This window comes from Polypterus senegalus, chromosome 6 (assembly GCF_016835505.1).
Source record: "Polypterus senegalus isolate Bchr_013 chromosome 6, ASM1683550v1, whole genome shotgun sequence".
Classification (NCBI taxonomy): Eukaryota; Metazoa; Chordata; class Cladistia; order Polypteriformes; family Polypteridae; genus Polypterus; species Polypterus senegalus.
In genome coordinates, this window is record NC_053159.1 from 192,222,987 (window position 1) to 192,293,992 (window position 71,006).

At 45.4% G+C, this 71,006-nt stretch overlaps 3 protein-coding genes across 7 annotated transcripts in view; 1 reads left to right on the plus strand and 2 right to left on the minus strand.

The window, feature by feature from the left end:
- The first annotated feature begins 3,076 nt into the window (after positions 1 to 3,076).
- LOC120531925 (caspase-8-like) lies at positions 3,077 to 23,573 on the plus strand. 5 transcript variants are annotated; one of them, XM_039757788.1, is made up of 12 exons: positions 3,079 to 3,393; positions 6,354 to 6,395; positions 6,536 to 6,868; positions 13,518 to 13,623; positions 13,916 to 14,051; positions 14,154 to 14,251; positions 14,384 to 14,420; positions 14,662 to 14,733; positions 21,903 to 21,988; positions 22,066 to 22,216; positions 22,306 to 22,801; positions 22,924 to 23,573. In XM_039757788.1, exons 3-12 carry the CDS (start codon positions 6,576 to 6,578, stop codon positions 23,105 to 23,107), a joined length of 1,659 nt encoding a protein of 552 aa, XP_039613722.1. In that variant the 5' UTR covers positions 3,079 to 3,393; positions 6,354 to 6,395; positions 6,536 to 6,575; the 3' UTR covers positions 23,108 to 23,573. The 5 variants fall into 5 exon arrangements, with proteins under 5 accessions (XP_039613725.1, XP_039613722.1, XP_039613726.1 ...); XM_039757792.1 differs by having other exon boundaries at positions 3,086 to 3,393; positions 22,069 to 22,216; XM_039757789.1 differs by lacking the exon at positions 3,079 to 3,393 and adding an exon at positions 3,400 to 3,549.
- Positions 23,574 to 25,639: 2,066 nt separating this feature from the next.
- On the minus strand, positions 25,640 to 56,112 carry LOC120531926 (caspase-8-like). Its single transcript, XM_039757794.1, has 11 exons — positions 55,882 to 56,112; positions 50,684 to 50,822; positions 48,874 to 49,186; positions 38,438 to 38,543; positions 35,554 to 35,692; positions 35,376 to 35,461; positions 35,135 to 35,162; positions 33,560 to 33,615; positions 33,221 to 33,350; positions 32,575 to 33,136; positions 25,640 to 26,180 (listed from the first exon to the last, which is right to left on the minus strand). Exons 3-11 carry the CDS (start codon positions 49,161 to 49,163, stop codon positions 26,051 to 26,053), a joined length of 1,527 nt encoding a protein of 508 aa, XP_039613728.1. The 5' UTR covers positions 49,164 to 49,186; positions 50,684 to 50,822; positions 55,882 to 56,112; the 3' UTR covers positions 25,640 to 26,050.
- Positions 56,113 to 63,513: 7,401 nt separating this feature from the next.
- Positions 63,514 to 71,006, minus strand: part of trak2 (trafficking protein, kinesin binding 2) — a 63,458-nt gene continuing 55,965 nt past the window's right edge. Inside the window, exons 10-16 of the mRNA XM_039757795.1 lie at positions 70,582 to 70,719; positions 70,407 to 70,486; positions 70,106 to 70,303; positions 69,710 to 70,011; positions 69,230 to 69,559; positions 68,960 to 69,059; positions 63,514 to 66,164 (exon numbers count right to left, since the gene is read on the minus strand). Coding sequence (XP_039613729.1) covers positions 65,489 to 66,164; positions 68,960 to 69,059; positions 69,230 to 69,559; positions 69,710 to 70,011; positions 70,106 to 70,303; positions 70,407 to 70,486; positions 70,582 to 70,719 — 1,824 coding nt within the window. The 3' untranslated portion in view covers positions 63,514 to 65,488. The remainder of the gene's footprint in view (positions 66,165 to 68,959; positions 69,060 to 69,229; positions 69,560 to 69,709; positions 70,012 to 70,105; positions 70,304 to 70,406; positions 70,487 to 70,581; positions 70,720 to 71,006) is intronic.

Here is a 71,006-nt window from a genome sequence, read left to right on the forward strand (position 1 = left end):
GCTTGTGAGTGGGCTTCCATCTTTATCCTTTATCACCCTAACCTGCTGCTCGCTCATCTTTCCCAGCTCGGTCCCTCTGTCTAGCCCACCGGTCCTTTTCTCCCTCCTTAGTTTCTAACCTCTAACTCATCATACGCCTTTTCTTTAGCCTTCACGGCCTCTCTCTTCACCTTACTCCATATCTGCCTGTATTCTTGTCTACTTTCTGTATCGCTCCGATTATCCCACTTTTTCTTCACCAACCTCTTCCAGTGTATAATCTCCTGTACGTCCCCATTCCACCACAAGGTTTCTTTGTCCTCCTTCCATGGTCTAGATGTCATACATCTCCCTTACCACTTCTACTGTAGTCACCTAGCTATCCTGTAACTTACTCACTGCCACCCAGTGCCGGTCTTACCTTCTCCCTGAACTCCTGAACTTTCTTTTAAAAGTAACTTTAAAAAGATCACCCTGGTCTTGGGACAGCATCAGCATGGTGGCAGTTGAGGGCCTGGCAGCCTAGTCAGGACTCATGTGAAATTCAGTGCTGCACCCGTATACACAGAAAATGGAGGAACAGCTGCTGCCCTCTGGCAGGAAGCTCAGAATGGAAACACAATGTTTATCAATCTGCCAGAGCAACAATGGATGGATGTCCTTGAGTGGCCTAGCAGAGTGTTAACCTTAACCTCACTGAACATCTGTGATGAGACCTCAGAAATGCTGCCCAAGTGACCTGGCACAGCTGCAGCAGTTTTGCAAGCAGGACTGGGCACCTCTAATAAAATGATAAAAGATGACTTGCTGGGAGAGCAGAGAGAGGTGGGTCAGCCAATGGAAGGGATGAAGACTTGCAAACTGTTTTTGGAAATTTTTAATGGTTTATAATTTTCCCTTTGATTGACAGTAGATTTCCAAATAGAAATTTCTGTTAAAATCCATGGGTGTGACCAAACAGCTGGGGAATTAAGACTTTTTCAAGACGCTGTCTATGTAAAACATAAAGACAATAAATAGCAGCGCTACGTAGGTGACCATAAGGACATGAGCAGCACTAAGATACACAAGACGGGGTTTCTCCTTTTAGTGTTGCCAACCTGTACACCTGCCGTGTGCAAACAGCACCTGGAGAAGCAAGTGGCAATGTGTGTGCTGTGTATAAATTACACAAATGCACGGAGTGTGCAAAGATACAAAGACATGGTGTCACCTCATGATACAGTACTGACAATGTCTCAGGGTTCTCAAGTTCAGTCCTGGTGCCTCCCTCTGGCTGCAGGTTTTGTTCCTCTCAATTTCCCAGTCAGTAATTTTCTTTTTAACTGATCTCAGTGCCAACAAATCCATACATGAAATTATCCACCTGCTCCACAAGGCGTATTCTCACCTGGACAAAGCAGGCCACACTGCAGGGATGATGTTTTTTGATATCTCCAGTTCCTTCACTACCATCCAGCTTTTCTTGCTAAGTGGTAAACACAAAGATATGTTGGCGGTGGATGAGCCAGTGGTGTCCTGGGCAATGGACTATCTGTCAGGCACACTGCAGCTTGTGAGATTCGAGGACTGTGCGAGCAACACTGGAGCGACATGAGGAGCAGGCCGGTCTGCTTTTCTCTTCACTCTGTACACCTCCAATTTTAAATATAACTGCAGGTAATGCCACCTGCAGAAATTCTCAGATGACTCTGCACTTATGGGGGGGTATCGATAAGGGGGCAGAGAAACAGGAGAGGAGTCAGGTGAAGATCTTTAAGAATTGCGTGTAAATGAACATCAGCAAAACCAAGAAACTGCTTATTGACTTTCACCACATCGAAGAGCCTCTGTGTCCGGTCACTACTCAAGTAGTGGATGTAGTGGTGGTCCACATTAATGACACGATGGACTGGTCTCGGAGCACAGAGAAACTAGAGAGGAAATGGCAGAGCAGGCTCTTTTTCCTTAGGAGACTGTGCTCCTTTAATGTGGGAAGTGACACCCTTTGTATCTTCTACAACTCCACTGTGGTGTGCTGGGCTGGTGACGTCACTTCAAAAGAGGGCCATCGAATCAAAAAAATAATTAAAAGGGCAGGCTCAGTTATATGACACCGTCTGGACACCCAGGAGGAGGTCTCAGCGAAGGAGAGGATTAAAACAAAACTGGGCGCCATTATGAACAATGCTACACATCCTCTCTGTGACACACCAACAATGAAGATTTGTTAAGAAACGCAACTGGGGGTCCTTTAAACCAACAGCAGTACCCTTGTAAAGTACCTCACTGGGTCTGGGACTGCCAAGTCAGAACTTTTGTTTCTTTTGAATTTTTTTTCCTTTATAGACATTCCAGTGTGTTCTTGGACTGAATGTCTGTGTTTATTTATTTACTTATCTACCTATTTATCTATTTATTTTATTATAAAGAGCTTCTGTAAAAAGCCAAATTATCCTCAGGACAAATAAACTTCTATCTATCAATCAAATACCGTGTTCTAGTTTTGCAGTTATTTTACAAGACTTCATTTATTAAAGTAGGTCACTTATAAACATAATCCATTGCTGCACTTTGCTTTGAAATGAACCCTAATTTAGGCAGCTTTAAGAATCAGAAATAGAGACAAAGCTATGCAATTAATATTAAACGTCACTGTTTCTTGGCTCTGTTTATTTGAATCTTTACGCGAGAAAACGAAAGGCCTGAGAAATACACAACATATATAGAAAATGAACAAAATGGTAAGTTAATTAAAAAAAGGGTCATTTTAAAAAAAATTAAATTAAAAACGAGTCAAATAGGCAAAGCCAAAGGACTACCGGCGCCCCTTCATGCTTGGAGCGATGTGCTGCACCACTAATACGTTTAATTTGCTTTTTAATTTCATGAAAAAATTCTACATTATCTCGATTTGCTTTTTTGTGCTTACCAACTAGCAGCGACCTCGCATTTCTACGACCGGAAATGTACGTGTAAGTAACGTAGTGGGTCCGGGAATCGACACTTGTGGTTAATCCGAAAAGTCCCTTAAGAGTGAACACTGCAGCATCACCAATGCGGACGGACACACAGACTCGTGAAATGTTGTGATGAAGGCGACAGGAAGGCGTCACCCAGAAAGACGACATTCGCACGGCAGCAGCTGCACGTGAACTAACAGCACGAAGAGCGCATGCCCGGCATCCGCTCCCTGGCTTGGCGGGACTATGGCTGAGACGAACTCAAACTTTAGGGAAGCTTCTCGTCTTGCCAAACCCCGCCCACTTGTGACACGAGACGCAGTCCTGAATAACCCCGCCCCTCATTCGCTCTCCCCTCCGCGATTTCCGACTTCTGCTCTCACCCCTCACGTATAGTAGACGGAGTTTACAATTTGGATCTGCTTGCAGTCTGATCGAGCGGCGGCGACGGCTCTGCTGGGAATGAAGCGGCGTGAGTATCGCCGAGCACCTCGCCGGCACCTGTTACCCGCCATCCGTCTAAAGGGAAGTAAATGGTGGGGAACGCGCGGGGCGAAGACGAGACGGAGGAGCCGAGACCGACCCTACGCGGGCTGAACCGTCCTTTGTCGCGTTTTAGACCCACTAGGTAAAGAACTTTGCATGGGACGATTCATTCATTCATTCATTCATTCGTTCGTTCATTCGTTCATTCGTTCGTTCGTTCATTTTCCGAAGTCGTGAATTCCAGTGCCGAGATTTGTTTGGTGAAGCTGCGAGTTAGGCTGGACGGGCCGTCAGTCAGACTGGGATCAGTTGGCTCGCGTTGCATTTCAGTTTTGTTTAGCTGCTGGTTATGGGAACCAGCAACAGTTAAGGGGTGTGAAGCTTAAAAATCAGGTCAGGTGAAGTTCAGCCAAAAGAAGTCTGTTCTGTAAGTCACTGAGAATAATAAGGAGTGTGGTGGAGAGAATTCAGCAATTGTGTCCACTATGGTACCTCTGCGCTCATAAAATATCAAAATGTCATTTGTCCTGCGCTGATCATATAGCTCTTCTGGTTTTTTCAGTTCCTTATGTTGCAGTAATGAGTGCATGTAATATAATCAGCCATGTGTGTTTGGGTAGTTGGCAGTTCCAAGCTGCCCTTGGTCAGTGGGCTTTGCCAGGGTTGCTTCTTGCCATGATAGGCTTCAGGCCTGTAACTGGATTAGATTATGCAACTCTGAGAATACTTGTGAATAAGTTATCATCTGTTTGCCAGGTAAGCCACTGGGTGAACTTGTGGATGATGTCATTATAGTGTAAAGTCCTTACCATTTGCGTCAGTTACTACATTTCCGGCCTCGGCAAAATTATTTTTGCTCATAAGTAAACAAAACAAAACCAAAAGTTGGTAGGTGAACATAAAGTGATAAACGTGGTAGTTAATGTGGTCTTTCATATCCGAGGAATTGCCGTAAGTCTACTGGTTTCATTCGTCAGTATATGTTGTGTATTGTTTTTGTGTTTTATTGTGATAGCAAGGGAACACGTAGCCAGCCAAGACTTGAGACAGTTCCTGCATTTCCAAACATATGCATTGATTTGGTGCAGTTTTCAAATATCTTGCCACATTCTTTTACTCTGGTTAACACAGTGGGGGCTACTTGCCCATCCTCATTCATCTCAGGGTCATTTTATTCATTCTTTGTACTTGTAATAATGTTGCCAGGGTAGACACGGCCTCAGTGTGATCCTGATGTTGATAAGCAGGTTCAATTCAACAGGTGGACAGGTGAATCAAAGTGAGGTAGCTCTATTCACTTATGGTGCTGGCATGTTGTATGTTGATTTGCACATGCAAGTAAGAATTTCACTGTACTCTGTACTTCCGTCATTGCTGGCCCTTTAAATTGTGTCTTAGTGACGAGGACAGTTTTGCAGAAGACTTGTCGTGGGACAGTAGGTGCTCAGTGCGTTGCTGCTTGAGGACCATGCTAACCAGACACAGTCTGAAATGGAGCCTCAGTGACCAGAATTGTTTCTTTCCTGTTACTCTACACACTTTGTAAGAAGAACCGAGTACAGGAATGAACGATGAGTAATAATGGACATCTTTAAGTACGCCCTGTTCAGGGATGAATCATGCCTGGATAGCCTCCAGCTAACACCCTGTAGTTTGCCTGTTCAGATATGTTTAAAAAGTCAGCCGTTTCCATGAGGTGCCCTTACTTTTTCACATGGCTGTACATATGTACTTATCTATCCATTATATAGTGTCTATTATCTGTTCATTGATATGTGAATGATTGTAATGCAGTCCCTTGTGTTGTTTTGCCCTGACTAGCCATTTTTCGTATTTTTTGCTGCACGTTGGCATCACTTGCCCAATCTTTTCAATAATTAATGCTCAAAATGTGTATAAGAAGTGAATTCCACTCCAATGGTAACACACAGCGCTTGTGATGGTGTGCAATGGCGATCACAGAGCAGCTTACTCTCGACAACCACAACATGATCGCTCGCTGTCCTGCTTGAGTGTTTCGGGTCAGTTTCAGGTTGTTGAAGCAGGCGAGTGCAATCGGCGCATGGCATCACAGGGAACTTCCCCTTTCAGCATATGACCGAGGGGAAGCGATTGCCAGTAACAATGCTGCTTGTTTGTCTTTGCCCTTTGTGTGTTGTCTGCAAAAAAAAAAAAAAAATTAGAGTGAGAAACGGGAGAAAGAATGAAGTCGAGGGCAAAGCGAAGATCAAGGCCGGAAAGAAGAAATGAGGCGTCGGAGCCAAATCTCAAACCAAAATGCAGAAGTTGAGGCCAAATTCTAGAGCCAGTAACCAGTAAAATCAGAAGAATAACAAGTTTCTAAGTTTTTGTCTAATCACAGATACAAAATGGCAGTCAAGACGACCTTTTAACCCTTCACAAATTACAAATGTCATGACCATTGAGGCCTTGCTCCTATCAACCTGGATGTACATCATGACGACAGAAACCACAAAATTGCCAGCCCAAAATCTAAAGAAAATGGCGTTCAGAAAGACGTTGAATAAAAGTTCATTTCTAATTGGAGGCTCCGATCAAGAAAATAGCCACAGAATTGAGTTCCATGTTTGTGTAAACCCCAGAAACGACACCTTGATGAATTTTGGATCCTCAGAAAAGACAAACCAATTAGCTGCTCATTCTCCATGGCTGTTATGGGCTCAATTGTGCAGGGAACGTGTTTTGCCGTACAAGTTATACCGGAGTAATGCTGGTGCACGTTTATTTATTTGGAATTTAATGTTAGTGAGTTTGTTTCGAGTGCTGACTTTTTTTCCTTTCAATGGTTGATTGGCTAATGAGAAGACACTTGAACATGTCCGCCAGTCTGCAGCATGAGCGAGGAAGCCTGCAGTGACACCGGATGTCATTAGGGATGTGACGCTATTTACACACACTCTGCTCTTTGTTTATTTTGTTTCTTAGTAATTCATCATCGTGGCCTCACTGAACTTCAGATGTACTGGGGTAAGACAATCCATCTGTTTCACTCCTGCTTTTTCTCCTCTAAATCGCCCCGTCTGAGCTTGCATTTCCAGGCTTGCTGGGGGTCCATCTTCTCTCCTGGCGGTCACTCTCTTCCTTATGCTGTCTGAATTCTGTTACAGGTACTGTGCTGGCCTGGCTCTTTTAGCGACTCAACTGCCTATGGAGTTCCAAGTTTGTCTATACAAGGTAGAGCAGCTCCTGGGGAGAGAGCACCTGGAACCCTTCATCTTCCTGTGCAGAGATGTGGCTGGCAGAGACCTGGGACACGTGTCCTCATTCACTGAGCTCTTCAGTGAGTGGAAGAGAATGGACCTCCTGTCAGCAGACGACATGTTCCTTGTTGCCGAGATGCTCTACCGAACCCGGTGCTTCTGGCTGCTTCGAAAGCTGGGCCTGGACAAGAACAAGGTGAAGGAGTGTCTGCCAGAGAAAGGGAGAGTTTCAGCGTACAGGTAGGGGACAGTTTGTCTCTGCAGTCATACTGTGCTTCCACTTAAATGTAAGAAGCTACGACAGGAGCAGCTCATCAAGTTTCTAGTCCCGTGGGGTCTTCAGACAGGCCTACAGTTAATTCTTGCAGCGTGGGCACACTTGCTTAATGGGAGAACACCAAAAACACCAACATGGGCAGCTGCAATGTGGAAAGTTTGAAAGCAGGGCATTACAACTCGGATGCAGAAGGATGTTGTACAGGTATAAGCTTGGCAGAGCTGTTTCACGTGTGTGGCGGCAGGAAGCTGTGGTTTTGCTAGTGTTTCTCTTAATTGAACAAGCTCAAAACCTTGAGACCACCTTTATAAGTATCTATTGGCTTTCTTATTTTTTTGAAAATTTTAAACCTCTTTTTCAACCTACATCTGTTGCACTCAATGGCATTCATCTAAAGGTGCCACAATCCACGTATTCATCAGTGTGGTAAAAAAAGGCTTGAAGTGGCAAAATCAACTTGAAGATATGCATTGGCGCCATAACGTTTGTGAACCCTTGAGAATTTTGAGTTTCTGCATAACTATAACGTCAATGTACTGTAGTGTTGGATTGGTACTAAAGTTTTGACTTCAGTGTCGATGCAGACCTCAAAATGGTTCTGAAGCACATAACGGAGAACTCCAAACCCCACCTGTCTTATTCCAGTCTTCTTGGCGCACTGCGCAATTACGCCACTCTATGCACTGCTTTCCTCTTGGTAGTATGAAGCAATAAGGGGGTGGTCCTGATCCCATCAAAGCAATTTTGGGTCTCCGGTGAAGTCCTGATCACAGCGAAGTAATAAGGGGGTGGTGGGCTTCCCCAGTGAAGTCGTGCTCATGTCGAAGCAGGTGGTTTTATATAGTTAAGTCTTTGGAACGGCCATTTTTCCGCATGTCCAGTACTGTTTTTTTTGAGGAAATGGGGTGGTTTATGGGAAGGCTGACATTTACATGTAGTTTTATACCAGTAAAGTAATAATTACCAGTGGACTTCTGTCATTTTTAATATCTGTTTGAACAGTGTTACTTTGTAAAGTCAGTGTTTGAGATGTGCCAGTACACACTGGTGCTCTGTACCGTCAATTTGGAGCACATTACCAACCTTTACTTATAATAACAATATGTCCATTCACGCCTCCTAGGGGGAGAGTCCTGCACCCACCTGCTTGTCTGTATAAATTGTGTACATCACCGTGCTTTTGGATGCCCCGACCCCAAATCCATTATTTATCGTACACAACAAGTAATATACCTTCAGTTCTTTCTTTTTCCCACTTCAGTCACTGGGTAAAGTAATTGAACTGCTTAACTGGTGGAGTTTTACTGAGCTGTCGATTTGCATGTGACTACTTTATACTGGGGTTATTTTTATGGACCTTTTACATAAGGCAGAAGTCTTGATGATTTGTACTACGATTAGTACACACAGTTTGTGACAATTTACTGACACGAGTGATCTGGACGGGACTAAAATGTCAGAGGTACTCCAGTAATTACTTTACTCCAACTCCTGGTGTAAAAGTAATTCTGCCCAAATGGGGCTTAAGTCTTACAAATAGATAAAGACAACCCAAAAAACAATAACTTGTACTACTACCACGTGTTGCATGGTTGGAATGGGTTAGGCTTAGGGTTAGGGTTAGTTACTTATGTTAATATTTTTGTTTTGACATTTCACAATTAGCCTAGCAAGTCCTATTTGTGGCTGATTCTTTCACAAAACTTTGTAGCGCATGTCGGATGTGTGAGCCGTCAGTGTTCTGTTTGTACCTTGCATTATTTTATAATATGCATAAATTCAGTTTCAAGGGATTTCCAAGCTATGGAGTGCTTTGGAGGGACCACCTGACTTGGAGGGCCAATGAAAGGCATAAATAAGGCTGGGCAGCGCCAGAGTGGAGAAAAAGGAGAAATACGCCACCTTTAGGAAGCCATTTTGGTGAACCCAAGTTTGGAGGAGCAGCAGGAACTTGGGAGAGGACCTGGTGGGCCTATGAAAAGGGATTGTGAGTGTTGTTATGGCTGGTCAAAGGTGCAGCTTGGTGAAACTCTCGCTGGAATGAATTTCAAGGGATTTACAGTCAGACGTTTGCAGAGTATAAAGACTTTATTTTTTATACTATCACTTTATATATTACTGTTATTTGTGTATTGTTGGTTGCTTTGTTGAGGGGTGTGGAAGTAACAGATCATTTTTTGCGTGTATGTGTATAGTTACGTTTTCTACATCCATCCATCCATCCATTTTCCAACCCACTATATACTAACTACAGGGTCATGGGGGGGTCTGCTGGAGCCAATCCCAGCCAACACAGGGCACAAGGCAGAAAAGAAACACCAGGCAGGGCGCCAGCCCATTATAGTCTATCTATCTATTATATAGCACCTTTCATGTCTGCCAACCCACCGCAGTGCACACATGCACACACACTAGGGACAATTGAGGATCATCAATACACCTAACCAGCATGTCTTTGGACTGTGGGAGGAAACCGGAGCGCCAGGAGGAAACTCATGCAGACTCGTGGAGAACATGCAAACTCCACGCAGGGAGGACCTGGGAAGCAAACCCAGGTGTCCTTACTGCGAGGCAGCAGCCCTACCACTGCAATGGCCTACTTTTTCTACAATAACACTCTTATTGCCTTGATTATGTTCATCTCTGTTGGTGGGTTCTGTGCTTGCTTGTAGTGGCCAGTAAGGTCACTCACAATCTGGTTCATTTATTATTTCAGTAGTTGCCGGCTGCTGTAGGGATTCGCAGTGCATATTATAATCGTGCTGTCTCAGGTAGGAAAGGGGCCTTGAAGAGTGGTCCTGATTATTGGTGGCCTGCACAGGGACGAATTGACCAGTTTACGTCCACTCTGTTCTATTTACCACACACAAGTATAGATAGAAATGTTGACCGTTAGCCTTAAGCAGCAGTTTCCTGACTTCAGTGTGACACCGGAGCGAGGCACGTTAACTGGTTTTCACATTATGGTCAGAGCACACAAAGAAGTGGATGAGGCAGCAAGCCTGTTGGATACTATATATATTCTTCAACTCCGAAGCGTAAAAGCCAAGAAAAAGGACCTATGGACGCCCCTTTGAATGTTCCGCTGCCATTGGTACTTGTGCAGGTGCAGCTGGAGGATCTTCAAGTCTGGGGGGTACAGTAGCACGGGAAGAAATTCCACACAGACGCTTGGATGCGGCGGTGACCAATGTACATGAGCAGGTGTGGTATCATCTGAGAAGTCAGGAACAGAAGCTGGTAGACTGTTTGCAGAGACACAAGCAAGAGTGCAAGGAGGAGATTCAGGACACAATGGGGCAAAGTATTGCTGCGTACTTTGAAACACCGCGCCGAGTGACGTCATAAGTTGGAACACGGCCTTCCTTCACCTCAACTCCTGCGGCTTCTGTATGGCTGGAGTTTCCAAAACTGCAGGCCTCCTGTAAATCAGCAGAGGTTCTTCAGATTATTGAGCAGGCAGATACATTTGTAGAACTTCAGCCGAGTTAATGGGCTTTTTGAACGTATCTCCTGAGGGACCAGCCCTCTACTGATGGCAGAGGGAGAAAAGTCATAAGGCTTTCCTGGAAGATTTTCTATTGGCCAACCACTACACTGAAGTTGAAGAACAAATACGGGCTCCTTGGCAAAGTCCCTTGCAACCAATCAGAGACTTTGTTTCCAGATACCATGCATTTTGTTGGGCAAATCCTCGGTGCATGTAACCCGCACCTTGCAATCAATCAACATTTATTTATATAGCACATATTCATACAAAAAAAAATGTAGCTCAAAGTGCTTTACAAAATGAATAGAGAAACAGAAGACACAATAAAAAATAAACATAAGTCAACATGAATTAACATAGAATAAGAGTAAGGTCCGATGGCCAGGGTGGACAGAAAAAACAAAAAAACTCCAGGCTGGAGAAAAAATAAAATCTGCAGGGTTCCAGACCAAGAGACCGCCCAGTCCCCTCTGGGCAATCTACCTAACATAAATCAAACAGTCCTCTTTGTATTTAGGGTTTTCATGGAAGGACCTGATGATGATGGTCACGTGGACTTCTGGCTTTCAGTCCATCAATGTTGGTGCATCATGATGCTTTGAGTAGGTGGTGGTGGCGCAGGCCGCCACCACAAAGAAACCGGAAAAAGAAACAGAAGAGAGAGTTGGGGTCAGTATGGATTTTGGAGCCACTGTGAATAGTTATTATGAAGAATTGAACATACAGAGTATCAGGATTAAGTTAAAATGAAGTTATAAAAAGGCCATGTTAAAGTAATGTGTTTTCAGCAGTGTTTTAAAGTGCTCTACTGTATCAGCCTGGTGAATTCCTATTGGCAGGCTATTCCAGATTTAGGTGCATAACAGCAGAAGGGCCTGCCCTCACCACTTCTTTTAAGTTCAGCTCTTGGAATTCTAAGGAGACACTCATTTGAAGATCTAAGGTTACGATTTGGAATATAAGGCGTCAGGCATTCCGATATATAAGATGGGGCGAGATTATTTAAGGCTTTATAAACCATAAGCAGTATTTTAAAGTCAATCCTGAATGACACAGGCAACCAGTGTAGTGACATCAAAACTGGAGAAATGTGTTCGGATTTTCTTTTCCCAGTTAGGATTCTAGCAGCTGCATTCTGCACTCGTTGCAAGTGATTTATGTCTTTTTTGGGTAGTCCTGAGAGGAGTGCATTACAGTAATCTAGTCGACTGAAAACAAAAGCGTGAATTAATTTCTCAGCATCTTTCAATGATATAAGAGGTCTAACTTTACTTATGTTTCTTAAGTGAAAAAATGCTGTCCTAGTGGTCTGATGAATATGCGATTTAAAATTCAGATTACAGTCAACAATCACCCCTAAATTTTTTACTTCCGTCTTAACTTTTAATCCTAGTGCATCAAGTTTATTTCTGATAACCTCACTGAATCCATTATTGCCAATTACTAAAATTTCAGTTTTCTTTATTTAGTTTGAGAAAATTACTATTCATCCATTCAGAAATACCAGTAAGACATTGTGTTAGTGAATCGAGAGAGTCGGAGTCATCAGGTGCTATTGATAAGTACAGCTGTGTGTCATCAGCATAGCTGTGGTAACTCACGTTGTAACCTGAGATAATCTGACCTAACGGCAGCATGTAGATTGAGAAGAGCAGTGGACCCAGGATAGAGCCTTGTGGACCACCATATCAGATATCATGTGTCTTTGAGATTTGATTACCACAACTCACAAAGAATTTTCTGCCTGTCAGGTAGGATTCAAACCAATTTAAGACCCTGCCAGAGAGGCCCACCCATTGACTAAGGCGATTTCTAAGAATGTTGTGATCAATGGTGTCAAATGCAGCACTCAGATCTAAGAGGATGAGAACAGATAAATGGCCTCTGTCTGCATTACCCGCAAGTCATTTACTACTTTAACGAGTGCAGTTTCTGTGCTGTGATTTGTTCTAAAACCTGACTGAAATTTATCAAGAATAGCAGGTTTATTTAGGTGGTCATTTAACTGCATAATGACTGCCTTCTCTAGAATTTTACTTAAGAAGGGCAGGTTAGAGATGGGTCTAAAATTTTCAAAGGCAGAGGGGTCGAGATTATTTTTCTTGAGCAGCGGTTTAACTACAGCAGTCTTAAGACAGTCTGGAAAGACCCCCGTATCTAATGACGAATTAACTATGTCCAGAATATTGTCAATTAGCACGCCTGATATTTCTTTGAAAAACCTGGTTGGTATTGGGTCAAGGACGCAGGTGGAGGGTTTCAGTTGAGGGCACTCGGGGGCACAGTGAGTTCAGTGCAATCAGTAGTAAAGATCGGGTCTTTAATAGGGAAGGACTGAGCTGCTATGAGGGGGGCTAAAAGGAGTAAAACGTCAGGGCCTGTAGCAGAGAAGCACCCAGGGCCAAATCTCAGAAAGACGAGGACCGGTAACCCTGGAGTCCAAAGACTTTAGTAATTGTTTTGTAAGCTTTTCCAGCCTGGCTGGCATTGATTGTTCTTTTTATAAGGTCCTCTGATATCTGCTTTGTTTGAAGAATGGCGTGTGTTCACAAACGGGTGTGGTGAAGACCAGACTTTGGTAAGGAAGACCAGGGTTGTGTTCTTTATGTATAGCCAGGCATCCCAAACCTATGGATTCCATTGAGTGACACTTCTGACCTTCTTACTCTGATACTTCTTCAGCTTCTCATACTTTTTCCTGACATCAAAAAGTATTGTTTGATCATTTTGATCAGTTTATTTATTAATTTTTTGTGTTCTCCTTACCAGTTTGTATGACTTAGATGGAGATCTGTATTGTATTGGCATCTCAATATCTGAATTAGTATCTCAGAGTTTTAAGTAAGAAGTCCAGAGAAGAGCAAGCAGATGTAGAGCATAATTGCCAGCACAGAGCAATACTGGGCACCTGGTGTTAATTTATAGTCACTGAGTCACAATTGTTGGCATGACCCTCGCATTACGCTGTACCATTTTCTTGGCAGTGTGCCTCCATGCAGACTTGAGCATCTCTGTCTTGTTTAGGGGGAGCACATTTAGTAGCTGATGAGCTGCCCAGGCCTGAATGTTCAGTTCTCCTCCAACCCTTTTCTTCTTGGTAACCATTGTGTCCTTCTAACCAGGCAGATGCTGTTTGACGTCTCTGAGGACCTGGGGAAAGGAGAGCTGCGAGACATGAAGTTCCTCCTGCAAGAGACCCTGCCAGTCGCCAGACTGGAGGAGAGCCTGGCAAGTGAATTCTTTTCCTGCCGCATACTTTTCTCTGGCTGCTGCCCTCTCTATGCTTGTTGGCACCTGTGTTTATCCACTTGGTCAGCCACTGCTTTTCTCTTACTTTGGCCACACTGCTTTCTTAAGCTACAGTCTTGCTTTATTCAGCAACCAAAGGCCTCCGTGCTCCTCATCCCCTGTGAAGGTAAGACTCGGAATCCTGTGCTGCCTGTTGATCTGCCAAGCTGCCAGCAGATGCCCAGGTGCAAGCCTGTGTGCCGCTCATCTCTCTCATTCTCTTTTATTTTAGACTGTTCTTAAACTTTTTGAAATGATGGAAAAGGAAGATGTTCTAGACCAGGAGAACCTGTGCATTCTTCAGGATGTGCTGAAGCGTATAAACAAGACCTTGTGGAAAAAAGTGGAAACATTTCGGCAAGAGATGGGTGAGCATGTTGGGCTTCTCTCCGTGTGCTCTGACTAATGGATGTGGTCACCAACTCTTGTCTGGGCACTGTGCTTTTCTACTAATGTGTTGTGTTTTTCAGTCTGTTGCTCACAGGAAACCCAGGACCCAAGTCTGGAATCGTGGGTACACAATCAAAGTAGAAGTGAGCTCTCCCAGCCGGAGCACCCACCTCAGCAGGTACTGGGCAGCGGGACTCGCTGGCAGCGAACTTCTCTAGAAGACCTTTGTCCTGGGTCACAGTTCAAGGGTGGGGTGTTTGCCTTTGAATATTGGCTGCACAGCTCAGACTCTCTTCTCATCCCCTTTCAGGAGGTGTCCTTGGATCAGCAAAGCTTGCAGTCACTTGGTAGGTGGTGCTTTTATTTATGTATTTATTTATTTTTAAATTGTGTTACAGTGTTGGGACCCTTCTGTTCTTTTTGACCCGTGTGTTCATTGAACATTTACTGTTTCCACTTCTATAATAGGATCCTGACTCGTTTGTGTATTTGTCAGTAAAGTTGACGTGTGCCGGACCACCCATTCTGTCCACCTATGCTGGACAACACTGTAAATGTCTCTGAGCTGTTGTTGCTGATTCTTTGCAGAGTTCATTGATGTTCAGATGGTGAAACTCGACCTGCATGCTGGCGCTGGAGTCCTGGAGCCTATGCCCCCAGGTAAGTACGAGCGAGGTTAGGAGGTCACGATTTAGTGCTGAAACCTCACGCTGCCAGCGCTGCTGTTGTGCTCTTTATCAATCAGGTGCCATTTCCTGTCTGTTTAGACCGCGCAGTGGGTACTGCAGCACGTGGTTACTTTTTTCTGAAGAACTGCACAGAGATGCTTCTTTTTGTCTTTGGTTTTAATCCATCCGTGTAGGTTGTTTTTTCTTTTTCTTGATTAGGTTAGTCTACCGCACCTCTCCTGCGTTTTTAATTTCTTCTTAAAAATGAGTGAATGTTGGTGCTAAAAAAACACACTGGTGTGCGCCAGAAGAGGGCGACTTCAGTCAGTAGCCATAAGCAGTAGGGCAGCTGTTGCGATTAAAAATTGCATTGCATAAATCAAATTTGTAATTGAAATGAAGTGCATATTAATTGCAGTTTGACGTATTTCCTTTAAGCATATTGTCACGTTTGCGTCACAATGTTGCACTGGGAGAGACAGAAACTTTACTCCAGAACAGGCGGGACAAACACAAGTCTCTTTGAGGAGCGAACCGACCGCACGAGGGACAACTGTCGAACCGGCCGCCTCCTGGTCAAAAGATCACAAAATCGGAGCAGAGGGAGTCTGGGGGAAGTGAGACACAAGGACAGCCGCGGGGTGGTCTTTGAAATGTTCAAAGCCCCTTGCGCGGCCCAGCACTAAGCAGCAGGCTAGCGGCTGATCCTGCTAAGAGGAGTTTGTTTCCCATTGAATTACTGTTTAAGAGGGGGTTTCGGAGGAGCGGCCACGTCCCGTTTTACAATATTAACATTTTTCTATAAAGCAGAAATAACTCGGTGATTACTTTCAGATACATACGGTGTTACCAACTATTAGCCTAGGCGTGTTCAGTTATTTATTGAACTGCTTTGTGTAACAACCATCCAGCCATTTGCTTTCTGCTGCTTTTTCGGGTCGTGGAGCAGCAGCAGTCTTAACAAAGATGCCCAAAGGTCTATTTAACTGTAAAGAGCAGACCTGAGGTCACCACACTGGATACCCTCCACTCCTGGGCTGTCGGTGTCGGTGAGAGAAACGTCACGATGTTAACTGGTCTGACACTTTGATCGGTTTGGTCCTTAAAATGATATGAAGATGAAAAATAAGACGTTGATTGAATTAATTTTTTTTTCTATTTTACCCATTTGTTTAAGTGGATCAGTTTATTTACACTTGTTGGTTCACTTGATGGTCTTTCTAAGTTGTATTTATTAGCAACATATCCAGATTCTTAAGGGACAGTAGCGGCCAGGAATGCTAAAGCTGGACTGGGCATTTGTACTCCTTCATTTACAGGCAGCAGAAGGGTGTGTGCTGCATGGGGTCCGTTCTGAAATGACAGCAGCTGTCACGTTGCCCCCATCTTCTCCTGAACTCCCCACCATCTCACAAAGTGATAAAAGTACTCTGCACAGTTTTCTGAACAGTGGCGTTCATTGGTATGATTAACGACGATTGTAAACAACTGAAATTTCCTATTTTTGCCAGTCAGTTTATTTATGTGTGTGAAATAGCCCGGTTATTCAGTTTCTGAAATGCCACATACAGTAAAAAAATTGGGTATTGGCCTCTGAGGAACCCGGTGAACACAAATAGATTTCCCTGCAAGCACCCTGGTTATTTGGGCATGTAAACCCTTAACCAGGTTACATTTAAGGATTTTGTATTCTGTGCAAGTCCTCTGCACCCCGTTAGACAAGCACTCAGATTACTGCATTATTCCTTCTCCTGACTGAAATAATCCTTCTCTGTATTTCAGAAAGCTCAAAATTTATGTGGATGAGCTGAACGTGCAGTGCTAGGCTCAGCAGCACAATCTCGAAAGCCGTGTTAGGAATAAAGTATTAAAACGAATGGGCACTATGTGGTCTGATTACTTTGTAACAATTGGGCCCACCCCACTGACATGGGACGATCGTTACTGCTAACCTGTCCTGCTTTGTGGCAGATGATCAAAAGGATAGGCCAGTATTACACCCTGTAGAGCCCCCATACACACCTTATTTTAAAATGTTCAGTCAAACCTGATGATGGAGCATTTACAGTCCAAGACAAGAAACAACTAGTGGTCAATATCCATAAACACATGAGGAATATAATACATCAAAGACAAGACAGGAGAAAAACAACTATAAGTGCACATACAATAAATAAATATATATAATATATATATACAGTCATATGAAAAAGTTTGGCACCCCCTCTTAATTCTTTGCATTCTCATTCTCATTGGCTGAGCTTTCAAAGTAGCAACTTCCTTTTAATATCTGACATGCCTTATGGACACAATAGGATTTCTGCAGTGACGTTAAGTTTATCGGATTAACAGAAAATATGCAATATGCATCATAACAAAATTAGACAGGAGCATAAATGTGGGCACCCAACAGAGATATGACATCAGTACTTAGCTGAGCCTCCTTTTGCAAATCTAAGCCTCCAGACGCTGTCCTCCTGTAGCCTGTGATGAGTGTCTGGATTCTGGATGTTGGTATTTCTGACCCCATTCTTCATACCAAATCTCTCCAGTTCAGTTCAATTTGATGGACAGCCTGCTTCAGATCATCCCTTAGATTGTCGATGATATTCAAGTCAGGAGACTGTGACGGCCATTCCAGAACATTGTACTTCTCCCTCTGCACGAATGCCATTGTAGATTTCCAACTGTGTTTTGGGTCATTTTCTTGTTGGAATATCCAACCCCTGCGTAACTTCAACTTTGTGACTGACGCTTGAACATTATCCTGAAGGATTTGTTGAGATTGGGTTGAATTCATCCGACCCTCGACTTTAACAAGGGCCCCAGTCCCTGAACTGGCCACACAGCCCCACAGCATGATGGGACCTCCACCACATTTGACAGGAGGCAGCAGGTGTTTTTCTTGGAATGCGGTGGTGTTCTTCTTCTGCCATGCAAAGCGTAACTCCATTTGTGTCTCATCAGTCCAAAGCACTTTGTTCCAACATGAATCCAGCTTGTCTAAATGAGCATTTGATACAACAAGCGACTCTGTTTGTGGCTTCTTTCTCATCACCCTGCCATACTGATGTTCTTTGTGCAAATTGTTCTGAATTGTAGAGCGATGTCCAGATACACCATCTGCAGCGAGATGTTCTTGAGGTCTTTGAGGTGATCTGTGGTTGTCTGTCACCATTCTCACAATCCTGCCTCTTCATATGCCGCTCTTGTATTTTTCTTGGCCTGCCAGACCTGCTGTGTTGGTTTAACAGTAAGTGTGCCTGTGGCCTTCCATTTCCTGACTCCATTCCTTACAGTTGAAGCTGACAGTTCAAACCTCTGAGATGGCTTTTTGTAGCCTTCCCCTAAACCAGGAGACTCAACAATCTTTGTTTTCAGATCTTTGGTGAGTTGATTTGAGGATCCCATGCTGTCTGTCACTCTTCAGAGGAGAGTCAAAGGGAAGGAAGCACAACTTGTGATTGACCACCTTAAATACCTTTGACCACTCATGTTTGGACACTCCTGTCTGTGAAGGTCAAGGGTTAACGAGCTCATCATACCAAGTAGTCAGCATTGAGCAGTGACAGCCATTCAAATCAGCACAATGACAAGGGGAGCCACATTTGTGCACAGCCAGTTTTTCACATTTGATTTAATTTCATAAACTAAATACTGCGTCACTAAAAATCTTTGTTCGGAAAACACTGCAGTGCTCCTAGGAAATGAAAGACATAGCACTGTGATCTTTACTGTTGAAAGGAGAGTCAATTTTCATGCAGGCCGAGAGGGGTTCCCAAACTTTTTCATACGACTGTATTGTGAAAGATGCCCGGACGCAGACACACAGACACACACTATTCATTTTCGCAGCACAGCACAACCACCATACACTCGGCTCACAGTCCTTTTCTCTTCCTTTTCCTTTTCTTTCCATTCTGCCACCTCCACTCCTCTCTCACAAACTCTGTCCACTACTACCAGACTCCGGCTTACTTGCTGGGTCTCCACCAGTCCTTTATGTAGTCCTTGACCCAGAAGTGATTCTGTCTTTCCGGCCACGTGACTTTTTAGCACCTCCAGGTCAGATGGAGAATTTCTTCAGCCCGGAAGTACTTCTGTCCTTCCGTCCATGTGACTTTGAAGTACTTCCGGGCTATGTAAACAGTAGGGACTCCCCAGCAGCGTCTCCTGGTGGCACCCACAGTACCCAGCAGGGTTGTGTTGCCGAACTCCAAGTCTGATAGTGCCCTGTGGGCATCTGGGGCACTGCTGCAGTTCAGGGAAGCTGCCATCTATAGTCCTGGGGGAGGCAGTGTCCCTGATAAGCTGACTTCCCCCATCCTTCCGTTACTGGGGTGTCCCGGCTGGAATAAACTGCTGGCCGTCCCTTATATATGCAGTACGAATATCACTCCCCCAGTACCCCGTCCAGAGATCACATGTAAGTCCACAGTTGCAGCCCCTGTGGGCAGCAGGTGAGATGAAGACTACTATTGGATGTTGACTCCTAGCAGTGAAAAATCTTCACGTTAAAAGCTATATAGTCAGTCTGCACCATGATAAAGAACAGTAAGGTCTTCGAGAAGCTCACCTGAGTCCGTGGGGAAATAGAGGAACACCCAACTCACAAGTCAGAAAGAATCACCGACTTCCACCTAATCGTCAGGACTTCAGCGGCTCCAGGACTTCGTCTCATGGCCCAGGCAGATGCTGATCTGCTTTGTTCGATTCAACCTCCGTCTTCTTCTTGGCCGTCCTCTCTCCCTTTAAACGATGCGCTTTATGTAAATTACTCCCCGAAAACAAAAAAAAAAGGAACCTGGATGTCCCACCTCTGGGTTAGGGTTGGTACAATCTCCAGAAAACACGATTGACAGCAGAAAAACAAAGCACTATTATTTATGGGGCAGCGATACAACTTTTTAAAGTAACAAGTAACCTAATGCAAGACTTCATTTAAGGAAAATCCTTGTGTTATTGTTATCCCATCAGGATTGGGTGGAAGGCAAGAAGCCCACGTGTGTCGGTATGTTGGCCTTGACAGGACTCGGTCACACAGCCACACAGAAACGAGCGGGCACAGTGCAGTCCGCTAACAGAAACCGATAAACAGAACTTTATTTGTCCCCAAAGCCACATCAATAAATGAGTGAATCTACTGAACACACTTTGGTCTGAACACGCAGCTAGTAAATAAGTTTTGGGGGAAACAAATAGTGAGAAAGCTTCTATAAAAAGGCTGCTGCTTGCACAAAGCCACATAAAGTGTCGTCGTCATTCATTTTGCTGGTCATAATACGGTTGGTGTAACACCGCAGATTTAGCTTTGCTCTGATCACGGACTCCTCCGTATTTATCATTCATTTTCTTTTTGTCCGCATGTAGCACTTCAGTCTTTAAAGGCAGCAAAGACCAAAGAATGCTAAACCCTGAATCAAGTTGCTCAGAGTGCATTTTTCAGTTTTCTCCACTTGATGGCAGCAGAGACCACAGCAGAGGTCGCCAACTCTGGTCCTGGAGGACCACCGAGGCTGCAGGTTTTCATTCTAACCCTTTTCTTAACGAGTGACCTGTTTCTGCTGCTAATTCACTGCTTTTGAACTCCTTTTAATTGATTTGCTCTTGAAGACTCGGACCCCATTTATTTAAACAATAAATGAGATACAAAATGAGCCAAAACAACTGGTGACCATCATGTAATAAAGAAAGATGAAGGAATGTTGATCTGCTGAGGTCTGCAGGGCTCTTAGAAAGAGAAAATCCACACCTCGAGAGCAGCAACAGGCCACGGAATTCAAGAACGAGTTTAATGAACGACAAGAATCGGCGCCTCGTTAAGCAGCAGGTTGGAGTGAAACTGGTTGGACTTTGAGGCCCTGACTTAGTTGGTCTTCTCTTGGCTCCCTCGCCTCACATTTCATTTCTCTTTGGGTGCCATTTAAGGAAAGAAATGAAGCAATTCAGACGAACGATGAAGAAATTCAGGGGAACAAATCTTGGAAAAGCAATTCAATTAAAATGAATTGACAAGAAGTTAATTAGCAGAACAAACTGGGCACTCATTAAAAAAAAAAAAGGGTTAGAATGGAAACCTGCAGCCTCGGTGGTCCTCCAGGCCCGGAGTTGGCGACCTCGGCCGTCCATCTCTGCCATTCATTTTCCTTCCAGTACAGCATCACGTTGGTGGTCCTTCTCGTTTGCTGCCAGGTGCTGTGTATTTGGTAATGACTTGCATCCCACCCTGTAAGGGACTGGCACCCCATCCAGGGTTTGTAATCCTGCCTTGTGCCCTATGCTAGATGGCATAGGCTCCGGCACCCACCCCGTGACCCTGTTCAGGACTGAGTAGGTGAGATGAGGATTTGAGACGTCTACATGCGGTACAGTAACCCCGTTATTCACACAAACCTGGTTTTAGAAACGTCCGGCGTACCCTAAATGCCCTTCCAGAAACCAGCGTATTGTTAGCACGTGTGGATTACCTTCTGCAAGTCACCCGGTTGGTTCAGTGGCCATGTAAACATTTAACGGGGTTACAGCTTTAAATTCGTAGCCCGTATGCGTCTTTGCTCCACGCGCACTTTCAGCAGCCACAGGTAAAGAAACGGTGGAGTTTTCTCCAGAAGTAAATGCTCGTTGTTTTTGATTTGATATTCTTTATTAATCCCTGAAATCGCCTTCTCTCGTAACCTCTGCTTGTCCTGGTTGGGACACTCGGTCTCGATCCTGCAGAAGTCGATTAACTTGACGCTGACGAGCTGACCGTACGGGTGGAGCTCAGCAGCACAATCTGGGCTGTTTTGGGGTTCATGGCGGCCGATTTCTTTGTTTGTTTGTTTGTTTATTTGTTTTTCGTGCATGTTTCTGAGCGCCGTGTGATTTGCATATGTAAATGCAGTCCTCTGCCTTGTCCGCTCGTCGCGGTTTTGTGTGTTGGTGTAAAGGCACTCAGCAGCACAACATGTGGCAGTGGGCTTGGCGTTGCCCACGATCGCTTGCTTTGCTCGTTTTCGTCTTCTTACTGTCGTCAGTCGTATCTTTTCCACTGTTATTCTGAAAACGTTTGAACCTCCCAACAGCTCGGCCAGCTCTGAAGTTTTTTCCAGGTGCCCCTGGATGAGCTCCGTCAGTGTTGCCCTTTCCAGTTTTCCTTTTCCTTCATTTTTTAACCTGCAGGTGACGTGGATGGTAGAAGCCTGCGGCCGGCGTCTCTGGATGGCCCCGTCTGCTGCTCACGTGAATCGTTTGTTACCCGCACACAGGTAGGCGGCCTGTTTCCCATGATCCTTTGGGGGGAGTTTTCTTTTTTCGTCCTTCTGAACGCCGTTTCTTCGCCCAGCAGCCTCTGGAAGTGTACGACATGAACCGGCCCAGCAGAGGATTCTGCCTCATCTTCAACAATGGAGACTTTGCAGAGTCGCGCTCTGTGAGCTCAGAGGGGACAGACAAGGAGCCGCTGAGTGACAGGACAGGGACAGACGTGGATGCTGGTAACGGCCTGCTGCAGTCGTTCGGGTTTGAGTTTTCTGAATAAGGGATGTAGTCTGAGGTTCACCTGGGCTTGTTGTTCTTGTTGCAGACCACCTGGAGGCGGTGTTCCAATGGCTCGGCTTCAACACCGTCCGCCGGGACAACTTTTCACAGGCGCAAATCCAGCAAACGTTAGAGGAGTACAAGGACAAGGACCACCGGGACCGGGACTGCTTTGTATGTTGCATTCTCACCCACGGGACCACAGGGCGGGTGTTTGGGACTGACGGGAAGGCCTTATCCATCAACAAGCTGACGACCCCCTTCTCAGGATTTAACTGTCCGCACCTGAGGGGCAAACCCAAGCTGTTCTTCATTCAGGCCTGCCAGGGCTCCAGGAAGCAGCATGGCGTCTCTCTGGAAGTGGACGGCTGCACCCTGGAAGATGAAGACGACGCTTCCATCCCAAAGGACATCATTCCTGAGGACTCGGACTTCCTCATCGGCATGTCCACAATGGATGGCTTTGTATCGTTCCGCCATCGTACCAATGGGACGTGGTACATCCAAGCCTTATGTAAGAGTCTGCAGGCGCTGGTGCCAAGGTAATCCCGTCATTGCAGCGGTTGTGCCACACGTCCCCAGTCGTAGTCGTGTGGCCAGCTGGCTTTGCTCGTGAGCCTCGAGTGTTCAAAGACCAATCATCCTGCTGTGCTTTGTGTTACAGGGGCGCCCATATGTTGGACATCCTGACCAAAGTGAACAACGACGTGAGTCAGCAGACCGACAAGACCGGTCGCAGGTGGCAGATTCCACAGCCAGTGTTTTCACTGCGGAAGCTTGTCATTTTCCCAAATCCTGAGCGCCCACCTCCAGTGTTGGGGTCCTGTGTGATCAGTGAAGACGACTGAGTCCACCTGATTGCTCATCATGGAAATTTACTAACAATCTGATCCTGCCATCCTTGGTCAGGGTGATCTTTGGATGGAAAGAGTGCCAGTGCCAATCTGGTGACTGGAGGAGGCCAGTACGCTGCTGTGGGTACCGCTTCGTGATGCTTTTCGGTGCGCATCATGGAGGCCTCGGGCACAATTCACTAGATGCCCCTTTGCCTACCCACCAGGTGGAGGGAGACGGTTTTTGTTTTCATGTTCTCACTTGCTACACTACACCCTGCAGAAAGCCAGTGTGCCCCCTTGTGGCAGCTACAATGAACTGTGCCATTCCTCGGCCACCTAAAAGTGTCACTCGGGGCTCAGGAGCTGGGATCTGCTGACTGGTCACAGTTGGTGGTTCTTAAGGGGTTGTGTCTGGCAGGAGCTGGGCTCTTGTCATGTGCAAAAATGAACATTTTCTAGTAAACCTGGTTAACCTTTTTGGGAATTTGTTGTTTTTATCGCCGCATGCATGAAGAGTCCATCTCAGGCGGCCAGACAGGGCAGTCAGCGGACCAGAGAACTTCATGTGAACGTCTCCATCGCTACAGCCCCCTGGAGGAAGGACCTCGTGTGCCAAAGGTACGTGTGCACGTGCCACACAAGTGTTTTGTACTTGCGTGGTTTTGATTCTTTCACACTGCTACTGCCAAAAGTGTGCCACCACATTCTGTTAAAGGCAGGTGACGATGTGAGCGCTCACGGGACATTCAGCAAACACACATTTTGTTCAGGTAGCGTTCCTGTGTGGCATTACTGCCAACATCATCGAGCAGAGAAGCAGGAGTAGGACTTTGTTCTGCTAGCCAATGGGCACAGGCCTTGTGAGCCAGCCACGGGCGAGGTGCCACCTAATTTACTGAGAAGGTCCAGATTCAGAAAGTGCAGAGATTGGACGTTGACCTTGTGTGCCCCATCGATGTAGTGAGGAAGTCACTCGGGCACATCCAGCTCCACTGGAAGCCAAATTAATTCAGGCCAATTAATTAAAGATAAAAAGATGAACGCGACGGAGGGTCAGAGCGAGCAAGTCAAACGTCATGTGACCTTAACTGAAATTAAGTACATCTCGTGTGACATGGGAGGGGTTGTGTCAGATCCAACTCCGCCCCCTGGATCTTTTGTTTGTTTGTTTGTCTGGCCTTTTTCCTCACACTATGGGGTCCTCGCTACCGGAGATCAAATCAAATTTCACCACATACGCTCCACTATGAAGGGAAACGCTTAGTTTCTAAACTTCAACAGTTTGCATGAAAAGAATAGAAAAGACGACAAACAGTAAACCGTCGCCTTCCACAGTTGTGAATTTCACAGGTGTGGTGTCGTGGTCCCCGTGTTTCTGTGAACAACTAGGAGTATTTTTAGGGATGACCAAAAGATTGCAGAAACTCACAGGTGACGCATTAAAGTATACAAAGAATACGGAAAATAAAATGATAGAAATATCATAAATTCAATATATTAATGTCCCAGTGTATGCTAAGAGAACTGCTGCCTTGCGCCTTCACGGCCCCCTTCGTTGTTCAGCAGGTCCGGACGTCTCCCTCCAGTTTGTTTGTCGCTCGTTTGCCCTCCGCTACCAAAACCCGCGTGGACCCTCAGCCGTCCTGATTGGCTCTCGCGTTTCTTGATCTCCCGATTGAGTTTGAGTTTCCTTTCTTCAGATTTTTCTCCATTCTTACCGGACCATTTCCTTTTTATCTGAATGGCCCACCGTGCACTCGCCACGCCACTAAACGTCAATCAGCTTATTAAGATGAGCGGTGGGCCCGATTAGCCGTTAGTAACCGTTAGCGTAAGATGGCACCTTTAGTACAATCAACAGTACGACGCAGCGGTTAAATACTGAATCTGCACTCGGGTCCCTTTGTGGAAGGATGGGCACCCTCACCTCCAGTGTTCACGTGATCTTATATTTCTCGCTGTAAACCGTCAAGTCAGAACCAACCAAACAGCCCCCCTTTATGAAAGGAAATTCAGTTTAGAAACGGCCGCTTCCTGGGTATGGACTTTTATTTCATGTCAGCCGACTCAAAACTCCTACTTTCTCCTGCTCTGAACAAAGGTGGGCATTAATGTGTCTAGCCATGGACTGGCATGCCACCTAAGGTTGGCTTGTTAAAGGATGCCATGTGTATTTGGAAGGTGGCATTCAGTCCCAGCCCTGGCATGAGACTGCGGCCCGCCATATTAACTAAACAAACAGGCCCGAGGGAGCAGCTGGTATCCTCTCGTTTGTCAAATGTCTTACATAACCTACGGTACATCACGCCGTTCAAGTGCACATACGTGGGTTTTATTGTTCACTCGCTGAACGGCGTGTGGTTCAAGTGGTCCTACCTGAGGCCTGGACTTCTGGTTTAGAACTTACTGCTGGACAGCCAAGTATAGCGATGGTGCCCCTCTGACTTCTGCACATGGCAGTGCCCTCGACCCGTTCCTCACTGTTAAAAGGGGGTGACAGTGGGGACATTTACAGATGATGGCACAGAACAGGACAGTTCCCACCCGCTTTTCAAAAGAATTTTATTTAGAAACTGAATTTCAAAGGCTGTTAGTGGTGAGCTGGCAACAGATCTTGGGTTATGACTGCATTAGCACCACACATGAAGGGTGATCTGTGTGGCCAGCAGCGGGCACAACACATCAGAATAAGTGAGAACAGATCAGTAACACTTAAAGGACACCCATGCAGCCCAGAAAACCCCTGGCCCGATGAACATCTAACAATGGCAGGCGGGCCTTCAAGTAAAAACAGAATAATTAACACAAGAGGGCGCAGTGGAGCCCACGTCACAGGAGGTCTAATGGTGACCCCGAGTCCCTCCTCCTGATCGGTGAGCCGGGACCCTCACGGCTTCACCGCTGACGCTCATCATGTGACCGATCCCTTGGATTTCTCTCGTGTGATTGGCAGGTTCAGGCCACGGGGAACAGCAGCTTTTTGGTGAGAGTGTAGCGCGGCTCTGGCATCTGCCTTCCGCTCAGCTGGGCCTCCCTACTCACCTCTCGGTTCACACGCGTCAGGATACTCAGAATGTCTTCATTCCTGCAAAACAAAATGTGCGAGAGAGCTGGGACTGGACACTGGAGTGGAAAACAACTGGCATAAGGGCTGCCATCTTAAGAGATGAAAATATTTAAAAGAAATCCTTCAGAGACGGAGGTCAACCCCGTAAGTCACCTCCGTGAATAACAAATAAAACAAAATAACAATGCACAGATACGCAGAGGTAAAAAGCAAATGAACTGCGACGAAAAGGCGTAGAGTGCATCACATAGGCGGAGTGGTGGCTCTGAGGTTAGGGATCTGCTCTGCCAAGCAGAAGGTAAATGCCAATAGGGACCCTGCTCTGTTGGGCTCTTGAGGAAGGCCTTTAACCTGCAGCTGCTGAGCACTCCGAGTAGTGAGAAAAGCGGCATAGAAATGCAAAGAATTATTATTAATTAAAGGGGCGCCACTGCTCCCCTTCTTTGTGCCTCATCCACCTTCTGCACCTTCACCCCAGTCAAGCCCTTTTCCTTCCGATCTTCTTTTTTTGATCCATCCTCCTCTGCTTTGTCCACGTCTTCAATTGGAGTTTTTCTGCTGCGATTCACACGTCTTCTCCTGCCTTCTGCTGCCCTACAAAGTTTACTTGATGCCATCATCGTCTTGTTTTTTTCTTGCATTTTATATCTGGAATAAACTCGGTGCCTACAGACATTTTCATACCAACTTCTTCCAATGCTGGGGTCTAAAAAAGTCAAACTTGACATCACCTACATCATCAATCTGGACGCAGACCAGAATTCTCACCATCTGTTGAGGCTACAGAAGTGTTTGTAATTACTCTGGAAAAAAAAAACATTCGCCATCTTGGAAATAATAAAGCTGCTTTGTTAAATGATAATTAATCTGAATTGTGTCTTCTTACAGAAACCCGGCTTAGTAAACCTGACACGGTTACTTTAGCTGAGGCCTCACCAGATGGTTTCACATTCCTTCATAAATCGAGATATCAAGGGTGGAGGAGAAGGCCACAAGAGGGCAGAATTTAGATCATCCAGACACTGAAACAATTAAGAGTCCTAGAGAGTGTGGAGCCCACCAGGACCGCACTCATTCTTCATTACGGAAATTGGCAGGAGGAGGAAATGACAAAAATCTCCAACGATGCAGCTGCCCCCACATGAGTAACACGGGCCCTGTAAAGAGATGTTATCACAGTACGGCCATAGGAGGGAGATGACGAGACAGAAGAGACAGCAGGGGTCTCAAACGCCAGTCCTGGTGGGCCGCAGTGGCTGCAGGTTTTCATTCTCACCCTTCTCTTAATCAGATGCTAATTCACTTCTTTTGAATTCATTTTACTTGATTTGCTCTTGAAGACTCCGCCCCTTCATTGTTTTTTTCCTTAATTAGCAGCCAAACAATAACGAGATACAAAATGAGCCAAAACAACTGGTGTCCATCATATGAGATCTGAAAATAAAGAACGGTAAAGGGCTCAGGAATGTCGATCTGCTCAGGACCTCAAACAGAAAAGAGAAAATCACGAGAGCAGCAACAAGCTACAGAATTAAAGAACGGGTTTACCGTATGTACTCGCGTCTTCAAACTCATAAAATCAGACCCCGACTTATACGGCCGTTCAAAAATGCAACACAACTTTTTTTTCCCCACATCTTCTTGCCTCCTCTAATCTCGCCCCAGTTTCTCCGACACATGGAATTTTGTTAGAGCAGCGTGGTTACCAATTTCTTTTGCTACTTCAATGACGTTTAATTTAAAACCAGCTTCATATTTTCTTCTGATCGAACGCTCCACCATACATAAGGGATGTTCTTACTATGAAGGTGTATGAGGGTGTGAGATACAAAATAACACAAATCAGTGTAAACGTCACTTCAGAAGAGTGCGGGTATCACTGTGTGGCCACGTTGGCACAATAGAGAGACAGAGAGAGGCACTGCCGCACTCCCAAAGAAAAAACAGGCCGTGTGCCCCGTGGTGACTCTCTCAGGCGGCCATTAGCACATCGTAATCTCTTGGACTAACGGCGTGAGTTTTCCACATATTCCATTTCCATTATATGACCGACGTCATAAAATACCAGAAATTATACAGTAACATCAAGGCCCGACTTATCCACGGGAGAACTTAAACACGAGTAGACACGGGAATCAACGACTCGGTGCCTAATTAAGCAACTGGTTGGAGTTTGAGGCCCTGACTTGGTTGCTCTTCTCTTGGCTCCCTCACTTCACATTTCATTTCTCTATAAGAAGCAGTTCAGAGGAACGATAAAGAAATTCCAGGGAACAAATGCTAAAATGAATTCAAAAGACGTTAATTAGCAGCAAAAACAGGCCACTAGTTAAGAAAAGGGTTAGGATGAAAAGCTGCAGCCACCCAGGACTAGAGTTTGAGACCCCTGTAGTACAGCAGCCACTTCAATGGAGTCCTGATGGCCCTCAAATTCCCTCGCTATTTTCCAAGTCGAGAATATTTCCTGGTGTAAATATTAATATGCCAACTGAAATCATGTTCTAAAAGAAGCGTTTTTTATTTTTAACACATTAAAAAAAAAAATCTAGCATCTGCTCTTCTCGTATTCAATGGGACTGTAAGGACCACGAAGTCCACAGCTGAATGACAAGCCTTCTAACTTAGCGAATACGTCACTTTGAAGCAGCAAAGGTTCTGATTTAAGAAGACAAGCCTTCCGTTTTTATGAGGCATCCTTATGAAAATGAAAGGGAACTAAATGAGAGGAACTCCGATTCCTGCTGCGGTTTTCTTGAGTTAAGGATGCGTTTTCTCGCTCGTTTAAGTGGGCGCAGAGGTTTGACAACGCAACGCAGCACCGAGCCCCCCACCAACAGAATGTGTTGTCATCTTCTACCACATACCAAGCAACAACTACAGGGGGACAGCACTGCTCTCTGGGCCAGGTTAGGGTTGTCCTCAATAAGATCACCTGCTCACCTACCAGTGACCGGAACAGACTGGTTTTATGCCTAAGAAGTCGACCATCAACCGCATCCTGGCACTGAGGGTTCTCATGGACAAATATTGGCAGAGTTTCTTTGCAGCTTTGTTGATTTTCATACAGTGTGGCACTGTGGGACATCCTGAGGGTTTGTGGGATCCCCTTGAGGTTGCTGGATATCACGACCGGCCTGTACTCTGGTACTGTGAGTGCTGTGCAGAGTGGAGGCAGACCCTCTGCGTTTTTCCCAGTTGATTCTGAGGTCCGCCAGCGGTGTGTTCTGCTCCTACTCTGTTCAATGCTGGCATAGACTGGGTGTTGGGCAGAGTCGTGGGGTCCAGCAGCTGTGGGGCATCAGTTGGTGGAGATTTACGGATCTTGACTTTGCTGACGATGCTGTGATCTTCACGGAGTCAATGGAGGCTTTGATCGGGGGTCTCGAGAGACTGAGTGAGGGTCCTGATAAAAACCAAAGAGCCAGGCCTTTAATGACCTCTTGGGCACGGCCATCAGCAGTGTGTCTGTCTGCTGTGAGAGAGTGTCACCTTGTCATTGAGAGGTTTACTTACCTCGGCAATGACATTCATGTGACACTGGTGACTCTTCCTGTGAAGTCAGTAGACGGATTGGGAGAGTATTGGGGTCATGAGGTCACTGGAGAGGGGTGTGTGTGGCGCTCCTGATATCTACAAAAGGACGAAGGTCCAAATCTTTAGAGTCCTGGTGCTTCCTGTTTGTGAGCCATGCTATCCAGTGACCTGAGATGAAGACTGGACTCCTTCATGTGTGTCACTTCAGAGGGTCCTGTGGTCCTGCTGGTTTGACTTTGTGTCGCTCACAGAGTCCCGAATGAGGCACATCACCTGCACTGTGAGGGAGTGTCAGTTATGGCACTACGACTGTGTGGCGCGATTACCTGAGAGTGATCACTCACTGTTGTGGACCCGAGTGGCTGTCCAGGCCAAGGGGCCGCCCACGTAACACCTGGCTGTGGCAGACAGAGGGTCATTTCCAGAGGGTGACACTGGACCGCGTGTCTGCCTGGGGGGTTGCCAACCAGGACCCCAAGGTGTTTCGTTGTGCGGTGGGTATCAGTGTATGCTGACGTCGAGTAGCTCTGTAGTGAAGCACACAGCAACTTTCATGGTACTCTGTACAAAAAACGATGAATTGGAACTGAACGGATTACACTTCATCGTATTTTTAATAAAAGACTTGGGGCCGATTTATACTTCATGCTCAGAACGCATACGCGCCCGCATCATGGCTGCCACGCGTTCTCTGAGCAGGTCCTCAGAAATTAACGTGACGCGTGCGTGAGTTGCAGTAAAAAAAAGTCAGAACGTGACGTCAGAGTCTCAGTTTACTATCGACATGTGACAGCAAGCCTCTATGGAGATCCTACAGGGATCGATGTGCACGCTTTGCTGTTTGATGAATGGTTCAAAGTGGTGAAGCAAAATGCCGACATACAGATGCATTCGTGGTGCTTTTATATTCAGGCGTCACATATTCCCGAACGTAATAATACAATACATTTTAAAAGTCTCACATACCATCTTTTGTGCCGTCTTTTTCTTTTTTTTTTGCAACTTAACAACAGCAACATAATGTATAGCGCTGTGTTTGAGCCACTGAGAAAAAAAAAATAAAGGACAAAACGTGAAAACGTGTATTTTGTGATTAAAGTGGAAATTTCGGCTTTAACCTCAAAATGCCCACTTTATCATTAATGCAGACCATCGTAAAGGTCATCCCAGTTTTTAATCGCTACGAGCTTCTTGGACCAGACAGCAGCGGCGGGCAACAATAGGTCAGCACACAGAACAAATGAAATGTCTGATAGTCCAACTCTCTGCACATTTAGAATCTTTAGATTTGTACTTGATATCAATTTCATGATGAAATGCATTAAAGTGTGTATGTTACATTTTACATATAATTTTGTTTAAATAATGAATACTGTTAATTATTACACACATGGGGTCGTCACGGTGGCGGAGCGATAGCACTGCCGTCTCGCAGGGAGTTACGTTGCTGGTATTCCCTGCTTGTATTCCACACTGGGCTCCAGTTTCCTTCCAAAGATACGCAGATTTGGGGATTTGGTGCCACTAAAATGACGCCAGTGTATGCGAGTGCTTCTGTTCACGTGGCGATGAGCTGAGGCCTCGTCCAGGGATTGTTTCTCACTTGTGCCCAATGCTTGCTGGAATGGACACATCCCTGAATTGATGGATTTAATCAATAAACATAATTTTCAGAGATATTGCGGTAAGGTGTCATCAGAATTTAATGAGCGTTCTAGGCAATTCACAACACAGAGAAGCCGAACCTGTTCTCACCGTGATAATATCTCACACTGCCACCTGGTGGATTCCTCCAGATTTACGTAAAGTACACACGCAAGTATAGACACTACAACGCTAGCGTAGCAGGAGCGTCCGCTGGAGCATGTGTCGCGTCGCGTGAAGTATAACTCCGACCTTAGAATTCTGAAAGAGACGAGTCACCTTTGCAGGAAATTGTGTAATACAGCCGATGGCAACACCATAAACCAAATAATCACGTGACGAGTTGGTCTTGCTGAGAATGCATTAACAGAACTTGGCACAATTCTTCAGGGTGAGTAAATTAACGGACACCGATGCCACATCAGAGTGCCACATCCCAGTGGGTATTCTTCCACCAAAACAAAAAACAGACAGGATTGGCATGGCGACAAGTTCTGCCCCACTGTGTGCCCACTCGATACTCTTACTGTCTCACTGAGGCCCCCCTGTGCTTATCAATCCCGCAGCAGCAGACAGAATCTTAGTGAAGTAAAGAAAAAGCTGCCATATCGGAACACGAGGGAGGCCGAACAAGAACAAAAAAAAAAAAATACCGTGAAGTATACAATTATGATTCAGTATTAAAGTCGTGAATAATATTAACATAATATGGAATATCAATATATTTTGAACACAATTTTAATGAATGCATTTGAAATCTATCACCCCCCCATGTTTTTTTTTGCGGATTCTCATTGGAAAATTAGTCCAGTTGGCACAATTCTGCACACTTCTTTCACGGGCCATACTTTAGGGACCCCTGCTTTAAAAGGATACTCCACTCGATTTTGATTCTCACGTGGTTTGTAAAGATGGCCAAGAATTTCTAAGACCGTTTATTTAACAAAATACACAAGATGTGCGTATTCAGTGATGACACTGGAAGTGTCTGACTGGATGACGTGATGCGGATTACGCGACACGAGTAACACGAGATGTTTTCGTGGATTGTTACTTTGTATTATTTGCCATATTTTATCTATTAGATCAGAAACTCCATATGAAAATGTGATTTTTTTTCCACATCCGTCACTACCAACTACATGGCATAACTAACTTAAAACATTTCAACTGTGCCCGTAGACCCCTCCCTAGAAGGGGTACCACAGCTGCCCATACCAGCCCATGTCCTCACCTCTTACAGCCCCACTCCAGATTCTTACACAATGCCTGTATGTAGAAGGACCCCCGGGAGACGCTCCTGTAAGACAAGTAGTCTTCTACGGTTGCCATGCCCAGCAGGAAGTCGGAGTCGTCCGGGATGACGTCCATTGGCACTGAGCTAGCGTCAACCTCCATGTCACTTTCAGGTTGCTGAGCCGCCACTTCCTCCTCCTTCTCCTCCTCCTGTTCTTCTTCTTCTTCTGAAGTTGGGCCATCTGCCTGTATTGGTATTGACTTCTGGAACTTTTGCCCCTGGCAAGCTTGGATAAAAAACACCTTTGGCTTCCCAGCGAGAGACGGGCACTTGCGACTGGTGAAGTAGCTGGTTATCTCTTGAATTGCAACTTTTTGTCCATCTGTTGCCTCGATGGCGCCCTTCAGGCCATGGGAAAGGATGCAACACACAAAGCAGTCTTTGCCTCCATGATTGGTTGCGCCAAACTTGGCCATGTTATCGGAGATCTGTCTTGCCGTCAGGTCATTCAGCTGGATCACTTCAAAGTACAAATTCTTGAAGACCCTGGACAAGTAGTCTGCATTGGAGAGAAGATGAGTTAGACAAACACACACACACACACACACGCGACTGGCCGCCGCAGGACCCCAGGGATTCTCACCTGCATCGACGTCAGAGCCCTTCCGGTCTTTCAGCATCTTTGAGGGGTCTTTTCTGGCCTGGCTGAAGTCCTTGTTGTTTATGATCACACAAAGCCCACGGGGTCTGCTCTCCATCCTGTAGATGTCTTGCTGCAGAGGCACAAAGAGAGACTTTCACTTCAGCGCAGAAGATGCTAAATTCTCATTTGTCACCCCAGGCAAACCCAAAATGCCACCACTGGCGGCACATCATCTTCTCGACAAGAGTCTAAGATTTCCTCCAAGACTCGTGTCTCTTTACTGGAGAAGAATGTGTGTGTGTGTGCAAAAAAAGTCAGACAAAAGGCCCATTCGCTCACCTCGGTGTTGGATGCGTCCCTCATTGAGCTCCACTGCTGACTCTGCAGAGGCTGACCTGGAAAAAGACGCAACAGGTGAGCCCGCGTGGCACCCACAGGCCTCATAGGCCTCCTTGTGTGCCGCTCTGCTTCTCCACACCAACATGTCTGCTTGTGCTGTAAGTGATGCTCTCAATCCCTTTTGGAGGTAATGGGATTTGAACCAGCAACCTAATAGATCCTTAGCCACGATGGTGAAACGATCACCACAAAGTTTTTAGGAGAGCAAAAGGGTCTCCACTGTAGAAAATTTCCAAAGAGATGAGGAAAAACATTTTAGTGACTTACTGATTAGTAAAACGCTTAAAAAATTATTTCTAAGGCTCCGGGACTACACATGGAGAACATCTGGACCAGTAGGGAATCTTCCCAGGAAAGGCAGGCCTGACAAAATGACCCCAAGGGTGTCAAAAACGAGTCATTTAAGAAGTCTGAGAGGGTCCCAGAAGACCATCCAAAGAACTTCAGGCCCCTGAAACGTTGGCTAAGGTCAGTGATCAGAACTCCACAATAAGAAAGAAACGGCGAAAAACTGGGATTCAAGGTGGAAACCTCTGCTAACCAGGAGGACCACCAGTACAGATGATCCCCAAGCCTTACAAAACAGTGACAGGGAGAGCTCTTTGGGTGACACAGGGCCCACCACCCTGAACATCAGACCCACCATAAAACAATGGGGTAGCTGCTGTGATGATGCTTTAAAAGACTCGCCATTATTGAAGAAGGCAGGAATTGGGCATTTTAATGGAATATTTTTATGGAGAATGTCTAGTCATCTCTCCGTGACGTTAATGAAGTGGGACAAGGAGCCCAGTCCACAACTGAATGGCTCTGATGCCTTGGAGTGGCCTGGTCAAAGTCTGGACTTCAAGGACTCGACATTCACAAACCGACCGGTATGCCCGAGTTAGATCAGTTCTGGAAAGACCAGGAAAAAACTCCTGAACAGTGATGTGAAAGTTTGATATCAAATTATAGTACAGTGGCAGCAAAAGTCTGGGCACCTTGTTTAAAATGTCCGTTACTGTGAGTAGTTAAGTGAGTAGAAGATGACCTGATCACAAAAAGGCACCACGTTCAAGATGACACTTGCATCTTTATTCCCATCATTCACAGGCACAAAATACCAAAAAAACAAAAAGGGCCTGAAGCCAAAACTCGCCATACCTGGAAAGCCTTCTTACAGGCAGCACCTGAACTCACCTCTAGAATACAACAAAGCCTACAAAGTCGTAAACTGTGCTGAAGAAGTCGTGTAATGTTGTCATCCCCTGCGATTCCTCGCCGTCTTAATTCGACATCCTGAAGGCGAGGAGATCTGCAGCAACTGTTCGATCGGACGTCCCCTCGCACTACAAAGTGTGTAATGCGTCTCTGGCTTAAGAAGTTCATTAAATGCTGTGCTCACATTTGAGAGATTCCTCGTTTAGACTGAGGGGCCGTGGGCTTTTGTTGCACCCCAAACTAATTTAAAGGTTAATAAGCAAGTCTTTTACTTTGGACAAGAGGAGTGTAAATAAAAGGTTTTCAACGTACCATTCTGGGTTGACTGCTGTGGTCCCATCTGGAAAAAGAGAATAAGGAAAAAATAAGCTGTTGGCACCCATTGAGCCTCCTGAAGGTGAAGTCACCCTGTGAACGACCAGAATTCCCTCCTCACAATGACAAGTAAGCTGGTCCACTTTTCATTGGCACTATTTGTCTGCCTTAGGTCATCAGTTAACTGCCTCACTAATCATCTCTAAAGACATGTTTGATTTGTTCTCGTCTTCCTCACCACTGGAACTGCAGATGTGATGGTAGGAGAACTCAGATAGGAGCCTCGGCCCACATCAAATGGATACGTCCCCACAGTTGGAGATCCTGCAGGGGAAAGGAAAGAGATGAACGTTCAGAGCGATAAACCAGTCGAGGACAGCAAGCAGAGCCGCCCGCTTCACGTACGTCGCCTTTACCTTGGCTGCCCACTTTGTATTTCTTGATTTTCTTTACTAAAGTCTCGTTTATGCGCTTGCAGGTTTCTTCGAGGCACGTTAGATTGTCCTCTCCCAACAATTCCTTTGTCTCCATCTCCGCCAACATGTTCAGCATTGTCTAAAGAGAATAAAAAATATTCATGAAATCCCAAGCAGCACAAGTTGCGTTTCCAATTCTGCAAGTCCCGTTGTTTGTCGGATATAAAGCCACTCTGGGGGCTTCAGGGTCTGCGATTTGGCAGGAGTTTGTCTTAGCAGGGCTTCTTGAAGCAGATGATAAATCAGTTGATCTGGAATATCAGATAAAACTTTTCCTATGGTTTGGATTTGGAAAAATACTAATACGCGAAAAACGAAGTGGAAACCACGCAGAAACCACAAAACGTGCTAAACGAGACGGGAAAGGCTACTTTGGTGTCAGTGATTTGGCGGATTAAAGACGGCGTCCTTAGCTACGTCCCCCACTGCCACATTTCAAAACACAGACATCAGTCCTCGTTTTGCTTTTCGTCCTCAATACCCCACTGATTTTAACCCCCCGAAAACGGAGACACTTGAAAACGAACCCAAGAGCTTCATACTTCTGAATGTGCAGGCTCATCGTTTGCGTTCTTTTCATCTAAATAAATGATGATTAAGCGTTCAAGTTATAAAAACTCACCTTATGAAGGGGTTTTCAGGAATACCGTGGGCTTCACAAAACAAGAAGGGATACGTGGAGCCAACTCCCGGCTCTTCATGACGCCGCCACTCCAAGTTGTGCAGAATACAACACCAGCGCGGCTCCTTCTTTTACAAATGACCTCCATGGACGCGCACCTTACAACCCGATCAGGACTGCACACGACACTTAAGTAGAAGGATTACCTGACATCTTAGAGACGATAAAACTATCACTGACCGACCTGGACAGAATTCTGACTTGGCAGGCGTGTGACACGGAAAACAAATATGGCATAAGTTTTGATATGTGGAAAGTGAAATGATTACAAATGGTCTGAAACGTGAAAGTACAACCAACGAGAGGGGATTTGGAGTCTTAGGTGGATTCGTTATCATCCGCATCCAGAAGAGATTCAAAAAGCTCACAGGATGCGGGGTTATACAGCTCACCAACGTATGGCGCTGAAGTCCATGGATGCACAACGCATTTGTGAGGCTTCACCACAAACACAACGTGCAGCGTTGGCCTCCTTGACCCTGTTAGACCACCACGAATGAAAAGCCTCAGGGCCGACTCATGGATTACACGGTGCAAGATACGAGAAAAAGTCTGGAGAAGTTAAATCTGTTTGTCCGAGGCACTAAATATAACTGAGGCATTCAACTAACTCTAACCTGCTTAATCCAGAAAAAGGAAGGTTGGAAATGGACCTCGACTAGATGATGGACTGTCTGTCTGGCAGACCCCAGTTTGTAAGAATCAAGGACTGTGTGAGCATCACAAGGAACAGGCCTGTCACCTTCTGTCCTCACCCTGTGCACCTCCAACTAGAAATATAACAGCAGGTCACGTCACCTGCGGAAATTCACAGATAATTCTGCACTTACGAAATGAGATAAAGGAGGAGTCAGGTGGAGAACTTAGAGGACTGTCTGCAACTGAACATCAGCAAAACCAATGAACTTCTTACTGACCTTTACTGCACCAAAGAACCTCTTTCTTCAGTCACTATGCAGGGAGTGGATGCGGTCCACTCCTATAAGTATCTGGGGTTCCACATCAATGACAGGCTGGATTGGTCTCAGAACACAAAGGAACTGTCCTTAGACAACTGTGACATCCTTAACATCTTCTACATCTCGGTGATGGCCACTGTGGTGTGCTGGGCTGGCAAGATCACCACAAAAGAGGCCCACCAAATCAACAAGCTAATTAAAAGGGCAGGCTCAGTTATGGGACACAATTTAGACCCCCTGGAGGTAGAAGAGAAGGAGAGAATGAAAACAAAACTGAGTGTTACATTGCTCTCCCTCCATCACTTACTCCATGGAGCTAAAGGTGGCACTTCTTAACATTTAACCAAGGACCATCTGTACTGTCTTGTGTGTTCTTGGTAAAGAAATCCATGTACTCTTCCTACTCGTGGTTTGAATACTTCAGTTATAATCACCTCAAAAGTATTGTTTGTTTCAGACAAACGTATTTAACTCCTCCAGACTTCTTCTCATAGCTTATATCATGTAGTCCATGAGTTGGCCCCGTCGTTTTTCATTCAGCATTGTCAAATATTATGACCAATGCTGCACTGCCTCTCTCTGACCGACCAACCCTGGGACATTCAGCACAAGTGGGTCAAGAAACACGGCTTTATGCCAACAGGAATGTGTCTGTATGGCGCCTTACTGGGACTTGGACTGCCAAGTCAGAAGTTCTCCTTCATTTTAATCCTCCTCCTGTGTATTTGACTGGGGTTTGTTGTTTGTCATTATATAACAATTTACTGAGATTCTGCAAAAAGCAAATCTCCCCGGGGGACAAATAAAGTGCCATTTATCTAGACAAGGCTCCGAGTCCACCAGAGGACCTACACACACACTGATTAGCCTAAACCTGCCCATCTTTGGTAATGGCCGGGCACAGGGAGAAAGGGCAAACTCCAGATGGACAGCAGGGCCTGCTACTTGGAGTATTCAACAATACTAAATATGCCCAGTATGAGTGTGTGTTTGTGTGTGCAGGTCCTATGATGGACTCGTATCTTGACCCCAGCCTTGCTCCTGAGTTGGATTTCACGCCACTTGTATACTTTAGCGTGGTCGCTTCACAGGAGCCCCAGGCCTTCACTCCCATCACAGCCTCCATTACATCCTTGCCTTCTCTCGTGACCCAGGCACCTCTCTCTGCACATGTGCTACTCACCGGCTGCTCGCCCAGCTTCTGCTTTGAAAAATGGGGACTCAGAAGGAAGTAAAAGCGCTTCACTTCGTCTGTGGTCATTTCTTCAGCAAGCTCATAAAGCATTTTCCTAAATGTGGGGGAAAACAAACAAGCAATTTTGAATTTTACTGAAGAGTTAGGCCTGTAAGAGAGACTCGCCATTCAGTAAAAAAAAGAGCCGGCAGCACATTCGTGAGTTACAACGTCCGCAACAACAAACACCTTAGAAGATGCAAGAACACTCACACCAAACCTCACCAAAGATCTGCAACACGTGGGGGCTTCTGTTTAACACTAAAATATTCAGAACCAAACCAGCCTCCCATATATAGTACCTTCAGAAAGTACTTGGGCCCCTCACTTTTGTCACATTTTGTTTTGTTGAAGCCTTGTGCTAAAATCATTTCAATTCATTTAACATCTCAGAACAAAGAGAGTGAAAACCGGATGGTGAGAATTTTTACAAACTTAAAATTAAAAATACTAGGGGGTTCGCCAACTCCCTGGCCTATACTTCATGTGCCTACTGCTCGCGTTGTGAAGAAGGGAGATGAACGCACCCCAAGTACACACGGTTGCTCCTCCGAAACCCCCTCTTAAACCGTAATACAATGGGGAACAAATACAGGTTTTTTTTACCTCCTCTTTGCTGGACCAGCTGCTGGCTTGCCATGTGATCTGCATCTCGCACAGCACTTTGAACGTTTAAAAGCCTGTACAGCAGCTCTTTGTCATCTACTCTTTGTCTTTTATTTCCGGCCCCGGGCCTAGTTAAATCTCTTGGCACAAAGTCTTGTCTTGTGGGACGCGAGTTCTTGATATTTTTAAGTTTAGAATTTAAAAATGGAATAAGAATCTGAAAATCTAACAACATCACATTAAAGTTCGATAAATCCTGAAAAGAATGATACCAAACATATACAGTGGAATTTTGGGTTCACGAACGTTTCGGACCACGTACACAAATTGGGTTACAACCAAAAAGTTCGCCAAACTTTTGCATCTGTTCACGACCACACACTCGGTTGACAAACAAGCCAGTTTCCCTTCCAATTCGTATGCGCCGATGATTTCCGCACGTGTTCACTCACTCCCTGTGCATCGAGAGAGAGAGAGCGAGAGGGCTGGCCGTGTAAGGCCGAGAAGGCAGTTAAATAATACACCGGGCTTGTTTTTAAAGAGACTGCTTCGAGCTTCGTTTTAACCTCCTTGTATAATGAAGACTTATTTCTATTGGATTTTAACCTCCACTTCACTTCTGTTTACAGTGATTGGTTCGTAGCGTGCATTGTTGCAATGTTACTTTTCTTGGTCGTTTATTAAATTACGGATTTTCAAATGTTCATGTTTTTCCCTGTGCTTAAAACTCATTAAAAAAAAAAAAAGTGTTTTTAGCGAGCGTGTCGTAAGGCTATAGCACAAACTCTTGCAGTGTTAGTTTTCTCTGTTGTTCAAGGTTTTCTCAGTGTTATTCAATGTTTTTACATTTAGTTTACTATTACACTGTACATTCTATGGTATAATTAACTATATTTGTGCTTAAAAAACATATATTTACATACAGCTCATATGGTCTGGAACGGATTAATTGTATTTACATACAATCCTATGCGGGAAATTACTTCAGGTCACGATCAAATCAGGTTACGACCAGAGTTCTGGAATGAATTATGGTCATGAACTGAGGTTGCACTGTGTGTGTGTATATATATATATATATATATATATATATATATATATATATATATATATATATATATATATATAAAATAGATAAAACTGAGAAATCCCACTGACCCTTTCCTCAGCACTTTGTTGTAGCCCCCTTTCGGCAGCCATTCCAGCCCAGAGTCTTCTTGGGTCTCACGTCACAAACTTCACACCCCCAGATTTGGGGATTTTCTTCTCACAGATGCTCTCAAGCTCCATCAGGCTGGATGGAGACCACCAGTGTGCAGCTATTTTCAGGTCTCTCCAGAGATGTTTGGGAATGTTCTTGAATTGTCCACACTTGAACCCAATCAGAGTTGTCTCTGCTTTGTCTTGTTGAAAGGAGCACCTTTGGCCGACTCTAAGGTCCAGAGCACTCTGAGCAGGTTTTCATTAAAGGTATCTTGTTACTTTGCTCCTTTTATTCTTCCCTCAACCCTGTCTAGTTTCCCAGTCCCTGATGATGTCATCACCCTACTTCACTGTTGGAATGGCATTGCACAGCTGATGGGGGTGCCTGGTTTCCTCCAAACATGACACTTACGAGTTCAGGCCAAACAGCTCAGTCTTTGTTGGTCACCTGACTTACCAAAGCCATTCTTCTCCGACTGTTCTACTTGATCAGGTGGCCACCTCTAGGGAGAATCCTGGTTGTTCCAAACTTCTTCTATTTGAGAATTCTGGAGACCAATGTGCTCTTGTCGACGTTCAGTGCTACAGATTTTTTTATAGCCTTCATTTCCCAGGTCTGCACTTCGACACAATCCTGTCTCTAAGCTGTGCAGGCAATTCCTTGGACCTCGCGGGTGGGTTTTTGCTCACCTAGTGGACCTTGCACAGACAGGTGTGTGCCTTTCCTAAGCAGTCCAATTAATTCAAGTGACCACAGGTGGTCTCCAAACATCTCAATGAAGATCAATAGGATGGGACATACCTGAACCAGATTTCAAGGGTCATAGCAAAGGGTCTGAAGACACCGTGAGATTTCAATGTCTAAAATCCTGTTGTCACTTCGTCTTTCTGGGGTGTCGAGTGAATTTAAAAGATTTTAGCATAAGGCTGCAAAATGAAGATAATGAAGATGCTGCATGCTGTTAAAAGCCCTGAAAACATGGACTCACCTGAGGGGTGAAGTGACAAGTGGCAGGCCTGATGCTTTTCACAAAGCAGAGCTCAAGGCCAGGAAGACTGACAGACAGACAGGGAAACGTAACGATACAGCAATGTGCAGGACACTGGTGACTGCTGGGTAATAACCAGCTTGTGCTCTTTAAACCCAAAACTCAAACAACAGCTTTTAAAAAAAAAGGACACAACGGTCCCTTCAGTGAGAAGTAGGAAGCATTTGTGCCACATCACAGTTCAGTTTTGTCAAATTCTCGCCATCCCTTCCTTGCTGAGGAAAATCTTTAAAATAAAATAAATCAATAAATAAATAAATAAAAACAAACACCATAACACCTCTGAGTACGGCCTATCAGCTGGCATTCCTGGTGAGGCTTACAATGGCAGCAGGATGAGCAGGCCTGACCAGAGGTGTGCCAATGGGCTGTTAATCTTTATTTTGCGTCTCAACAATGGGGATGGAGCTTTAGAAAAAAAAAAAACTAATTCCTAACGATGTACTAATACTATTATATTATTATACAAAACAGGCATGTCATGTTCAGTCAAGGTGCCGTCCCCCCAGGGGAAGTGTGCTTGTTGTTCATTTGAACTTTTTCGTTGTTTTCCAAATACAGGTCAACACTCACTAATGCATCCACCGCTAATTCAGACAGAACTCCCATGAGCCTAGTTTCAAATTTACCGACCTGCCGCTACCGTTTTGGTGGTGTTGTTCGCAGCATCAGCTGTTGGTGTGAAAATCGTAAACCCTGGCAAACCACTACTACTTGTTTTTCTGTATTCATTATTAGGACCTGCTTATATTTTGCCCCAGCCAGGGTTTCAATGCATAAAGGGAGGGCTTCTCGTAGTGCAAAGCATACACACTGTAAATCGTCCATAACAGATAAAGCTGAGCTTCTGAAAAACTTGAGAGCAGTGAGTCTGTAAGAAGCTCGTGTGACTTCTACAACACCGGCTCTTCTACAGTGTAGGACAAAGAAACACAAAGAAAAAATGTCCTCTAGTTCAGAGTGTGACGAAAGGCGTCCAGTGGATTTGTTGACAAGTTCGCCAAGTTAGTCTCTCATGATAAGCGAAGTGCCGAGCAGGTCTACAATGCTGATGAGACTGCCGCGTTCTCCAATACAGAGTACATTTACAGTTTTTGGGTAACTCAAACCACTGGGGATCCAGCAAACGTGCTAATCTGACACCCCACCGAGGCTGGATTAGCGATGGCCCACTTGTTTAACTTTGTATATTCTGTTACTAACTCTGTTTTTATTCAATGTTGTATTTATGTAATATTGTGTGTCACGCACGAGCGCATGGGGAACAGCTTAAGGACCCGATGCACAACGCAACAAGTCGTGCCAAGGGACAATGGGGGTAGTGAGGCCTTCTCTTTGGTTCTAACTTGAGGGGTGTGCAGGTCTGGCTTTTGCTTTGCTGAGGCCGGCACCCATTTTTGAGATTTTTGAAAAAGCAGGATTGTAAGAATGTGCAATGCGTCTTCACTCCCCAGCACCATCATTAGTAACGACAAACACCTCAACTTAAAATTTCGGTTTTTCTTACATGAAAAATTTTACTCTGCAGTTGACATTTGCCTTTTAAGCAAAGTATCTGCCATAAAGCTTGACAAATAATTTATGTTCACGACATTCGAGTGACAAACAAGCCAGTTTCCCATCCAGTACGCTGTGCATTCTATGGTATAATTAACTATCTTTGTGCTTATATTTACATACAGTTCGTACGGTCCGGAACGGATTAATTGTATTTACATACAATCCTATGGAGGAAATGAGTTCGGGTTACAACCAGAGTTTTGGAACGAATTACGCTCGTGACCCGAGGTTCCACTGTACCAGCGACATCTGAGGGACAGGCAGGGACGGCAGGTTAAGGTTCTGTTGCAATTGTGATGTTCAGTTTAAATGTGTCTTACAAGTGGGATTCAGCACCTAAACACTGCACATTTACATTTAAACCACAGCCTACAGAATATGCCGAAATAGAAGGTACTTTTGGGCGTTTAAAGAACAGTGTGATCTTTATATTATTTAAATAAGATGCCATTACCCATCTTCTTATATAACACGCTAGCGTGGCTGTCTGTTTGTCTGTCCAGGATTTTAAATCACCTGTTGCTCGCAAACCGTTTGACTATTGACCTGACATTTGGTCCACATATACTACGTGACGTCTACTATCCGCTTTCAAGGTGATGATTGACCTCCAAGGTTACTCTTTATTTTATTGTAGAAACGACTCTTGGCAGTGGCAATGTGGCTCGTGTGTACAGGTGCCATTCTCATCCCACCCGCCTTCGCCATCACTTCCCCTACCTCTTTATATCTTATATCTCATTTTTGAGGCAAATTAAAGACTTGAATGGCGTACTAAGGAACAGCAACACAAACACTGACCGTCAGTTTTAACTCCAAAAGATGCCAACGAAAGAAGAGAAGATGTGGGCAGCTGGGGTGCAGAAAACAAGAGCTGCTCAGGAAGCAGCAAGCCCATCGACCTCTGAGCAGACGAATGGTAAACGTACAGAGAATGAGGATGAAAGCTAAGACTGCTCAAGGCAAGTGGATTCACTGCACGTTATCGTTATAGAAGTGCGCCGTTACTGGTGCATGAATAAATAACAGGCTAAAGCTGTAACTTCATTAATTAAATACACATAAAAATCACGACAAAAATACAATCAGAAATTATAAAAAAAAATAAAAAATAAACAAATGTGATGGGACGTGGATGTTGAGGCCGGCAATGAAGAAGTGGAGCTCAAATGGAGTAAAGCATTGGGGCGATTGTGTGACGTCAGTGAGCTGACAAGGACTTTGAGTGACCACGAAGACAGCAAACTGGCAAAAGTCAAAACTGGGAGATCAAACACACGAGTGTCAAACAGAAAAGGAGAAGCAAAACACATTGTTAAAAACTTCTTCTGCAAGAGTCAATACCAGAAAAAATGTTCAAATAAAGAAGACTGAAAAATAGAATGTGCAGCTCAGATGACAAAGTGAACACTTGGCTGACCTTTCAGTGACACTGTGATCAAAAGCTCATGACTTCCAAGGAAACACTCTGACAATGCACTGCATCACCCTAATGACAGAGGACAAAAAATGTGGCAATGTGTTTTATGTTTGTCTGGAAATGCTAAAATTTGAGAATTTTGAAGTAATATCACAGCTAGGTGTTATGTGGGCGACTCCTTGGCCTGGTCCAGCCACTCGGGTCCCCAACAATGAGGATCTTACGAGCCAGATCACCCTCGGGTAACAGCGCCACATGGCCGTAGTTCCGTAACTGACGCTCCCTCACCAATGCAGGTCATGTGCCTCATTCAGGACTACATGAGCAACACAAAGACAAACCAGCTGTACCCAAAGATTTTCCAGAGAGACACAGTACCAAAGGAGCCCAGTCCTCATCTCGGGTCACTGGATAGCGTCCATGTCTCGCAACCATATAGCAAGACAGGAAGCACCAGGACACTAAAGACTTGGCCCTTTGTCCTTTTGCATATATCAGGAGCGCCACACACCCCTTTCCAGCGATCTCATGACCCCCCCCCAATCCATCTACTGACTTCACAGTAAGAGTCACCAGAGTCATGAATGTCACTGACAAGGTAAGTAAACCCCTCGATGAGGTCGACACTCTTCGCAGACAGACACACTGCTGATGGCCGTGCCCAAGAGGTCATTAAAGGCCTGATCTTTGGTTTTTATCAGGACGACACTCAGACTCCTCACTCAGTCTCTCGAGCGCCCCGATCAGAGCCTCCACTGACTCCGTGAAGATCACAGCATAGTCAGCAAAGTCGAGATCAGTGAATCTTTCTTCACCATCAGATACCCCACAACCTGGCCCAATACCCAGTCCATACTAGCACTGACCAGAGTTGGAGCAGAACCCCAGAATCAACTGGGAAAAACGCAGAGGTCCTGCCTCCACTCTGCACAGCACTCCCAGTACCAGTTTACAGGCCAGTCATGTAATCCAGCAACCTCGAGGGGATCCTGCGAACCCTCAGGATGTCCAACAGGGCAGCTCAATCAACCGAGTCGAACGCTTTGTGAAAATCGACAAAGGCTGCAAAGAAACTCCGCCGATATTCGCGTTTGCGTTCCATGAGAACCCTCAGTGCCAGGATGCAGTCAATAGTAATTTCTTAGGCGTAAAACCAGACTGTTCCGGTTGCTGGTAGGTGAGCAAGTGATCACAGATCCTATTGAGGACAACCCTAGTGAGGAGCTTACCTGGCACAGAGACCAGTGTAATCCCCCTGTAGTTGCTGCAATCCAGGCGATCACCCTTCCCTTTAGGAACGACAAGTCCTGTTTTCTAGTCAGTTGGGATGATGCCAGTCTCCCAAATGGAAGCAAAGATTGCTTGCAATGCCAGGAGGACACCCTTCCCACCGGCCTGGAGAAGTTCACCCCGGATACCACAGATCCCTGCAGCCTTCACTACCCTCAGCTGGTTCACCACCTGTGCAATCTCAGTGAGATTGGGTGGTTCACAGCTAATTTGAAGGTTCAGCCTAAAGAACCATGGACCCAAAAGATATCCAATGTCCTAGCTGGAGGATCAGCTTTGAACAACTGCTCAGAGTAGCCAGCCCAGCAGGTCACAACTGCAGTGTCATCCGTAAGAACCGTTCCATCAGCTGCCCTGACTGCGACTCTAAAATGAACAGATTCAGATGTGCGTAATGCTTCAATTCCTCTGTAAGCAGGATGCGGGTCACTAGACCACAGATGGTGTGGCACTTGCTCACAGATTCCTCTAACAAACGCCTCTTTATCTGCCCTCAGAGCCCTCACAGCCGTCCTTCTCAGTTCCTGGTACAGACCAGAGTTGCCATTGAGCCGTGCGCTGCAACTCCTCTCGATGATATCCAGGGTACCCTGCGAGGTGAAACACCTCCACCTGGGAACACCGGTAAAACCAACACAACCCTCAGCAACCTTCAGGGTCTTGTCGCGGAAGGTCTCCCACATCTCATTAGGCTTGGCAGTCATAGCCAAATTTAAAATTTCCTCACACAAACTGCGTGCAAACTCATTAGAAACAGCCTGGTCTTGGAGTCTGGCCAAGTCCAGGCTCGTTTTTTCTAATGGTGGTAACCTTCAGGACCTCAGCTGGTTCCCAAGAGTAGCGACAACAAGTCTATGGTCAGAATTCACAAACTGGGCACTTCTGTAGACCCTGCAGTTTTGCAAGAGCCTCCAGCGTCTGCCCACGAGGATGTGACCGATCTCCTTCACTGCACCACCAGTATTGGAGTACCAAGTCCAACGATGCGGTTCAGGGCGATTCGCAGCCTCTGACCTTTTGCAAAGTCAAGGAACATGGAGCCACTTTCACCATGGTCACCAGACCCATGGGGACAGAGACAATCCTCATAGCCAGCCCTGTCAGTGCCAGTGGCTGCATTGAAGTTGCCCATGACCAGAGGAATGTCACCTCGTAGGCACCCATCAACCACCGAGCAAAGCTGCAAATAAAATGTCTCCCTCGCCGAAACATCACTCACCGCGGTCGGAACAGACACTGAGACAACAGACAAGGCACCCAGGGAGTGCCGTAATCCGAGTCTCATAATACACTAGTTGAAAGGAGTGACATCGGACACCATCCAAAGAAGCCAATCTGCTACAGCAACAGCTGCTCCCCTAGTATGACAGCCATTAGAGCGACCAGACCAATAAAAGGTGTATCCACCTACAGAGATCTGGCCAGTCCCTGGTCTGCACACCTCAGAGAGTGCCGCCACTGAAATCCGGAGTTTACGCAGCTCCTCCGACAGCAGAGGAAGATGATCATCTTGCTGGAGAGACAAGACGTTCCATGCGCCCACCTGTATGGGCCGCCTCATATTGGGACCCAAGTGCTGCTGTGCAGCCTCAGCACCACACCAGTTCCGATCCCCAACAGACCTGACCCTATTGGCTCTCTAACGGTTTCAACTCTTCCGGGGATGGGGCTCTCAAGGGCTTTCCCCCCATCCCCTTCATGATGCGAGCAGCTTTCCTATGGGCGACTGCAGCAGAGCTACTCCCGCGGGGAGCAAAAAGGAGTCCTTTCTGTAGTCTCTGAGCTTTGTGAAGTTTTTTTATGGTGGCCGGAGTGCTAATCCTGCCACCAACCCCTATGATTTCCCTGCAAGGTGGAGGACTACTTGCAGGGCCGGATGCAGTTTAAAAATAGAGACATTTGAAAAAGCTCTCCATAGCCATATATTTCTGAAAAGTGTGGATGGGTGAAAACAAGGAGTTTTGGAAATACAGACTCTTACCGTACTCTTATCTGCTTGTCTTCATTATCATGGCCCTTCCCTGCTCATTACATTTTCTCATCCACTTTGCTTGCTTTTGTTGTGCGTTACTCAAATTAACAATTCTGCCTCATTGTTTATCAATTTGTTTTGTTTTCCATATTTCCCATTGCTAATCTCAGTGTGCAAATGCAAGCTGCAAGTGAAAGCCTAGCATAGGGGACACTTGTTCTTCCTGTTTCTGATGCACACATGCTAGATCCTATGCGTTTTAAAGAGTTTGTAGGATAAATACAGGCATCCAGGCCAGGGAGGAGCACGGTTTATTACCCGGACTGCAAGCCAGAGTGGAACAACGGATAGATTGGCCAGTGGGACAAAGAAATAGCTGTATGTCTGGCCAGTATAAAATAATGGAATGACCTGCAGAAGCAGAGAATCAGAGAATTGGTCCATCCCCCGCATGGACACCCACAGGCATGTTTAGGATTTGGACTGCAGCCCTTCCGTGGTCCCTGGCTACTATTAGAGGGCACTGTCGGTGGGGAGGCTGGGGGGAATCGGGGGACCTCCCTACCTTTGCTCTGGCCCGAATGTGCTTCACAGCATTCCCAGGTCTGACATAAAAGGGCTCTGCTGCCTCACTTCAGTGGAGTCCGAGTCAGGAGGGAGCGGACAACACTCAGCAGAGGTAGGCAGGAGGAAGAACTGTCAGTATTGTTGGATTTCTGTATATTGTGGCTTATTATCGGAGAGAGGATTGTGTTTAAAGGTGCGTGTGTACATAAATACTCTTTATTTATATAACACGTGTGTTATACTGTGTCTTGGGCTTGTGGTCACAAGTTTTACTGTGGGCAGAGATAACTTAGTAAATGATATTAAAACACTAGTGTAGATAAGATTATTTTTGTTTAAAAAAGTCATTTTTAAGTAAAAATGTAGTAGTGCGAATGTAGCCTCAATCTACTGACCACGGGACAGGTCCAGTATGGCTTCTCACAGCCCAATCGGTTTAGCAGGGCTTATAGATCTGGCTCTCTGGACTCGGCTTTGACTTAAAGACTGTTGGCCAATCGGTCTACTCGTTCACACAACCTCCTGACCTGAACCAATTCCTAACAACATGGTGTCATTAAATTGTTAAACTATCTGGAGGACTTAACCAGTGGACCTCTTTTCACAGTCCTTAATCCATGTCCATGCTTTGAGTTAGAAGCGACAGGCCAGGCATGCACCACTAACAGATAAAAACCAAATAACTAAATCATAAAGAGCTCACCGTGGCTTCACTCACCTGAAGGCAGATATTTTTGCGTTTCCTGGGATCAGAAGCTGCTTGCCGACTTGCTCCCTGGTCAAATTAAAGTGCTTCAGGAGATCAAACCTCTGAATTGTGTACAGGAGCTCCACTACAAAAAGATGATCTTCAAAGCCTTTGTCTTTCAGTCTCAGAAAGAGATCTTTGCCGTCTTCTATGGACTCCAGCTTCTTTTTTGGAATGACATCAAGGCAGAGGAATTTGAGGGCAGAGATCTCATCTGACCCTAAATCCTCATCCACTTCATGGAGTACACGAGGGTCCATCGTAATCCACTGTCAGCGAGGGTCTACAAATTTCAAACAGAAAGAAGAGTTGTGAACATGCCGAGTCAGTTCCCACCCAAAGTCTGTGGCACAATTCAAGCTCTCTTTCAGGTGACATGGAGATCGTGCTAACTGCTGCTCTGAAGTCATTTTCATCTCTCTACCCAGGTATGTTGTGAAGCCCACCTGGACTTCTGTGATTCAAAGTCTGTGCTCAATCAATTAAGCTGCCTAAGAGGGACGCACTGCCAGTACGCCAACAGGAATAACACAATTAGAATTAGAATTAGAACAATCTAGACGAGAACAGGCCATTCAGCCCAACAAAGCTCGCCAGTCCTATCCACTTGCTTCCTCCAAGAAAACATCAAGTCGAGTTTTGAAAGTCCCTAACGTCTTACTGTCTACCACACTACTTGGTAGCTTATTCCAAGTGTCTATCGTTCTTTGTGTAAAGAAAAACTTCCTAATGTTTGTGCGAAATTTACCCTTAACAAGTTTCCAACTGTGTCCCCGTGTTCTTGATGAGCTCATTTTAAAATACAAGTCTCGATCCACTGTACTAATTCCCTTCATAATTTTAAACACTTCAATCATGTCACCTCTTAATCTTCTTTTGCTTAAACTGTAAAGGCTCAGCTCCTTTAATCTTTCCTCATAATTCAACCCCTGTAGACCTGGAATCAGCCTAGTCGCTCTTCTCTGGACCTTTTCTAGTGCTGCTATGTCCTTTTTGTAGCCTGGAGACCAAAACTGCACACAGTACTCAAGATGAGGCCTCACCAGTGCATTATAAAGGCTGAGCAGAACCTCCTTGGACTTGTACTCCACAGATCGTGCTATATAACCTAACATTCTGTTAGCCTTCTTAATGGCTTCTGAACACTGTTTGGAAGTTGATAGCTTGGAGTCCACTATGACTCCTAAATCCTTCTCATAAGGTGTACTCTCGATTTTTCGACCGCCCATTAATGGCAGCCTTCACGTCTTTACATATGCAGCGGGTTCAGCTGGCAAACAACTGAAGTTTTGAACAGCCGAGGATAAGATGTGGACTGAAGCGTTCATACGGAATTGCTCATCAGTGTTCAAAGATGGTAGAAATGATCAGGAACACTGTCCCGCTACTTCTAGAATTTTAATTTAAGTGTTCCCTCGCTTCTCTTACCATCATTTACTTTCTTTTGTGGCACTGCCACATAAATGCTAAACTAAATTTGCATTTGCCTCAATGTCAACCCTGCTGCTGCCTATGCACCCTTAATAGGTTGTTTGGGACGTTAAATCAGGCGCATTGGGCAGATGGTCGTAAACAACACCTTTGGGAGGGAGTGGTCTGTTGCTGTGGTTTCCAAAGGTTGTCATGGAGAAAGGATGCCAGGATACAAATAAAGGCCTCAAATGGCAAGAAGGGGTGGAAAAAATAAAAAGATTTTCAACACATACTGATAAACGGGAAAAAAACAAAAAAAAAAACGTCAAACATTGACTATCCACAGCCACAGAAAGGATTGTCTCACCTGCTTATGAAGGTGGCCACCTCGAAGACTTTGCCAGCCGACCCACTCTGAAGTAGAAAGAAATGGGACACTCAGGAGAAATTAAAGTGGGTGAGAGAAGAGCGATCCTTGCTTATCTGGGGCGGCGCGTTTGGAGACTCTGGGGAAAAGAGAACAAGGAAAATGGATTAATAATATTATAGGGATCTGGAAACTGCCTGGAATTGGGGGTCTGTCTGCGGAGAAGGGGTTTCTTTGTTTTATTTACACATTGCATTTGTGGGGATGTGGGGAGGGAGGTGCGTTCACAAATTTGGTTGTTGCCATTTATGTTTGTATAGTTTGTTTTTTTTTACTGTATATACTCACATATAAGTTGGGACTTGAAACACGAAAAATCGATCATAAAAACTTTTCTGCTGATTGAACGCTCCATCGTAGATAAGGGATGCTCATACGATTTTCCAGCTGAGATGTGGACCAATTGGCCCTGCAGTGACCAGCGTGTACACTTGCAGCCTGTACTGTCCAGTTAGGTGACAGGTACTAACATGAGGGCCACCTGTTCTTTTGCTTCTTTTAACTGCGTACTTGTACCTTCAGTTTGAGCTTCTTCCAGTTAAGGCTGTGCAGCGCACGCCGAGCAAGAGGAACGTAAAGCTCAGCATCATCAGCGGTCTTAAAGGCAGCCACAGCAATATCAGGAATGATGCCACAATTGAGGAGGACGTGGTAAATTTAGAAAGCCACCAAAGTAGCCTAGACGTGCGCCTTCCACTCTGAAGAAAAGAAGCTCACAGCGTGTAGTCCTGCTGACACAACAGGAACAGGTGTGCGTCTACGCAAAAGAGCTCGTCAGTTAGGTGCAGGCCGCACCAGAGCTAGTGCTGCTAACGTATATGCAGCCAGTAGTACTGAGTAAACCCTGCTTAAGTTGCGTTGCCTCAAGTCTGGCAAAAATGTGGAAATGGTCGGGACGTTCGTTGAACTCAGCTGCAAAAATGCATTGAAGTCAATGGGGAAGAAGAAACTGAACGAGTTTTGGGTGAATTATAATGGTCTATTAAGTCACCCCGAGGCTTGTAAAGCATCTGCCAACTATGTAAGATCAATTAGTGACCTGTGTTGTAAGGCACTGCAGTGCCAACCACTGCGCCACCATGCCAATGTAAAATAATTATCCCCCGCGTCTACACGAGTCATTTATCTCTCTCTGCATTTCCAAAGCTCCTATCACTATGACTAACACACACCCACAGGGCCTGTGATGCATGGGATCAATGTTAAGTACTCGGGTTGGCTGTCCCTGTCGCTACCCAATCTGTACTACATAGCAAGAAGCAGAACAGACTTAATCTGGCAGTGACCGCACAACGTACAGCAGCTGTACAAGTATCTTTAAAACATTCACATTCAGGTCAGCTAACATACCCCTCAACTCTTTTAGGGTGGATGTCGACTTTTGTCGACACAAGGAGTTGAGGGCATATGCCGACAAAAGTCAACATGCAGGTCGAGAGGGCGATAAAAGCTGTAAACGTCGATAAATCTGACCATTACGTTACAGGTAGACCCTCTTTGCTTGGAGGACTGTTAAGACTCGTTGACTTGATATGGCGTTATTTCAGTGCCACTATTCTGAGCACACGTAAAAAAATATTGAGCGCACGTAAAAAAAGATTGCAAGTGCAAGTGTTGCATTTTGAAGAGAAATTTATTTTGAGCGTACAAAAGCTGAATTTGAGTGAACAAAATTCATTGCTGCGTGCAAAAAATGTATTTCAGTGTTTGCGCTTATCCATATACACACACACAATAGCACCCCCTCTCGCTCAGTTTTTTCATTTGCGCTTGCTCGCAATGTGTTGCTTGCGCTCACAACATTCTCTGCTGCGAGCGCTCAACTCTCTGTACACCGTTATAAGTGTGCCACAAAACCAACCAATCACAGACTTGGTTTCAAAAATTCTGATTGGCTCTTACGGTCTCCAATCAGCTCGCTAGCTGCTGCATTCCGGACACCGGAAACACTGTCCACTCAGCCTCGCTTCTTGCAGATAGAGGGAGTTTTGATTTACTCTGCAGCCAAAGAAGAGATGGCAGATGTAATAATAATGTACAAAATGATTTTATATTACTTACATGTGGCCGGGACATGTTGTTTTCGTGCTGCTGTTCAGTATTCGACGACATAAAAGAGAGCTACTCAAATATAATTTGGAGAGTCAGTTGGCATGGTTGTATAATGCAACTACATTATACTACACCAACGATAGTCTTAACAAATAATATATTTTAAAATAAAATAATTAAAGATATTATCCGCAAATTGGGGTTTAATTGAGTTTAGCTGGATTTAGCTACATTTCGGACTGTTTCCAGAATGCAGCAGCTAGCGAGCTGATTGGAGACCGTAAGAGCCAATCAGAATTTTGAAACCAAGTCTGTGATTGGTTGGTTTTGTGGCACACTTATAACGGTGTACAGAGAGTTGAGCGCTGCAGCAGAGAATGTTGTGAGCGCTAGCAACATTGCAGCAAGCGCAAATGAAAAACTGAGCGAGAGGGGTGCTATTGTGTGTGTGTATATGGATAAGTGCAAACACTGAAATACATTTTTTGCACGCAGCAATGAATTTTGTTCACTCAAATTCAGCTTTTGTACGCTCAAAATAAATTTCTCCTCAAAATGCAACACTTGCAATATTTTTTTACATGCGCTCAGAATAGTGGCACTGAAATAACGCCATAACTTGACATCAATTCAATGCATGTATGTGTGAGTAGTGCAGAGTAAACGTTGTCTAGAACGGCAAGAGAGCAAAGCAAAAACACTCTGCGTATTATTATTGCTGAATTGAAGTGTGACTTATTGAACTCTGATTTTGATGCAAATGATCTGGAAATCAAATATGAAAGATAGGTAATTGCATCAGCTGTAGGGCTGAACACGCTAATGGTAGAACGGAAACGTTCGCCCTGGGAAGACCACACAGACGTAGATCCGTGGCTACCGGAGTTCACCGAACCACATGGCGTGTTGGCACAATGCGGATTCCAAGCCACTTGACCGCTTCAAGCCGTTTTTAATTTTTTTCTTCCACAAAGAGCCTTTCAGCTTATGAGTGAGGAGACAAAGACTTTCTGAATTTACACACTGCAGGGGCTCATGCAACATAAAACAGAGTGACATTTGTCATAAATAAGTATTTTATGCCGATTTATTTGTGAAATCATTACTTATTAGAAAACTAGAACTTTTTGGAAAAATATTCAGGCTTGGGACAAAATAAAAAAATAATAATAATTAGCCCTAAAAGAGTTAAATAAAACACTTTGGCTCATTTTTTTTTTTGAATGCAGCAAATCCAGTTGGCGTACCAATCAGGTGACATTACCACACACGCATGTTTACACCATAAGTGAGTCATGCATTCACACAGCAGATCAGACCGCACTCTAAAGTGTCAGGTGGAGTGCGCTGTGGGCAGAAATAAGCCAGCCAGCCAGCATGTGGCGGGCTCTCCAAACGTGGCAGAAGGTTTTCTGGTCAGGTGAGACTAAAACTGACTTTTTGGCCATCGTGGTAAACATCATGTGTGACGCAAACCCAAAACTTGCCATCGCCCCAAGAGCACCTTTGTGAAGCATGGTGGTGGTAACAGCATCACATTGTAGGTAACAGGACAACTGGTCAAGATTGAAGAAAAGATGGACGGCACTAAACACAGGGCAATTCTTGAGGAAAACCTGTTTGAGTCTGCGATGAAGGTTCGCCTTCCAGCAGGACAACGAAAGGCCCTCAACCTACTGCTAAAGTGACACCGGAGGGATCGAACACTGAAATACCTTGGACTGGCATCGTCAAAGCCCAGACGTCAATCTAATGGAGAATCTGTGGCATGACTTAAAGATGGCTGGACACCAACGCAAACCACCAGACTTGAAGGTGTTGCAGCAGTTTGGCCTTCAGGAATGGGCGGCAGTCCCAGTGGTGAGATGTGCTAAACTAATGGAGACAAGAGACTTGCAGCTGGAATGGCAGCAAAAGGGGGCATTACAACGTATTTATAAGAATATATTTTATTTATATAGCGCCTTTCCCATTGTCTACGAGCATATTGTCTGGGAAGTGCGGGGGTGAAGGCCTCTGCACAGTCAGGATTTCGGTTTCTTTGGTCTTGATTATTGTTTCTGTTGCAATAAAAAGTATTTTGCACCTTCAAAGTGGTAGGCACGCTGTGTAAATCAGACCCCCAAACATCCACTTGAATTCTGGGTTGTAATGCGACAAAGCCAAACACACACCGAGGGGGATGAATACTTTCGCGCGGCACTATATACACGTTATCATTTTTAAATCAATCAATCAACATTTATTTATATAGCACATATTCATACAAAAAATGTTGCTCAAAGTGCTTTACAAAATGAATAGAAAAATAGAAGACACAATAAAAAATAAACATGAGTCAACATTAATTAACATAGAATAAGTGAGGTCCGATGGCCAGGGTGGACAGAAAAAACAACAAAAAAAAAAAAACTCCAAAGGCTGGAGAAAAAAAAATAAAATAAAAAAAAAAAAATTTTTAAAGAAAAAAAGACAACTTATGAGGTATAAAATCGCATCTGCCTGGCGCCACAAACACTTTCTCGCTTCATTCGTTAACAAAAGCCTCCTTAAAAATGACTCGGCGCTCTCATACAGCAGACGGACGGAAAACTGGACGCCTTTCGTAACTCCAACAGCTCCGCCAAGATTCGGCGACGGGGAGCTGCGGCCTCACCGGTACGAGAGGCCGAGGAGGTCTGGGCCCAAACTGGCATTTTCTTTTTTTAAGAGCCAAGGAACAAGGGCACCGTCGTCTTTCTTTCACGTGACCGAAAATGTCTGACACCCTGATCCAAAAGTTCTGTTGCTTTGGTTTGTCTTAATTTGTTTCTTAAATTTGTTTTTCTCTTTTTAAATCGTACGTGAGGCACACGCCGCCTTCTTTCCACAAGCTGAAACTTGCGCCGTCGTGACGTCACGTCATTGGCTTTCGAAAAGGGCCGCCGCACTGGAGCGCACGCGCACTCAAAACCTTCGCACGACAAACTTTGAAGTTAAAGATTCGAAAAGACGGCGGAGTTGTCGGCGCTCGGAAAGGCAACAGCAAGGCGCACTTTGAGGCGAGCGACTTGAAGGTGGAATTGTTAAAAGTGAACGTCACTTACCTTACAGCGGTACCTGCGGCGAATGCCGCTATTCTCGAACAAATACGAAGGAAAATCAAACTGAAGTATCGTCCAGACGTTCGTCTAGGATTTATTAGCCCATCGTTGTTTCAATAAAAATCTGTCATCGACGTGGAGCGAGGAAAAAAAAATAAAAGTTTTCCTCGCGTGTCTAAAAAGGCGCCTGCCCGACCAAATGGAGACACTTCGCGTTTCCTGAATGGGCGTGGTCACACGAGGGGAATATGTACGTGTGGGGCGGGGTCTTGGTAGGGGGCGTGACCCTCGGCGCTGGGGAAACCCAGAAATTCAACGGCGATTTGTGGGTCTTTTTCACCACATTAGAAGGACAACACGCAGGCTTCGGGGGGGCTTTGAACGGCGTTTCTCTGCACAACCATTTACATCTACATGCTTTACAGACGTTTTTACATAACTGGGCTTACCAACATAAATATAAAACAATATCTAAAAGTAAATATCAGCCTGGGGGACTGTTTAGGAACAAGTGTGACAGGGCGAGGTGACACCAGCAATCATCACAAGTGAAGAGCTCAGAACATCACACCTGCGCGTTACGATTCCTAGACAATAAAACCCAACAGCGAATATCTGAGGGAAATTCACCAAACGAGAGAACATTCAACTGATTCTTAAACACACTGAGGGAGTCAGAATTTCAAATGGAGGTGGGCAGCTCGTTCAGCAAGCTAGGAGGAAGACATGAAATTAAGGATAAGACAGAGCAGCGCATGGCAAGACCAGGAGTTTTACTGAACTGTCAGCGAGCGGTTAGAAGTGGGAGGTCGTGTTTTACTAACAGGCTGGAATTCTATGAGGAAGCAACGAGAGGACACGACCAGAGTGGAGCAGATGGTATCATTGATGTGGGGCTGGGATTGGCTCCAGCGGACCCCCGTGACCCTGTGTTAGGATATAGCGGGTTGGAAAATGACTGACTGACTTAGGTGCCACATGAGAGGTGGGCATCAAACTAAAAGAAGTGGCAGTTCAGGGTGTAGATGGGTGCAGAATTGGCTCCCACACAGGAAGTAGAGGGTGATGGTGTGAGGAACCTCATCAGAACTGGCCGATGTTAAGAGTGGTGACCAGCAGGGGGCTGCTATTTTTAATAAATATAAATGAGATAGGAATATAAGTAACAAGCTGGTTAAGTTTGCAGATGATACCAAGAGAGGTGGATTAGCAGATAATTTGGAATCTATTATATCATCACAGAAGGATTTGGACAGGAGACAGGGTTGGACAGATTTGTGGATGATGAAATTTAATGTCAGTAAATGTAAATTATTACATGTAGGAAGTAAAAATGTGAGCTCTGAATACACAATGGGAGGTCTGAAAACAGAAAATACACCCTATGAGTAGGTTAACGAGTCATAGTGGACTTGATACTATCAACTGGCAGGCAGTGTTCAGACACCATTAAGAAGGTTAATGGACTGTCAGGTTATATAGCGCCTTGATGTGTGGAGTACAAGTCACAGGAGGTTCTGCTCGAGCTTCATAACACACTGGTGAGGCCTCACCTGGAGTCCTGGGTGCAGTTTGGGTCTCCATAAAGACAAGAAAAGGTCCAGAGAAGAGCAACTGAGCTGATTGAGGGCTACAGGGGGTGAGTGATGAGGAAAGATTAAAAGAGCTGAGCCTTAAGGAGAGGAAGAGGAGACCTGACTGAAGTGTTTAAAATTCTGAAGTGAATCAGTCCAGTGGGTCGAGACGGTGACTTTAAAATGAGTCCATCAAGAACACGGGGACACAGTTGAAAACTTGTGAAGGGGAAATTTTGCCCAAACATTAGGAAGTTTTTCTACACACAGAGAACCACAGACAAGTGGAGTGGTGGACAGGAGGACTTTAGGGTCCTTCAAAACTCGACATGATGTTTTCTTAAGTGGACAGGATCGGTAAGCTATGCTGAGCTGAATGGCCTGTTCTCGTCCAGATTGTTCTAATGAGTCTGGACTGAGATTTGATGCCACACAGAGGTGGCATCATGCCATTCTTCAGCTAAACTGAGTGCTCAAGAAGGAGCGTAGGACTTCACACGTGTCTCCATATGTGTAGGTGCTGAGTCAATGACTACTCTGCAGGCAAGCATCAAGGATTTGAACTTAATACACGACACTACAGGGAGCCAATGTTGTGACCAGAACAGAGGAGTGACCGGTGCCCACCACGGCTGTGCTGTTGCGTTTTGAATCCTCTGCAGTAGGCTGGTGTCTCAGGCCAGAACTCCTGTCAGTGAAGAGTTGCAGTCGTGCAAACATACCATGCCATTTTCTAAGCCCCATGGGGAGCTGGAGCCTATCCCAGCAAGCACAAGACGCATGGCAGGAACAATCCCCTAGACAGGGCTCCAGTCCATCGTAGGGTGAACACACACACACACACACACACTAGGGCCAGTGTAGAAAGACCAAACCCTGGGTCAGGAGTCGTGCCACAAACTCTGTCAGATACGGTCTGATCTTGTAGAGGTTGTATGGAGTGAATCTGCAGGACCAAGAGACCGTAGCAACATGGCCATTGAAGGACAGCTGGTCATCGATCGCCAATTCAAGGTTGTATTCTGACTAGGCAGGTTTAACGATAATGAGCTGAGCTGAACCGAGATGGAGTGATGACTAGTTTAACAAGAAGGTCCGTCTTTGCCAGGCTGAGCTGGAGATGGTGCTCCTTCATCCAGGTTGCAATATCAGTGAGACATGCAGAGATCCTCACCAAGACCGTTTGGTCCTCTAGAGGCAATGAGAAGTACAGTTGCATATCATCAGCACCGCACTGATAAGAGAAACAATGGGACTGGATAATGGGGGTCCGGTGAAGTGGTGTATAAAGAGAAGAGGAGAGGATCCAGCTTGCCATGCACACTCCTGACATCCCTCCACGCCAGAACACATGGTAGGATCTGCCCAAGAGATGGGACTCAAACCACCTGAGGACAGTCCCAGTCCTAAGGTCAGAGTGGAAGGCAAAGAGGACCTGGTGGTTGACCGTGCCAAAGGCAGAGGGGAGATCTAGAAGGATTAGGACAGATGACACATTGGCAGCTCTAGCCTGCTGTAATGTGTTGACAACAGTCTTGATGGAACGGTCCTTCTGGAAGCCGACTGATTAGGATCAAAGTCCATCCATTCCACGGGTCAGACATAAGAATCAGACACAACCTAAAAAACCTGAGAGAGTCCATGGAGGTCCTGTGGTCAGCAGCACACTGCAGATCTGTTGACCGTAATATCGGGCAGCCCAGTGATGCAGCGGTTAGCAGAGCTTCTTCATGATTTCACCATAAAGGGTTTCACGTCAAATGCACCCTCCTTGGAATGGCAAGCTGGTGTTCGTTTGGCGATTTTTCAGATGCTTTTAGTGATTTACTGGATTGTTTAACCTGTTGCTCTGTCTTTTGACTATTTGTGGGATTTCAATTTGGGATCTGCTGGCAACTCCTTTTTGTGCTTTACAGAGCTTCATGGTATCACAGAGCAGTTTTCTTGGGAAGAGCAAATATTTGATATATAAAGATTCTGTGGGGCGGCACAGAGCCTCGCAGATAGGAGACCCTTAAGGGTTCACTTCCTGGGTCCTCCCTACGTGGAGTTTGCATGTTCTCCCCGTGTCTGCGTGGTTTTTCTCCCACAGTCCAAAGACATGCCGGTTAGGTGCATTGCCGATTGTAAATTGTCCCTAGTGTGTGCTTGGTGTGTGGGTTTGTGTGCCCTGCAGTGGGCTGGCACCCTGCCCGAGGTTTGTTTCCTGCATTGTGCCCTGTGTTGGCTGGGATTGGTTCCAGCAGACCCCCGTGACCCTGTAGTTTGGATATAGCAGGTTGGATAATGGATGGATGGAAGATTCTGTGTTTGCCCCCGTTACTCGCCAGTTTTGACTGTTTCCCCCCTCTAATGGGCATTTTTGGGACTACGTGCATTGAAATAGTTTAGTGCAGTGGCTCCCAAACTCGATCCTGGAGGCTGCAGTGGCTGCAGGTTTTTGTTCCAACCAACGTCTGTTTTTCATTGGACTCTTAGCCTAATTAAATGAGTTGTTATTTCCCAGTTTGAGTGTTTTGGAGTCCATGTAGAAATGACAAACTAAGGTTGGTACATTTTTATTAAAATGTAATAAGCACTTACGTGGGGAATCTGTAGTATTTTAAGTCGTTAACAGTATTTTCAACCTAATTTTCATTCTGCTTTTCCAGGCGTTCTGGTTATTTAATTGATTATTTTGCTAATTAGCGGGTCTGACGCTGATGTCGTTGCTGCTTTCATCATCCCGGGTGTCTGCTGTTCTAGTTGTTAATTGTTTTCTTATGTAAATGTGACTTAAAAAAACATCTGATAGCAGACAGAAATGAAATAAAACAAACCAACAGAGACAAGACAGGCTGAGACTTAACACCGACATTCTAACTTGCCCTTCTGCAATATAAACGGTTGACAAGCATCTTCTGACGAGGACAGACTTCAACTCTCTACTGGAACTTCTACGGCTGGAGCAGCCAAACTCACCTTTTTGTCAATTACTCTTTTACTTTGTTCAACCGAGCCAACAAACGGAGGGGTCCTTTGGCGTCCCCAATTCTTCTTCTGTCTCCCCTCGATTCATTCACAAGAGATCGTGGCCTGGGCCCCTCGGCTTCAGTGATGGTTCTGTTAATGCTGCAGCCTACAAAGACATTTTTGAGACAGTAGTTTGGGGACGGTCCTTCTCAGATCCAACAGGACTGTGTACCGTAATGACATGAGGCCTCATGGATAACGGCGTGCGTAGAATTCACACTAAAACATGGCATATGGACAAAAACAGGAATGTGCGTACAGACACAAAAATCCAGATGCATAAAACTGTGCGTATGGCAAGTTCCATGCACCTCTCCTTCATAAATCCCAACGAACGTGAAATTTGACGCCTGTGCGTGCAACTACAGACCTACCCGACTCCTCCCAGAATTCTGCATATTGTAATAGGCAACTCAATATAAATATCACCTTCCATTCTGTGTTTTGTGAACGGACAATGGCAAAACCACGTGGGAAAATGTATCGCCATTTGCTTGGTCCGTTGAAATCTACCTTTGGGCAGTTCGGTTTTGGCATCTATTGTTATTACTCCGACTCTGATTAAAGTCGTAAAAGACGGTTTGTTTTGAAAATTTGTTTGCTGCAAAAAAATCAAATGAGGTGCACCGAAGGGCTGAGTTCACGTCTCACAGCCCCATTTAAACAGGAAGCTCTTCATTACATCGGCCAAAATGTCTATTTTAAGCACAAATCAGTGCCACGATAACAAGAACTTACAAGGAAGTTGCTACTTTGAAAGCACAGCCAAAGTGAAACAAAAATCCAAAGAATTAAGAGGGGTTCCCAAACTTTTTCATATGACTGTAAGAGTTCATCCCTGCAAGCATCGGGCACAGGGTGCCAGTCCATTGCAGGGTGAAAATGAAAATACAAGTCAGCCCTTACGATTTGCGGGTTTGTAATTAGCGGATCTGTCTCTCTGCGGGTTGGTCATCAATTATTACATGGAAATTATTTAGTGAGTTTTGTGACCTTTACCAGAAAGCCACGGACACCACTGTAGCAGCGCTGCTCAAATGGACTGTAAATCCCAGCAACCCCGGGAATACCGTATCATTGGGCAGCTTCGGCAGTCGCTGCAAGGGCTGCTGGGTGCTAGTTTTAAGCGTGAGCCGTCACAAGTCGGGAGGATCGCCATTGGTGGGGTCTTTTTGTTTCAATGCTTCACTGTAAAATTTCATTACAATGACACCCCGTCGGATTGCAGTTTTCTCCTGATTTATGTGCTTGGGGCAGGCAGTAGTGCGGTGGTTAGGCTTCGACTTCAGACCCTGAGGTTGTGGGTTCAAATCCCACCACTTGATACTGTGTGACCCCTGAGTAAGTCACTTCACCCGCCGATGTGCCAATTTGATAAAAACAAAAAGAAATTTAACCGATTGTATCTCAAATGTTGTAAGTCACTTTGGATAAAAGCATCAGCCAAGTAAATAAATGTAAATGTCCGCTTGTTTGTGTGATTCCGTCTGGGGAGCCCCCCCAACTTGTACAGATACTTCACGTACATCGGCATGACGTTAGGACAAAACTCCACGGAACTTTCAGGGGGCTGTTCACGGGGGATTTCACTTCATAAACTCCAAGACAGCCTGGTCTCGCAGATAGTGGTGGTGTAGTTATCATTTTGTTGGATTTCTTTTCTATCGTAATATTAATCATTTTTTTGTCATTTACTATCATAAATATCTCTCTATTATAAAAAAAAAAAAAACAACTTGCAACGAGACGAGATTTTTTTTCCCAGGGATGAGAGGTGATCTTTTGAAGAGTGACAGAAAGTCAGAGACACTTTCACGTCCCGCGAGACGGCCAAGTCACGTCATACTTACAACCTTCAGACCCAAGTCCCGTGATGCACATGCAGAGCAGGTTAGGAAGTAGGAAAATTCAAAAGTCTCCAAAAATGACAGTGAAGATGGCATTAGCGCAAACAATCTGAAAATATTACTCAGGGAAATAACGGAACAGCGAAAAGAGATCAACTATTCAGCAGCTGTAGAGGCTTTTAAACGTTTGAAGTTCCGCACGAAAAGCAGATCACGCGGCGTGCAGCAGCAAGCCAGCAACTGCTCGAGCAAAGAGGAGGTAAAAAAAATGTGTTTGTTTCCCATTGCATCACCGCTTAAGAGGGAGTTTCAGAGGAGCGGACGCATCTCCTCGGGGTGCACTCAGCATGGCGCCTACCGCTGGCGGGGTAGGCGAGCGAATTGCAGATCACGCGTGAGGGCAGCAGAAGCCAGCAGCTGCTCGAGCAAAGAGGAGTTAAAAACATAAAGAGTAATTATTTATCATTGTATCACCGTTTAAGGGGGGATTTGGAGAAGCGGCCGCTGGCAGGGGGCGAAGTTCACTAAAGAACTGCTGACACACACACACTACTGTATACCTCAGCGGCCAGTCCCACACACGTGATTTGCTCGTTCAGTGATTGTTCTTTTTGCATCTCATTTGGTGCATTAAACATACAGCATGCCGTAATCGAAGATCCAAAATGTATTTGCAGATTTTAACATTTGTAAGGGTGGTCCTGTGCCACTAACCCCCGCGATTTGCTAGGGATTACCGTATCTACAAAAAAAGTATAACAAAGGGGAAGAAGCCTCCATCTGTCCATCTACTGCGCCCACTTATCTGTGGGTGACACAGCCTATGCCAACTGCATCGGGCAAAACACAGCGAGAACTTGCAGACTCTACAGAGGCAGTGTCCGGGTATCCTGGGGTGGCATTTATTTTAAAATGTACGAGTATTTCCTTCGTAAGTAGCTGCCCATTGACTAGCAGCCTAACTTGACTTAAATGTGTACCTTGGGCTCCGAATGTCACTCGCGCCCACCGCCCATTCCACACCGCAGTAGATGAGGGTGACCGGCTGCTATGGACACAACTGTCTCCTGGCCGGCTGGTGCTCATCTTCCCCGTTCTTCACTTCTCTTATTAGTTCCATTTTTTTAATTAACTGTATGATCCATCAGCGCAGAGCATCATGGGTAAGATTCGGCTTTAATAAAATGACAAGTGGGACGCGGTTCTCCAGAGCACTTGAATTCAAGTACCTCGTTTATTTGCCAAGGGAGAAAATCGTAAGGAGAAGTACAAAGGATTTTCATAACACTTAGTAAAAACTGAAAATCAGAAAAGGCCGAGGACAAAGCTACACAAGACGTCCTCACGTTTACGGTTTTCATGCAGTAACAAGATCCTTTAAACATAACAAGGACAGAATCTGGGGATCATAATTCCTTCATATCTTTTATTGTTGAGCCATTTTTCAGATGTTTAAGCTGCAAAAAAGAAAAATAGAACTCTGGCTTTCTGGAAATTTCCAGGTGCTCCCTTTTGGTAAACCCATTCTTTGTCATCCACAATGAATTGGACCTCACATACACTGACATGCATGAGAGGTGCAAACCACTCTATGAAGGTCTCACCTTTTGGACCTTCTCGTCTCGGGGCTCACACCGCGCGCGTCTCCATCGGTCACTTGCCACCTCCCACCTGCTCCTGCAACCCAATCAGCTGCCATCTCTCTCAGGTGACAAATTCCAGGCAGTAGTGACCTTCGTGTGCCAGTCTGGCTGTTATAAATTAATACTAAGCAAGCTGCAATACAAAATATTTCACAATTATGAAGATGTTTCAATCTAAAATTAAGCCAAAGTGGGGAAAAAAAAATCAGTACTGGGGAGCCATGCAAGCCAAAGCCGTAAGAAAGAGCAAAATGTCCTGTCCCTTCTATGTACCTCCATGTCACTCCCTAAGATGACATGGCCTTATTGACACTTAACTCGATTTCCTGAGGTTCCACTGTGCAAAAATGGAACAACATTTGTGCTTTTTTCCCTTTTTTTCTGGGCGCCCTGCAGTAGTTTAAAATAATATGTGCCATGGAGTCCAAGATAAATGGACCTTCATGGTCCTGCTAGGGGGTCACCGAAGAGGTTAAAGAGGGCAAATTGTAGCTGCCTTTACAAAGCACCAGGCTGGCCGCCACTTTAGGAGGGGCTGGCATGACGGACATTTATCTACAGGTGGTGTTTAACCAATCAGAGTAAGAAGATCTTAGGTGCATGAATGATGAATACTACGGGACCCTTGTGATGCATCACTCACTTGTCAGGGTGGGAAGTCTAAAAGATGAAAGTGCTGGATTAAAAATGAAAAGATCAGACAGCAGGGGGTGTAAAAATCCAATTCCAGTATACCAGAAACTAACACTTTGGTGAAACAAGGTTGGCATATGAAAACGCTTTGGAACTGAATGTGAACTAGAAGAGCGTTACAACAAAAAAGGCCAGCCTGTGATAAATCAAGCCAAACGAAGGGATGTGGGATCAGTTTGGTGCGGAGCCCTGATGAAAAGTACACAATAACGCATAGGCTGCTGTTTTCATAGGATTATTCTGCAGGATGCTATAAAACGTTTCTTGCTTGACTTAGTGCACTTGAACGTGAATTGTTCTAACAGCTCAGGATAAAACAGGATGCCTAGGGCCGAGCCACATGTGGGGAGCAGCCTTCTTGGAAAACACAGGAGGTATCTACCCACTTTACACTAGGAAAACCGTTGTGACCCTGTCACCACCAGCAAGCCCTACAGAGCAGGTCTTTGGAAAGCTAAACCATTATTGCATCTGCCAAGTATTCCATGTCATAGTTTTTCTACTTCTGAATCTTTCTTTTCTCTCCAAGTTCTCCTCTCCTCATTCCCAAACACACTCTTCCTCTTCTTCCCAACAATGTCCTAAACTCCTTTTCTCAACACATACTCTGTCCTTCTCTCACTTTCCTTTGCACAATCTCTTCAGGTACGCAGTAAAATAACTCGGCAGCCTCTGATGCACAAGCACCAGCCAATGGTTTTCTAGCCAGCTGAATTTTGGAAAGCTCTCAACTCCTAGGAAATCCCACAGCTTCTGGAGTTCTCCACATTTCCACAGCAGACGGTATCCCAGCTAACATCCTCATTCGGCCACTTTGAGGGCAGGGCAGACTCAGTCACACTCACTGCGCTGCTGGCAACTTGACCCCAGAGGGGCTTTCCTTCTGAGTGACATCCAGAGCAGGTGGCCCACTGACCTGTGGCCCTAGTCCTCCAATCAAGACTGGTAAGCTCTGATTCCTTCGCAGCCCATCAAGGAGGCTTCCAGAACTAGGAGCTACAAAGAGAGCAGACTCCTGCCTCCGCAGACCCCTCTCGGGTGCTCCCTTCAATACTTTGGCAAACCCAAGGCGCCGCAGCCGCTCCACAAGATTCACCTTGTGCTGGAAAAGATCGCCTCTCACCCTATTGGGCTTTAGGCCGTATACCTCCTGCAGAACGATCTCAGCTGGCCGTGAAGCCAGGAAGTTGTCGGTGCTTGACCGGGGTTCAAAAGGTACAGGTGACGCCACAGAGGACTGAGTTGGGGAATTAGGGGGTGTAGAGGGCATTGTGGGAGCCTTCTTAGGGCTTTCGACTACAAACAGTTTTGACACAGGGGTGGTGTACGCCTGGGCAGAGATGCCTCTGTCTTGCAGAAGTTGTGCAAGGCCATACGTGCGGCTGAGAGTACAGGAGCTCCGCTGATGAGTAAAGGACTCTCCCAGACTCAGGCGGCAGGCGGTCACTGGAGTACTGGGCCCAGTCCTCAGCGAGCTGGGAGTGCTGTCTCCAGAAGATCCAGGAGCATGCATTGAGCTGTTGGGTGAAGAAATAAAGAAAGGTTAGGCTGCATTAGGGACTTTAAGCAGTCAACATCCCACACACGCTGTAAATCCCAAGGCTTTCAAAAAGCTAATTAACTTGATACCTTTAAACTGATCCGGCTAAGTCACAAAAACCAACCAGAGGGAGCCTTAGTTTATGAAATCAAGCACAGATGTGTGGTTATTTTATACATGAACTGAATATCCATCCATCCATCCATTATCCAACCCGCTATATCCCAACTACAGGGTCACGGGGTTCTGCTGGAGCCAATCCCAGCCAGCACAGGGCGCAAGGCAGGATACAAACCCCGGGCAGGGTGCCAGCCCACCGCAGATGAACTGAATACTTTGCTCTTATACACCGCACTCAATATTTATTAAAAGCAGGCATCTTTTAAAAGAACTTGTTGGCGGCCATCTTAAGTAGAAACACAGCACCGTCCCAAAGAGGTTCCCAAATTTTATACCGAGCTAAGGTGATGAAACGAACACCTAAGTAAGAAAAGTCTACGTAAAGCTGACATCTCTTTGCATGGCATCTAGTCAGTGGGGACCTCAAGCCTGACGACTGCATCATCTGAGCATGTGATATTACATGACTAGCAGTTACAGGGTAGGTCAAATTAGATGGCTGCTTGATGACTTTCCAGCACAATTTCACAAAGTATTGTGACCTCGAACCCTTTTTCTGACAGCCAAAAACATGTTACTTGACAAAGCTGGTGTGTATGCCAAGGCTTTATAAGTGCACTACTGGTTAAAAGTTTTAGAACACCTTAGTGTTTCCTTCAGTTGAAATGCAATAAATAAGGTTTAAATTAAAAGCTTAGCAAGGTAGAACATGCAGACTCTACGCAGGGAGGACCCGGGAAGCGAACCCGGGTTTCCTAACTGCGAGGCAGCAGCACTACCCACTGCGCCACCATGCCGCCCTGCTCTTCAACAATTAAAGTAAATTGAGTCTTGCAAGTTGAAGCAAACAGTTTGCAAAGGTGTCCCAACTTCTGTTGATTACTTTAAAAGCCTCCATCTGTCTTAAAGCGGAGTAATCAACAGACACCCGTGCAAATTGTTGGTTTCAATTTTTGTTGTGCAAATTGTTTGCTTCCATGGAGCCAACATGGACCACCACACATGGTGCAGAGAGAAAGCAACCAAATTCCCAATGTTTACGTTTCTGGTGAAATCAGAGGCCTGTCCCTGCTACGTCTGTACCCAGTGAGTGGGGGGCACTGGCACAGCAGTGAGGTCTCAGATACATGCAGAGGGTTGACATTCTCATTTTTCTTAAAATTCTTCATGGATCCAGTCAGGACCCATGGCTTATACATCAGTGAGGAATTCAAGCAGGAAATAAAAAGTTAACCGTTGCTGGAGAAATGTTTGACGTTTGCTCAGAAAACAAAAAGGATACATTTAAATTTGGATGATTTATAATACACTATTAGGTTTGTGGGGTCATTTTTGTCCCTATGTACAGTGAAAGTCTTATGTGGATGGGCTAATCAACATGCAACAAGATGTATGCTATTGCAGTGAAAATATTTTATGTTAACATTTAAGATCATTTTAATAAAAAAGAAAAAAAAGTATGTTCAAATTTGTGCATTTGCACAGCGATGTGAATTTATATTGCAGTGGTGTGATTTATGAGTGTCTAATAATAAGCTGCACTAAACAACAGTACTTTTCTTTTATAAAATATCAAACTGCAGGGATATTGTAACGTGAAGCCTGAATCGCCTGAATATGAATTGTACGAGTCCTTCAGTACTTAGTGAGCTGCCAGCGTGTTCACATCGATTGGAGATCAAGTTTATTCTTTCTTAGCCACAGTAAGTCGTGGCGAGTGGTAAAGCGGGGAATGAATGAGAGGAGTGGTGGTCACCCCTGCCTGATCCTGAACAGGTTGGTTTTCCACCATGGCAATGAGCCGGCGCACACGGCAAAACTAACCACTGAAACTTTGCAGAAACCTACCATGAACCCCCCCACCCACACATTCACCCAATTTAGAGCCTTGTGATTTCTGGTGGTTCCGAAAAAGTAAAGAACCTTTGCGTAGAAAAGTTTATGAGATGCATGATGAGTTGATTGATGCAGTGAATGACCAACTGGAGAGCTTAACTTGAGGTGTTTTTGCGACTTGGCTTTGACATTTGGACAGAGAGCATGAAAAAGTGCATTGACGCTGCGCTGAAGTCTCCAATAAATGAGCTTTCATTGTGGAAATTGTTTTTCCCTTAATTACTACTTCCTTCATGAAAGGCTAAAGATTTTTGCAACGCCTCTCAGATGGTTAGATGTTTTGTCTCATGCGTAAAATATAAAATAAAGGCCATTTGTTTAATATCTGTGACTGATTTATTCTGTTTGTGTGCTGGATGCTATAGTTCAGCAAAGCATCGGTATAAAGATGGGCCTGCTTTTATATTGACTCCTAATGAGTGGCAGTGAACAACTCTAGAAGAAGCAGAGACTCAAGAGGAGCCATGACAGTCATATCCCAGAAGGCCCAGACCAGTACTGAGGGTCACAAATATCCAAATATACTAAGCATCCTTTATCTTTTCCCTGCTGTGAAGTCTTTATACGGGGAGTCCTTAGAAACAACCGCCAAACGTCTCACCAACCATCATGGAGCAGGAATAACTATTTCTTGTAGAATCAAAGACTTGCTGTAAGCAGTAAAGAGCTACTCACTTGCACTCCTCATAAACACTCAAGACAATCCAGGCAGTCGTCCAAACAGAATGAGCAGCGCAGTTATGAGGCAGTGCTTACCTGGGGGTGACCTGAGTGATGGCCGAGGGATGGAGGATACGGCAGGTGGTGAATGTGTAGGTGGAGAATGTTGAGCTCTGACACTTTCCAGGATTAAGTGCTGTGAAGAGAACAATTGCCTTTTATTAAAGTGAACACACACAGACACACCAAGCTAGTAATAATGCTAGGCAGTGGAAGCCATAGTAGTCAGCATTCTTTGTTAAAAGCCGGTAGCCTGAAGAGTTTAAGCAGCCCCCAGTTTTCATTGTCTAGAGGCAGTGAGCGAACCTGAAGTGGACGGAGATGAGCCAACGACTTGAGTGGTGGGCAGGAAGATGCTTGCAGGACGGCGCTCCTCTGTGCGTGCTCGGCTCTTTTCTTCTGGAGTTGAGCTGCAGTGGACATTGAAGGTGATGCCTCCTTCTTCATCTTCTTCCTCCTCATCCTCCTTCTCTGTCTCTGGGGGAACCTCTTCATCTTCCTCCAAATCAGAGAAGCAGTATTCTACATCTAGCTTTAGTGGCTTAAATCCTTTGGTGACCACACCCGGCCGGGAATCCAGAATGGTGGCCAAGTGTGGTTGAGCCAGCTGCTGCCACTGGTGAAGGGTCTGAGAACCTTAATGAGAGGTAAGATGGCGAGTTAGTTTTCTACACTCAGAAGCAAAGTCATTGCTAGCAGTGAATGAACATCTGTAGCTGGAATAAAGGGAGGGCAACAGAGAAAGGGCAGAATTACATTTAATTCAAATGGCCTTTGATTATTTACCTTCTATTGGCTTGACAATTTGTAGTTTCTCAGGCAGGAATGTCCGGAAGCAGTTGGAGGCCACAGTGAGTTCTGTGCTGTCTGTGTGGGTTGTTATTGCAGAAAAAACACTGCCATTGGGTGTGCTGCAACCACTGCTTTCATCACCCCCTTCTGCCAAGGCCTTAAGCTTACGTTGCCGTTCATCCTCAAAGAACTGTCGTTCACTCAGGTAGTTATCCCTGCGCAAAGAGAGCCGGTGCAGTGCAGTCGCCAAGTCGCTATCTCTAGGTGTGTCAGACACATCGTGCTCTTGGTCATCACTAAAAACAGAAATGTACCAATTAGGGGTGTATTCCATAGAAGATATAGCAGATGGTGCCATCAGGTCTAATGAAGTGGATGAAAAGGTCTTACCTATGGTTATCTGAGCAACCATTCTTTTCTCCTAGTTGCTGCTCTTTGTGAACCTCTGATTTGAATGGCTGAGCTGTCATGATGACATTTGTTTGGTTTGACCCAGGAATTGGTAGTGGAGGAAGCGTCGGCATAGGGTGCAATCGTGCCGATTCATTGACGCTCTTCACTGTATCAAATACCCGCTTCTGTTTATGCCTGACAGGGAGAAGAGAAACAGAATTTAAAAGCCTGCTCGGATAGTCACATGTGGTTTTCTAAACTGATGAGGATAGGTGAGTAAGCACTCTCTCAGTCTCACCTTTGGTCCTTGATGGCCAGTTCTTCATCTAGGCTAAGTTCTCGACGCATTGTCCCTTCGATCTCAGCTGCGAGTGAATCCTGCAGTAAAAAAGTTCAGCATCGTCAAGGTCAGAATGTTTGAGTCACAAAGACTAATGAATATCTCAAGTAACCACTCCACTGAGTTAGTTTACCATGGGGAAGAGGCCATAGGACGGGTGGCGCCGCAGGCTGCTGGTTGCTACTGGCTTGCTCCGAAGCTCTCTGACCTCTTCCTGGGATTCATGGAGCATTCCCAGGCACTCAACATTCCGTTCTTGCAGGTCATTGAGCTGCAAAGAAAATCAGAAAGGATGCTCTGACTTAAAATTAGTAATATATCTGCAGGTGTTCACCAGTTTCCAAACGGCTTCAGATACCTTCACCAAAGCACTGTGGCAGACGGATGGAGGCCATGCCGGGACGCCTGGAAGGATCTGGAGAGGGACTATACCTCCCCTGCGGCACAAGAGGGCAGCTACCCTGGTTTGCATGGGGGCCACGGGAATGGAGCATAGAAGCTCGACCCTATTGGGGGGCTCCCGCAGGACTGTGAAGCCCCGGACGTCAGACAGAAGGA

Coding starts and splice junctions, on each gene's coding strand:
- LOC120531925 (XM_039757791.1), top strand. CDS start 6,576: ATGGAGTTCCAAGTTTGTCTATACAAGGTAGAGCAGCTCCTGGGGAGA. Junction 14,252..14,383: donor CGGAGCACCCACCTCAGCAG/GTACTGGGCAGC, acceptor ATCCCCTTTCAG/GAGGTGTCCTTGGATCAGCA. Junction 21,989..22,065: donor CGTTTGTTACCCGCACACAG/GTAGGCGGCCTG, acceptor TTCTTCGCCCAG/CAGCCTCTGGAAGTGTACGA.
- LOC120531926 (XM_039757794.1), bottom strand. CDS start 49,163: ATGGACCCTCGTGTACTCCATGAAGTGGATGAGGATTTAGGGTCAGAT. Junction 35,693..38,437: donor AGAAGCTGGGCGAGCAGCCG/GTGAGTAGCACA, acceptor TATTCTCTTTAG/ACAATGCTGAACATGTTGGC. Junction 33,616..35,134: donor ACAGCAGTCAACCCAGAATG/GTACGTTGAAAA, acceptor GTCTTTTTCCAG/GTCAGCCTCTGCAGAGTCAG.